The sequence below is a fragment of the Solanum dulcamara genome, chromosome 10 (assembly GCF_947179165.1).
Source record: "Solanum dulcamara chromosome 10, daSolDulc1.2, whole genome shotgun sequence".
In the NCBI taxonomy this organism is placed as follows: Eukaryota; Viridiplantae; Streptophyta; class Magnoliopsida; order Solanales; family Solanaceae; genus Solanum; species Solanum dulcamara.
In genome coordinates this window covers 3,454,080-3,526,168 of record NC_077246.1, presented here as the reverse complement: position 1 = coordinate 3,526,168, position 72,089 = coordinate 3,454,080, and the positions used below count along the sequence as shown (strand labels likewise).

The 72,089-nt window shown below is 35.5% G+C and overlaps 2 protein-coding genes across 8 annotated transcripts; both read left to right on the top strand.

Moving 5' to 3' along the window:
* The first annotated feature begins 9,777 nt into the window (after positions 1-9,777).
* On the top strand, positions 9,778-10,830 carry LOC129870976 (probable sugar phosphate/phosphate translocator At4g32390). Its single transcript, XM_055945845.1, has one exon. The coding sequence runs from the start codon at positions 9,778-9,780 to the stop codon at positions 10,828-10,830; it is 1,053 nt and encodes a 350-aa protein (XP_055801820.1).
* A 3,990-nt stretch (positions 10,831-14,820) lies between these two features.
* On the top strand, positions 14,821-67,708 carry LOC129870822 (beta-amyrin synthase). Of its 7 annotated transcripts, none has more exons than XM_055945692.1 (19): positions 14,821-14,844; positions 17,305-17,517; positions 61,772-61,957; positions 62,583-62,672; positions 62,821-63,018; positions 63,368-63,452; positions 63,532-63,698; positions 63,873-64,061; positions 64,160-64,273; positions 64,370-64,489; positions 64,570-64,692; positions 64,788-64,886; positions 65,017-65,073; positions 65,225-65,271; positions 65,354-65,497; positions 65,578-65,755; positions 66,496-66,576; positions 66,681-66,764; positions 67,483-67,706. In XM_055945692.1, exons 2-19 carry the CDS (start codon positions 17,317-17,319, stop codon positions 67,603-67,605), a joined length of 2,286 nt encoding a protein of 761 aa, XP_055801667.1. In that variant the 5' UTR covers positions 14,821-14,844; positions 17,305-17,316; the 3' UTR covers positions 67,606-67,706. The 7 variants fall into 7 exon arrangements, with proteins under 7 accessions (XP_055801667.1, XP_055801672.1, XP_055801671.1 ...); XM_055945693.1 differs by lacking the exons at positions 14,821-14,844; positions 17,305-17,517 and adding exons at positions 59,343-59,469; positions 60,172-60,395 and having other exon boundaries at positions 67,483-67,708; XM_055945691.1 differs by lacking the exons at positions 14,821-14,844; positions 17,305-17,517 and adding exons at positions 59,343-59,469; positions 60,168-60,395 and having other exon boundaries at positions 67,483-67,708.
* Positions 67,709-72,089: the final 4,381 nt, after the last annotated feature.

Genomic DNA, 72,089 nt, shown 5'->3' with positions numbered 1-72,089 from the left:
ATAACTCCATTTTTTCATTCTGGGTACATTTTGCATATATCAGTGTTACTAGTATCTCCTCTTGACTTCCTCTAATTTTTAGTTTTATGGTTAAATATTGCTGATGATTCATTATTATGTGATATTCAAAAATATCTTCCACAAAAGCCCAGATCTTACCAGATATATTGGCCATTGCATGCTCCATGCCTAGCCTTCTTTTATAATCTTCTATCTTGTCTGTGTCTTGGAAAGGTTCCATTAAACCTATGAATCCAAAATGGTGTTTTTGATTAAGCTTTATCAACCTTGTAAAGGCTTCCATGGTATTGACTGACCTAATATTTCATACAAGAGCATTTATTATGGTTGATTGAGTTTATTAATCTGCCTTCTTGTGTGTACTCCATTCCCAGGTGGTACACTTGTCTCTCTTGAATATAATTTTTTTCTTTCTTTTCTCCCTTTTTGAAGGTGTTTGGGTGATATATCTCCTGCTCTTAAAGCTGCTTCCAAGTTTTGCTCTAAGGTATGTTCATCTAAATCTCTGCTACTCCTTTCCATATTCAGTTTTGGTTTTGTTGATATTCCTTGTTTCTGCTGGTCCTTATTAAGCTCTTGAATTTCTTTCCCCTGGTATGTTCCTTCTATATTTTTTTGGTTGATTTCCTCAATTTCCATGTTGTTTGTATTATTTTTTCTTTCTTGTTGATTTTGATTTTGTCTCTCTCCTTCCCTCCAGCTGTGAGTTTTGTGAGGCAAATCTTTGTTTTGACTATTGTTTTCCTTTTCTTGTTCTATTTGATTTAGATCAGGGGTCTAAAATTTTACCATATTTTCTTGTACATCAGATGATTGTTTCTCTCTACTTGTGGCTGTAGTCTTGTTGCTGTTCCCACTGGACTGTTTGTTGTTGTTGTTGTTTTGTTCATTCTCTTCCTCTTGGAAGCTTGATGCTGCAGTTTCTGTTTGGAGGATTCGTTTTGGTGTCTGTATTTGTGGATTCTCAGGTAAGATATCCTCCTCAATGTCATTTACTATGTGTTGATCAGTAAATGATTCCAGTTGATTGTTGCAGTTTTTCTGTCCCTTTTTGTTGCTATCTCCTTGTGTTTGTTCTGTACCATTAGTGATATTGACTGTTTCCTTTGTTTGATTTTTGTTAGCATAGAAACTCTTCTCAATCCATGTTCTAGTATCTTCTTGTGGTAGTTGTGTTTTATTCATATTATCTTGGTTTTCTAGGACCTCTTCCAGTGTTGCAAAAGGTTTGGTGTTTGCCATGATTATATCTTTATTCTTTTGTATTGGACTCACTTCCCCAATTATAATCCCTGATTTATCCTTCTTGTATTTGCTCCTTCTTTGCATCCATTCTTGTTTACCAGTAGTGTACCCTCCCCTTCTTCCATGATTGTCTTCTTTATTTTGTGTGTCTGTGTCAATTCCTTGTGTATTTTCCTTTCGTAGATCTTCTTTAAACTGTTTAGCCAAATCAGGATTAAGACTTCTACATTCTTTTTCCTCATGACCTTGAAGTCTACAGTGTTTGCAATATTTTGATAGGTAGTCATAGTTTATCCTTACCCATTTTGATTTTAGTATTCCTGATGCATCCTCTTCTGCAATGTTAATCCTTTTTGGTAAAGTTGCTAATAAATCTACCTCGACTTTGATTTTTGCGCAGCTTGGCCTTGTCTTGTTTGCTGTAGCCAGATCCACCGTTAGTGGTTTTCCAACTGCAGTTGCTATGGAGAAGACTGCCTCTTTAACAAAAAAATTTGGGGGCAGTTCAGGGAAGCTTATCCAAGCTAATGCCTTTGATGTCTCCTCCTTTGGGTTGAACCATGGGTTTCATATAAAAGATCTCATTTGGCAATATCGATCATGTATCTTGCGGTAGTATATAAGTGTCGACATCATTTTAACATAGTCTTCTAGAAAATTTAGTCGGATCAGAATATGTCTTTCATCAAGCAGTCCTATTATTGGTACACCTTTAATTCCACATTGTATTGGAATTACCTTCCTTAGTTCTTTAATATCAATGTTGTCATATGAAAACTTACCTATTATTGCATACTAAAGTTTCTCCTTCTCAATCATCTGCTGAATCTCATTGGATTTCCAGGCAATAAAAGGTTCTCCGTTGATGTATGAAATCTGCTTTGGTGGTATTTTGGCAATATCTGTTTCTGGGTTTGTGGGTTTGAAAAGATTGGCATAGGATTGATTTTGGTAATTGCTTTTTGAGATTTCAGTATGAGGTATAGTAGTTTGAGTGATTAAAGTGTTGATTGTGTTCTGCGTTACCAGAGGAGGTCTTCCCCCGATTACTTCGGCCATTCCGATCAGTATCTGCCTGATTTTTGAGAGACCTCAAAGAGAGAAAAGAGATAGGTGGCGGCTAGGGTTTTCGAAGCTGACCCAAACACTATTATCTCCCATGATATTTATGTAGAATAAACTTTAATATATCTTAGTCTTTTTCTATTTGAACCCTTCAATTTTTTATGTTTCATTTAAATTCAAAATACTAATTTTATGATTTCTTTATTTTTGTATATATTCTTCGAATACAGTTTTGCATTTTACAAATCGACGTTCATCCGTTAGATTTGGTATAAAAAAAGCTGACAAATGAATATCATTTTTTTTGAGAAGTTCTCTATATTATGCGTAAAAAAATAACCGACGAAAGTGTGATAATTTTCTTTATTAAACAATCAATTATGTGGTGCTATTTTAATTTAATATTGTTTAATACAGAAAATTATCACACTTTCGTTGGTTATTTTTTTACGCAAAATATAGAGAATTTCTCAAAAAAATTGATATTCATTTGTTAGTTTTTTTTATACCAAATCTAACGGATGAACGTCGATTTGTAAAATGCAAAACTGTATTCGAAGAATATATACAAAAATAAAGAAATCATAAAATTAATATTTTGAATTTAAATGAAACATAAAAACATTGAAGGGTTCAAATAGAACAACACTAAGATATATTAAAGTTTATTCTACATAAATATCACGGGAGATAATAGTGTTTGGGAAGGCTATGAAAATGAAATACAATTAATATAGAATGTTATTCGTGACTATAATTTTACGGGAAAATGATCAAATATGGTCCTGAACTTGTCGAAAATGTCTAGATATACCCTCCGTTTGACACATGGCAATTCCACGTGTAATATAAAATAAAATAAAAATTCCAACAAAGCAACTAACGCTAAAAGGGGTATATATGCACCCAAATGTAGACGGCGAGGACATGAGTGAGCCAAACTTCAAACGGAGGGTATATCTAGATATTTTCGACAAGTTCAGGGGCATATTTGATCCTTTTCCCTTTTATTAATCTACCTTTAAGAAATTTATTTGAAATTTTATAAATCTGTTTATACTTTCAAAAATTAATAATTATAAAGAGAAAATGAAAAAATTATAATTATATATTTATAAATAATTTAGGATGTTTAATTTTACTAATATAGACAACTAATATAAAATTAAAAAAGTATTATATAACGAGTTTCGAATACCGAATAGTTAAAAAGAAAGGACGGTGCCTTCATTTATGATTTTGACTTGCTCCCTCTTTTTCATTGTGGTAACACAAATTATTCAATGCACAATTAAAATGATAAAATTTAAAGGTCATAAAGATAGCTAATTTTTCGTTGGTTGTTGGGATTACCACCATCCTTCTCCAACTTTTATTTATGAAATTATATTGGCATATTATTATTATTATTATTATTATTAGTTAATAATAAAATATTTCTCTATTTATTTTATTTGTTCATTTTAAATTTTGCACATTTTTTTAAAAAAAATACGGTTGATATGAGTTCTGTACTATAATAAACATATTAATTAGTGTTTAGTATAAAATAACAAATTATTTCTAAAATTTTCAATTTGATTAACTAAAAATAAAATTTATTTTTAATATATGAATAAATAAAAATGTACAGAGAGAATAGTATAAAACAAGCAGCAAAGGTTACCAATAAAGCTCCACAAATTGTGCACTAACATATGTGAAAGAAAGAATAGTCAATTCTCTACCTTTATTAGTTTATTAATATGAGTTATCATGATTGAAATTTCTTTATTATTAATTAAAATTTTAAATGCAAGTTCATGAAAATAATAAAAAATAATTATAAGCATCAACCCCATAAATAAATTCTAAAGTTTCTAATTACTCAAAAGTGCAACAAAAATTAGCCAAGTGTACTCTTTATTCTTCTACCTCACTTGACCAAATATAAATAATTTTTTTAAAAAATCTATCTTTCCATTATTTAGTAATGATCTTCGTTTTATAATTTTTGTATTTTATTTTTAAAAAAATTAGATTATGAATTTGAATCTACGACTTTTTAAAATATTTTTAAGAGTTATATTTATACGACTTTTTAAAATGGAGGAAAAAATTTAAGCAAATGGACAAAATAGCTTCATTTTGTATAAATCATCTTTCCAATTCATTCATGCGTGGGTCGGAAAAGAGAAAAGAAAAAAAAATTATTGATGAATAGCTTTAAATAAGAAGATTTCAAAAAATATGTATGTAAAAAAAAGTATATGATATTTTGTCTTTTCGAGATTGGATTAACGAGAAAATAACAATAGATGTTACCAGATTTTGATAAAAAATGATTCACTTTTAGGGAAAAAAATCTTTATCAAAGAATTTTTGTTATCATGACTCGAACTAGACTTTTTTTTTTTACTTTATTTGGAATTTATTTATTAGAGTTGAAGATGAGAGTTACATTTGGTTATACTCATTAATTTTTCAATGATCGAAAAAAGCAATTTCTTTTGGAGGTCAAATAACTCCGTTCTCTTTTTGCAAAGAAGAAAAAAGAACACTTCATTTGAAATTTATTAAGATGAGGTTGAAAAACATATTTCAAACACATCTCTAAATTTGAAATTCAACTCCAAGTTGAATTTTAAAACTTTATATATGTAAAAAAAAGGTGAATAATTCTCAAATTCGAATTATTGAGTATAAATTGTTTTTGTTAAGAAATTTTTCATCCTTTAATGTGAGTTTTTTGCTCAGATTTAAATTTAATTGGATTTCTATGAGTATTGAAAATATGTACAAATAGAAAAAATGGCCATGCCATTAAACCAAGTAAAAAGTGAGTGAAGTTACGAAAATGTCATTAAATTTTTTTAATGGGTTTGAAAAACAGGTGTATATATATTACCTTTTTTTATTATTATTATTGTTGGTAAGTTTTGTTTGAGCTTTTCTTTTGTAGTTCTTGAGCAACAAAAAATGAGAAAAAGTGGAAACTTTAATGGACAATCTGTATTTTTAATTTACTTTAACCAAATTTCCTAGGTAAAAGAAAAAACTTACTTGCACAAAGTTTTTATATGAGTTTGATAAATATATAATGTGTTTGTATAATATTTTTGATTGATACTCCTTTTGTTTCATTTTAATTGTAACTTTAACAGGCGTTTGATTATAGAATTTGAGACTCATAAATTTAAAACTTTACCCATAAGTGATCAATTCTCTTTCTATTTCAAATTGTGATTTCAATTTTTTTAAAATAAAACTTTGCCCCTGAATTTATATTTTATTAAAAAAATCATTATTATAAAATTTATATATATAAAAAAAGAGACTCGTGCTTGACGTGATTTTTTTTGTACTGTGTGAAAGAATTATATTGAGGAATAACTAGTTATTATTGTTATTGACTTTTTGGATCAGTAAATCTTGTAGAGTTATATGTATTCGAAAACTAATAATAACATATAATCACGGATATTAATTTGTAAAAGAAAAATGGAGATATGATTTATTCATTTGGTAGCATTATATCAGAGTTGAGCAAGTTTTGATAGTTTTCACAAATTGTGGGATTTTCATGTTTGTGAAAATTAATACAATTAGGAAATTCAAATTACACGACCAAACAAAACTTCAACTTAAAATTACAGCGACAATTTAAATCTTAATTTTTAAATTTATTTATTTTCTGGGAAAGAACTTCAATTTACATGAGACTACATGACAAGATTAAAATTGCATAGAAACTAACAGTTTTATTAAAATAATAAACAAATAGTGCCAACTGCTTTTACGAAATAATTTTTTAAATATACACATATTACATGCCAATTAATATCCCGTATTTCAAGTATTAACTTTGCTTAAATTGTAAGAAACTTTCTTACAATTATGGCAACATAGTATATCTACATTATGACTTATGAGCACTTTTCTTCCTCTTGCAAACTAATAATAGAATTAAAAATATTTTATTTTTTATTTTTCACTCATCATCTACATTAAAGTTCGATTAAATTTAAATTTGCATAAAAAAATATCACATTGTTAGGCATTTGACCAGCAAGGATTGGATGGAATGATAAATACTCTCGAGATTGAACTATGCTAGATACAAAGTCGCCCCAATGTGAAATTTTCTGGCGTAAATTCTTTTTTTTTTTTTACTTCTTGTTAAGAGCTCTCACCTTTTTATTTTCTTGATGACTCGAACCTACGACCTCAAGATTGGAGGTAGAGGATGCTTATGTGTATTAAGCTAAAATTTGATAATCACTTTGATTTTTTATAAATCGGTGATATTGCAAGGAGATTTTTTGAAACATAAGTTTGTACACTATCTAGTCGAATTTCAAATATAAATATGAGATATTGAGTTAAGTTTTTCTTCAAAAGAAAAAGATGACATTTTACCAAACTTTGATTAGTCGTTCTATTATTTTTGAGATTGACAGAAAACAAACTTTCTCACTTTATTATAGTCAAGTGTTAGAGCCCGTTTGGATGGGCTTTGAGTTGGTCAAACCAACTTATAAGCTCCCTTTTAGCTTTTGAACGTGTTTGCCTAATATTAATTTTAAGCCATAAAGTTTTTAAAGTCAGTCAAAAATGAAAAATTAGGATTTTTAACTTTTTTTTTTCTAAGTGCTTAAAGTCATTTTGTTTGACCATAAAAATTACTTTTATATCCCTTATATTTTAACTAAATCCCCAAACTACCCCTTTTATTCTGTTAACCCTAAAATTCAAACACTTATTTTCAACATAAGCACTTTTATTCAAACACTCAACTGCTTATTTATAAAAATAATTTTCAGTACTTCAAAGTTCTAAAAGCACTTCATACATAAAAGTTAATTTTTTTAAATCTATCCAAACGGGCTCTTACTTGTATTATGAATGCAATAAAAGTTTCACCTTTTTTGAGTAATAATTCATTTATTCTTTACATTCGAAATTATAACCATAAGTATAAATGCTAACACAGAAAATAAACACCAAATAAAAAGGACAGAGAGTTCGATTTCAAATTCCATAATTTATTGACCTACGCATTTACTATTACACAACTCAATCCGTCTCCACAATTTTTTTTCCAGTCATTCCATTGTAAATAGAAAACTCTTTAGTGGAAATAATTTCTTGGCCTATTGAAACGCTTTTCGTCAATTTGCAAAAAAAAAAGTCTTTTTTTTGTTCTCATCTGGTGTTCGGTATCCATATTGAAGCCTGACTAAATCTGGATTCGCGCCGAAAAGTCTCATTGGGGGTAAAACATTCCCTAACAAAGGCGACTCCGTACTCAGGGAAATGCAAATCCGAGACCTCTGATTAAGAATGAAAAGTACTTACCACTCCACCAAGACATTTATCGGTGATTTGCAAAAAAAGTCAACAATGTTTGTTGCCATGCCAAACTTGGACTATAATTGTTACAAGTACTCCTATAACAAATCCGAGACCTCTGATTAAGAATGAAAAGTACTTACCACTCCACCAAGACATTTATCGGTGATTTGCAAAAAAAGTCAACAATGTTTGTTGCCATGCCAAACTTGGACTATAATTGTTACAAGTACTCCTATAAACAACTAAGATTTGATATCAGAAATAGGATTTAAATTTTCAAGTTAGTGGTCCATATTATTATTTTTGCATTCACAAATTATTTATAGTAATGAGTGCATTGTACTATAATAAAGATATAATTCTTTTAGAAATTATTAAACTATGCATTAATTCAAATGTAAAGTAATAAATACAGCCACACGTTATAAAATTAGCTATAAAATTTATCACTAATCTATTATTAAATTATGCATAGTTAACATAATTTTATAATAATCTATCGATAAATAGAATTAGCGATAAAAATTATTATTCAGTGACACGCCCTCATGCTGTAATGCTGCTTATGGTGGTTGTTGGAAAATATAAACTTTATTTTGATTATAATGATAAATAAAAAGGATTGAAGGAATTCAATTTAACATTTTACGTCTATACATTAACTTAAAACCTTTTTTTCCCTACAAATATATCACATGTGAGAGAGTTTATTTTTTGACTGTCCTTGTCCTAATAAGAATTGACATGAAATGATAAATAGTTATTTATTATTAATATAAGTATGTGTTAGGACATAAATTTTAAATATTTTTTATTTTATTAAAATTTAAGCTAGAGTTGAAGATAAGATTGTATTTGATTATATTTTTTGTAAAAAAGAGAAAATCGCACTTCATTTGAAATTTATGAAGATGCAATTGGAAAATAAGTTTTTGCATTGATTGTCTCTACTGCAATTGGAAAATAAGTTTTTGCATTGATTGTCTCTACTTCCGGCTGGTCTTTAATTTAATTCTTTCTTTTTATTTAATAAAAAAATTTGGGCTAAATCACCCTTAACTATGTCCTAATTTCACAAGTCAAAGACTTAGAGAACTTTTGCTTGTGCGCATATTAGTTGTATTGTATCTAATTTGCAATGCGTAAGTTTAAATGACTTTTTTTCTATAACCGACATAATTTCGTAGGAATAAGTTATATTCTTTAAGGCATAACTTTGTAGATTTGAAGCTGAATTTATGCCTCTCTAGCATAAATTTCATCGGAACTAGATTATGCCTTGTGAGTTATGAATTTTTCTTCGGACATAATGTTATGAAACTAAACTTATAGCTTAATTATAAGATATAAATTCTGTTGGAACTAAGCTATTTCTTGCGGATTTCTTTCCTCTTGTAAGATATTGGTAACTTGTGGCTTGCTAATTTTTTTTTAATATGTTAGAGATATTTTCAATTATTTTTTATTATTTAAAGCACAAAAAGATAAAAATAAAAAATCACTAATTTGACGAACAAAAATTAAATACAACATCAAATAGGGGTATCGCTTGAATGACCCTTTGAAAAACAGTTTTGGAACACTTTCCAAAATTGAAATCCAGATGAAATTTAAATAAAAAATTATTTTAGAAAAAAGTAAAGTCACTTTTACTAAAAAAAACAACTTTTCAAGGTGAATTTTCACATTAAATTTAAATATAATCACATTTTAATATTAATATCAGACATTATATACAGACAAAAAAGTGGTCCTAGCCAATAAATCAATTTGACCCAAAAAAGTAAATTTTGTTTTTCTCACCAATATTATTACGATATTATATATTTAATTGAATTTTAATATAAATAAAATAATTTTTGGCATCAAATGAAATAGTATTAAAAATCTGGAATGAATTAATTACCAAGTCAAAGAAACGATATGAGATTCAGTTTCACATCCCTTAACAATCTTACACGAAAGCATATAAACTCTCTTTACTCTTTCTTGTGTCCTGTAACGCCTCCTCTTTCTCCTCCTAAATTTCTCTCTTTTTCCCCCAAATTCCCTTTTCATTGATCCAAAAAGAACTTGTGGGTCTTTCTTGATTTTGGTTATTGAGTTGAAAAAATGGGAAAAGGTGGAAACTTGAGTGAAGGGGTTGTGAAGAAAATCTTGCTTTCATACACTTATGTTGCAATTTGGATTTTCTTATCATTCACTGTGATTGTGTACAACAAGTACATCTTGGATCGTAAGTTATACAATTGGCCTTACCCAATTTCACTAACAATCATTCATATGGCTTTTTGTTCTTCATTGGCATATCTTCTTGTTCGTGTGTTCAAAGTTGTTGAACCTGTGACAATGACAATGGATCTTTATTGCAAATCTGTGGTACCCATTGGTCTGCTTTATGCATTTTCACTGTGGTTATCAAATTCTGCATATATATATCTGTCTGTATCTTTTATTCAAATGCTTAAAGCTTTGATGCCTGTTGCTGTGTATTCAATTGGGGTTTTGTTGAAGAAAGATACATTTAAATCTGATACAATGGGTAATATGGTGTCGATTTCAATTGGGGTTGCTATTGCTGCTTATGGAGAAGCTAAATTTGATACATGGGGTGTCATGTTACAGTTAGGTGCTGTAGCTTTTGAGGCTACAAGATTGGTTATGATACAGATTTTGTTAACATCAAAGGGTATTACATTTAATCCAATTACTTCACTGTATTACGTTGCGCCTTGCTGTTTGGTTTTCTTGTTCATTCCATGGATTTTTGTGGAATATCCACTGTTGAAGGATACATCTAGTTTCCATTTTGATTGGGTCATCTTTGGTACTAATTCCTTCTGCGCGTTTGCTCTCAATCTTGCTGTGTTTTTGCTTGTTGGGAAGACATCTGCTTTGACTATGAATGTTGCTGGTGTGGTTAAGGATTGGTTGTTGATTGCCTTTTCATGGTCCGTCATTAAGGATACTGTCACACCTGTGAATTTGGTTGGATATGGATTGGCTTTCTTAGGTGTGGCATATTACAACCACGCCAAATTGCAGGCTCTTAAGGCGAACGAAGCACAGAAGAAGGCTTCACAGGCTGCTGATGAGGAGGCTGGAAGATTGTTGGAGGAAAGAGAAGGGGAGAATGGTGCTAAGAAGAATGAATCTCAAGGCTGAGTTGATTCTTCATTTACTTTCCTATTATCCTTAGGTAGGATGGATGACATTGAGAGGTAAAACCTGAAGATCAGACTATGACGTCCTTGTGCGGATGATTTAGGTTCTGTTTTTTTAGGTATAAGTTGTTTACATTATCTGTTTTGAGGATGTTAAATTAGTTTTATTGCTCATATTACCAGATCGTGCATGTACTTGAGCATGACTCTAGTCAAATATTATGTTTATTTTGACAGAATAGTAATACTAGAAGAGCTTTTTCCGATGAAAGTAACTGATGCTTCGCTATATGTCTTTGTTTCTCTTTTCATGGAATACCTTAGTTGTCTTTAACTTCATTGCCTTAGGAGTTAATCAAATGCATCTGTTACTTAAAAGCTTTCTCTTTGAAATGCACAACATGTTAACTGATGCTGTTAGTTATCTCCAACATGTTCAAATAGTTGACCTGAAATTTGGACAGATTTAGTCTTGTTGATGTAACTATATTGAATAAACCATATTGTTGTACGATAGATAGATCGATAGATGACATGGTTTTCTTTGGTGTTTTCTTTGAGTATGCGAAGATATGTATAAGGTTGTTTGGTAGATGACATAATTCATATTAGTCTAACATGATGCTTTCTGCACCCCACTTAGCCAGGCCATCCTTTAGAAAAGATGCTTGGTTACTCTTTCGCGCTGCTTATTTTAGCTCGAATACAAGTTAATGCTGCCAATTTATCCGAGTTTGATCCCTGAGACCGACCTTTTATCACCTGAAATGTTCGAGCTTTTCTCCTAAAGTCTGCCTTCTTGGTTGATGATAGAATAGGCTTGAGCTTTGAGGAAAGTCAGTTCTAGTAATAAAGTGATGAGAAATGGTAGTATGCTATTCTGAGCAATGAAACTCTGTAGAAGATTGGTTGAGGATGGGACATAAAGGAACTAGAGCAGCTAATAAGTCATTGTAAACTACCACCTCCACCATCACCACCAATATACTCGGTGCAATTCCACAAGTAGGGTATGAAGAATCTATGATGTACGTAGACCTTATTCCTATCTTGTCGGGTGGAAAAGTTGTTTCCAATAGACCCTCTTTTCAAAAGAAAAGAAGAATTTGAAGCACGATTATAAAAAAAATAAGACAATCAAAAATATGATGCAAAACAACTGAAGCAACAAATAATAATAAACACTGATGAACAAAGAAACTAAGTGATTCCTAAGTAATATTACTAATAAAGAGACACAGAGAGGAGGTTAGCCCCATGCCTTCAACACCTGGCTAACTATTAACATTCTATTCTAATCCTCGTCCACCATACCTTCTTATCTAGGACTATGTTCTCAATAAGCTGAAGTTAACTATATTTTGTCTAACCACCTTTTTAATGATTCTTCGACCTACTTTTATCCCTCCTAACTTTTATTATTGTCAACCTCTCATACTTTTTTACCTGCACGTTCATGAAGATCTTCTTCACATGTTTAAATTATTTAGTCTTACTTTTCTTATTTAATCTGTCACGAAGATCAATCCCATGTTGTAAACTACCATTGAGTCTTAGAGCCCATTTGGATTGGCTTTAAGTTGGTCAAAATCAACTTAAAGCCCATTTTTAACTTTTGGACGTGTTTGTCTAATGCTGACTTTAAGCCATAAAGTTCTTAAAGTCGGTAAAAAATGAAAAGTTAGGATTCCTAATTTTTTTTTTTTCAAAGTGCTTAAAGTCATTTTCTTTGACCATGGAAATTACTTTTATATCCCTTATATTTTAACTAAATTTTCAAACTACTTTTTTTTATTCTTTTAATCTTAAACTTCACATCATAAGCACTTTTATTCAAACACTCAACTGCTTATTTATAAAAATAACTTTCATCACTTCTAAGTTCTAAAAGCACTTCATATATAAAAGTTATTTTTTTTAAGTCCATTCAAACGGGTTCTTAATTTGTATCACTCATTTTTGTGTAAAAAGTGAAAAGGTTATGACCAAAGATGAAAGATGTAAACTTTCCTAAAATTGGGGGACCTTTTTAATGTTACTCAAAGGTCGCATTTATTACTACAGCCTACAGCCATGGCTGGCAGAAAGTTTGTGGCAGGCACAGTTCTCAAAGGTCAAATTATATTAGTTTATGATTGGTCACCTGGGATATCTTAAGTTGTATTTATTGTTTTCATCCGGAATAGTTTGGGACTAAGGCATAGTTATAGTTGTTATGTGGTCGAGTATCAACCCCATGATCCTAGGCACACCTAATCATATTGTTAGTGTTTGAAAATATGGATCTTTGGGCTCACAATTAAGCGAGCTGATGAGGTAAGAATTCCTCAAGACTATAACCAATTAAACTAGGGGCCAACATTGGGTTAGCTAATACGTGATGATCACGTCTTACCTCAAGAGCTAGCTTAGATAAATATTTTTGAGATGATATTATTTGCTTACTGTCAAACAACAAAAAATAAGTAAAAAAACTCATAGCAAAATACTATATAAGCAAAATGGGGTAAGGAGTGGGAGTTGGAGATGTTGGATAGTTGGGGAGGACAATAAACTTGAAACGTCATTTATGAATTTTTTTTTATTTTTTATTAGAGGGGTTATTTTTCTTATTTTAAAAAAAATATTTTTTTAACAAATATTTTGAACAATCAAATTTATTTGTTTGCCTACCAAAAATATTTGATCATCGAAATATGAGATTTTTTTTAAAAAAAAAATCAAAAAATATTTTACTGCGTGCGAAACACACTTGAAGATGTTCAAGACACCTATTGGACACGTGTTTGCTACTAAAGCAGTACATATGTGAAATGGAACATTAAATGTCAAGGCTGCCCTCAATTTACTTTTTATTCTCAAAATGCCCTTAGCTTAAATATATGTTACAAATTACGTCCTCCTTCCTCTTTGTTTTCTCTTTTTCTGTAAATAACGTATCGTAAACACGAATTATTTTGAGCAAATTATATATTGAAGTATTCAAAATATAATTTATATCTAAAATTTAGAACAATTTAAAAGAGATTTTTAGTTGATTGAGATTGAATGATCAGTGTATATTTCATGTATAATTAATATTTATTTCATATATAATCAATGTCTAATTCACGTATAATTAAATTATATTTAAATTTTTAAGCTAAATTTATTTATTTTTAATAATATTTTAATAAAAATTTTGATTTCGCCATTAATAATACAGTTGACGGGCTGAAGCTCCTAACTAGGGCTGTACAGGACAAACCGATAAACCGCACCAAACCGACAAACCGAACCAAACCGGAAAAAAAACCCGACTAGTGGTTTGGTTTGACTTGGTTTGGTGTTTGAAAAAAAACCCCGACCATTATAGGGTTGGTTTGGTTTTAACTAAAAAAAGTCAAACCGAACCCAAACCGACCCGATTATAGATATACTACTTTTAAATTATGTTATACATAAAAATATTTATTAAAATGTAATTTATAAATATTTTTTAAATTTTTTTCATAATTTTTATTTTCTTTCTTACATTTAGATTTGGACTTAAGTAGCCCATCTAAATAATATACAAAAAAAAACTTATCTTATAAAGTTATATTATAAAGTTAAAACTTCAAACAGTGTTGTGCCTCAATCTTATATGTTGATATTTTGTAGTAGAACTCTTTTTAAGAAGCACTGCTCTGTGCTTTTTATTAGATACTATGAGAAACCCAAAAAAATCCGAAAAAATCCAAAAAACCCGAGAAACCCGAAAAACCCGAAAAAACCCGAAAAACCCGAAAAACCCGAGAAAAATTGATATCGAAAAACCCGACTTTTATTGGTTTGGTTTGGTTTATAGATTTAATAATCCGACACAAATGGTTTGGTTTGGTTTGTAAAAAATCCGAACCAACCCGATCCATGTACACCCCTACTCCTAACTGTAGACTTCTTATATAAGAGAGAATTAAAAGTTGAATAGATCACTCTTTTTTTTCTATTTCCACACCATCATAATTTCTTCTCTTTCAGTCTTCCAAACTTGGTGAGTCTTCTCTCTCTCTCTCTCTCTCTTTTTTTTATAAATTAAAAAAAAATAAAAAATTGTGGTCACTTTATCTTTACTTTGCATGAAATATTACTTAGACCTTTAAAGCATCTATCATGTCATCCTTTTAATGATTTGATGAAAAAGTGATATATACGAAAAATAATTTTAATCTACTTGCAAGATAAAACTTAATAATTTTGACTTAAAATTTGTGTTTGTGTTAAGAAGAATTAGTTTTTTTAAAAAATTTATGTGATATTTTTAATTTTCAAAATTCAAATATTTTTTTTAATCATAATTTTTTCATATATCTTCAATCCTTAACTGTTGTGATTTATAGCATTTTTTACATAGTATATAAATTTTATTTTAAAGATTTTATGTCCAAAATTACGGTTAAAATTAAATTATTTGGTCTTGAAATTTAAAACATATTGTTTTATCGAAAAAAACGAATATATTTGTGAAAGATCAAAATTGAATGTCAACACATACATTTAATATAATATTAAGAGGGAAGCAAGTGTTTTACGACATGCCTGCTTCCCTAGTCAAGGGAATATATATATATGTATAAGCGGCTAGGAAAGTAGGTGTTGGATGACATGCCTGCTTTTCTAGTCAAGGGTATTTTATTTATTTATCTTATTTTATTTTAGTCTATTATATATTTTAAATTAATATAAAAAATATTATAAATTATAATAATTAATAATTTAAAAATATATGAAAATTTTGATTAACATTCAAAATTTCAGATGTATCACATAAATTAAGACAAAGAGAGAAACATATATTATGTGAAATTATGTCAAAAGTACTGTAAATAACAATAATTAGCAACTTAAAACTTTTTTAAAAAATATTTAAAAAATTTGGTTGACTTTTGAAATTTATTTGTGCTACATAAATTGAAACAAAAGGAGTAACATATATTATGTGAAAAAAATGAAAACGTACTATAAACTATAATAATTAACACTTGGAATATTAAAAAAAAACATATAAAAATTATTTGACTCCAAATTTCATATGTGTCGTATAAATTAAAACAAAAAAAGTATTACAAATTGGACTTGTGCTGGTACAGACTTTATATCTATTATATGAATAATCTATCAAGAACACAATAAGTAGAAGAAAAGAAAGTGATACAAAATTCATAAACTAAATAGAGCTGTTAAAATGGGTTGACCCATCCCAATCCAACCCAACTCAACTTAATCCTAAAGTGCTAGCGAGTTAAATGGATAGGACGGACGGAGCATTTTAACTAAAGAGCCTATAAAATAATGGTCCAACCTAGTCTTATGTTGCCTATGGGTTGGGACGTTGACCTTTAAATCAAAAGATGGACAATATTGACCTCTTAAAAAGATTATCGAATATTGATTAACACAACACCAATACGTCAAAAATTCACATGTCCATGAATTGCACACACTTTTAGTGAAATAATTACAAAACAATAGAATAAGCAAGACACAACAGTCAACATTCATAGTTACAGTAACTTCAATTGCCTAGTTGTTAAAGATTTGACAAAATAAACACTACTTAAAATATATATAATAAATATTTTTAAAATTCACGATCCACGGGCTGATCTCCAAAGCTCGGGGGTTAAGCCTATGAGACTGTTCAAGGAAGGGGAAAAAATGACATTATATACATAACATATTTAAATAGAAAATAAACAAATTCTATCCTATTTTTTAAAAATCCTATTTTGGGTGGATCTAATATAGACCAAATGAGATTGAGCTAAAAAGCCTCGTTCTTAAATGGGTTGAAATTTTTCAGCCCAATCCCACTTAATTTAAGGATTGGATTGGGCTGACCTCACGGGCCAAACCCATTTCGACACCTCTAAAGCTAACTATGAAAAAATTATCAGAGAGAACACTTTTTAATAAATAATTACTGATTTTAGTGATATTTTTTTATTTATTATCATCTATAACAATACACAGCAATATTATGATATATATGTAATGTATTAAAAGTGAATAATATAAATGTATTATAAGTGTTTTAAAATATATTATATTTGTTTGGTAAGAAATTGACATAACGTATTATAAATGTATTAAAGTGTGTGATAAATATATTATCCATGAATAAAATTTGTATTATATGAGTTTATAAATTATTCTCGCTAATATGTATTAAAGTTGTATTAACACTGTATTATAAATGTATTATAAGTGTCCAGTGAAAAAAATAATTATTGTTATAAATGATAAAAATTTTCTTAATATAGTATATTTATGTAAGTTTTCCGCTAAATATTATGACTCTTGTCTGCATTACTACATATACTTAATAATTCTTAGCGAAGAATATTCAACTGATCATTCTTTGCCGACCTAACTTTGCTTCTTCAACCCTTCAATAATTTGAACGTGAGATCTTCATTAAAATCACTAAACTGTAAGTCTTTGTAAATAACAGAAAAAATCAAGAATGTGGAAATTGAAGATCGCTGAAGGGCAAGATAATCCATATTTGTATAGCACAAACAACTATGTTGGACGACAAATGTGGGAGTTCGACCCAAATGCTGGAACGATAGAAGAACGGGCCGAGATCGATTCGGCCCGTCAACATTTTTGGAACAATAGGTATAACGTCAAGCCTAGTAGCGATCTTTTTTGGAGAATGCAGGTTTATAATATCTTTCATTTTTCTCTATCCTTTTGTTTTTCTATAAAATTTTGAATTTTGTGATATTAAATAAAATTAGTATTTCATGTAGCATTGTTTTTAAATTTTGTGGTTTCAATATACTATGCGTGAAACTAAATATATAAATTCAAATAGAGGGGAGTATAAAAATATAAATTGATAGGTGGGCTTTTGAAGATAAATAGTGTTATACATATTATATCAATTATTAAATTAAAGAATTGTTAGATATAAAATGTAACTTTTTTTTTTTGGAACTAAACTTAGAAAATAAAAAGATAAATTGATATAGAAAGTAGTACTCATTTTATTTGGATTCATGAAATTATGGACTCTTAAATTTCAATATTTTTATTTAATTCTTTAAAGGCTTTCATTATAGGAATGGCATAATATATCTAAACTTACAAAATTCAAGAGATATTTTTTTATTCAAGATATTTGAAGTGACCAATTTTATCTTTAATTTTCAAGTATAATTTTAATTAAACTCTGTTTAAAGTTCGAGTAAAGGTCTTAGCGCAAATTTTGAGACTTTTTTCTATGAAGTGGCGGTAATATTAGATAAACTTCAACGAATAGTAAAACTAAGTAGACGTTTAAATATGCGATTTTAAATCGTTATATGAAATCATAAAATAAAATTAACGTTTGGATATGTGATTTCATGCTGATTTTATTTCATGATTTCATATTATGAGATGAAATTTCAAATTCTTCATAAAGCATGATTTGGAAATATCAAATCATGATTTGAGATTTTTCAGATACAAAACTTGACCAACAAATTTATATGTTGTAAAAAGATATTTACTTACTATTTATTTCATATGTAAATAAAATTTATAATTCATATCATTACTTTTTAAATCATTTATATCTCATATAACTATTATTCTCACCAACACAAAATTTATTATTACTTCAAATTAATTTCTACTTTATCATTTATATTCACAAAATTTAAGATTTTTGATCAAATTTATTACTATTTCATTCAAATTTATTTTTATTGCATTTAAGTTTGATCAACAAATGTTGTATTTTTTTAGAATAGCTTTGTGATAGTGTATTATACAATTTTATAAATTTTTACTTATTTGATAAAATTATATAAATAATTGAGACAATTTATGGGGTTCTTATATTTATGAAAAAAACTACAACATAAAAAATCCAAATTTACATGTCCAAACAAAACATCAACTTCATCTCATAATTTTATATTATGATTTCATATTGCACGGCCAAACACACTCTAAGAATTTTAAATTGGCATTAAACAATAAATAAATATGTTATTTTGCCTCACAAATAACCACTCCAAACTATTAGAGTGTATATTTACAACAACAATAATATACCTGCAGAAATCCTACAAATAAAGTTTGAAAATAATAAAATTTATGTCTTATTATTATCCTATGAAAATAAATAGACTATTTTCAATATAAAAAAAAAGAGAATTAAAAGAATATGTTATATAACAAAAAACAATGTAGAAGTAATCAAAATAATAATTAAATCATATGATAATCGAAACATTATAAATAACAATGATACAGATAAAATAAAACTACAATAATATAAGTAATAGAAAACATACCATTCTACCATAAAACGCTTCCTCACACTTTGCTATTTAGGGTCAGTGTACTAGTACTTTTTCCTCTCCTCGTGCCCTTTGTGCAGTTTCTCGGAGAGAAAAATTTCAAACAGAGAATTGGAGCAGTAAAAGTAGAAAAAGGAGAAGAAATTAGCCATGAAATTGCCACAATTGCATTGCGCAGATCTGTTCATTTCTTCTCAGCCTTACAGGCTTTTGATGGCCATTGGCCTGCTGAAAATGCTGGCCCTCTCTTCTTTCTTCCACCTCTGGTAATTTAATTCCTTGGAAATTTTTAAAATCCTTTTGACAAATTGGAAAACTTGGATATGATTAAGCTATTTTCCCCATAAAATTTTCAGGTTATGTGTATGTATATCACTGGCCATCTTAACACTGTATTCCCAGCTGAACATCGTAAGGAAATTCTCCGGTATATATACTGTCACCAGGTATATGATGTAATGTCACAATGAATATATTTTTATTCTACCAGAGTTTGTTTTGCACATTCCGAAATTATTTAAGTGTATGTTTAACTTACGTGCTTCAACTTGTGGTACGTACAATTAGACACTTAAATTTGAACACGCGTGTGACATGACAATTTGCGTGATAGGACACTCGAACTGATGTGTATTATGCTAGATAGGACACATATTATAACCTCGTAGGACGCGTGTGTCTCTATTTATTCAACTTTATACAAGGTTAATTGCCTACTCGTGTGTATACCCAAAGTTGGAAGAATAAATACTAGTTAAGGTCAAGTTAAATGATACATTTATGTATTATTCCTTTATTTATATAAAATTTAAAAAATACAAGTCAATAATCTCTAAAGTTCAAATGTCAAATTAAACTATAAACTATCAATCGGGAATCTCACTCACTTTTTTTTTTTAAAAACAAAGTTCCAAATAGATGATTGCAACTAAAAATATGGAATCCCCTTAATTCCTTTTTTGCCAATTTCTTTTTTTTTTTTTGCTTTCCAGAAAATGATACAAATATGTTCATGAAGATAAGAGAAAGAACCACTATGGGAAAATTGAAATTATCAAAGAAATTATTTAATAAATAAGTATATTTTTTACTTTCTTTCTATGAAGATTTTTTGTTGGCTTATTTAAATGGAATAGAAAACCCATTTCTTCAAATGGAAGGTGTAAAACACACCATTTTCCATGTCAACCTGAAGTGTTCTCTTGACACACTTTTGTCAAGTTCAAGTGTCTTAGCTGATTACTGACTAAGTTTGAGCGTCTACTGATTCCTGACTAAGTTTTGAGTGTCTATCTTACAAAACATGTCAAGTATTTTGTATTCTGCATTATTCAGAATGAAGATGGTGGATGGGGTTTGCACATAGAAGGTCACAGTACTATGTTCTGTACATCACTGAGTTACATATGCATGAGGATCCTTGGAGAAGGACCAGATGGCGGTGAAAATAATGCCTGTGCTAGAGCAAGGAAATGGATTCTTGCTCATGGTAGTGTCACTGCAATCCCCTCTTGGGGAAAAACATATCTCTCGGTATGCTTTATTACCTAATGACTTTTTAGAGTATTATCAATTAGGATTTAACTTATATACACTGATCGCGTACAAAGTTTTGCGTCCTATCTGTGTATTCTAACCGGTTATGATATACTGATGTTAGTGATTTTTAACCTTTTGTAATTATCTTTAGACGGCCTGATATTAGTTACACCTAGTAAATTATATCATTCGCTATAGTCATGTAACCTTCTAGTGTCATGTATTTCTTCTTGTGCAAAGAAATCTCCTCTTCTTTGAATCAGATTCTTGGAGTTTTTGAATGGTTAGGAACCAATCCAATGCCACCTGAGTTTTGGATTCTTCCATCTTTTCTTCCCGTGCATCCAGGTTGGTTAGTGTTTTTATACCTCATGCATTTATTAGTACATATCCTGATAGTTTTATTACATGTTATTGTAGATAAAAGTTTTTCAGGATTGTGTAGTTTGACTCATTATTTAACTGCAGCAAAAATGTGGTGTTACAGCCTAATGGTCTACATGCCAATGTCTTATCTCTATGGGAAGAGATTTGTTGGTCCAATCACACCTCTCATTTTACAATTGAGGAAAGAGTTATATAATCAGCCATACAATGAAATTAACTGGAAAAAAGTACGCCATTTATGTGCAAAGGTATGACTACTAAGGGTCATTTGATTACTGAGATTAGTAAAATAACCTCGACATAATATTCGATTATCATTTATCCCTCTAAAACTTTGTCTACTGACCAAATGAGTCCTCAGTGTTGAAGTTAGTGTAGATATCATACTATTTTCTACAATGCTCAAACACAAACTTCTTGCTGCAGGAGGATCTCTATTACCCTCATCCATGGGTTCATGATTTGATGTGGGACAGCCTCTACACATGTACCGAGCCTCTATTGACTCATTGGCCTTTTAACAAGCTAAGAAATAAAGCTCTTGAAGTTACCATGAAGCATATACATTATGAAGACGAGAATAGCCGATACATCACCATTGGCTGTGTTAATAAAGTACGGCAACTTATTCATTTTGGACAGATTACAAAATACCTACATTTTCTTAACGACTTCAATCCTTTGACACTTATGTAACACATGGATTGTGTAGGTACTGTGTATGCTTTCTTGTTGGGTTGAGGATCCAAATGGCAGTTATTTCAAAAAACATCTTGCTCGGATTCCAGATTATTTATGGGTAGCTGAAGATGGAATGAAAATGCAGGTTGGTGTATATGAATTATTTTTTGTAAGCAAGGAAATCATACTATTTCCCAAACCACAATGAGTTTGGAAATAGGATCTCTTTTACACTTAACGCGCGTTTGTAAAATAAAAGAAAACTAGCCCCATTTCATATTCTGAAATGATGCAAGCAATTGTTTCTGAAACAGGCGAGTATTTGTCGTTGAATTGCAGAGTTTCGGTAGTCAAGCATGGGATACTAGTTTTGCTATTCAAGCACTGTTGGCCAGTGAGATGAACGATGAGATATCAGATACTCTTAGAAAAGGACATGACTTCATAAAAAAATCTCAGGTTGGATGTCCAATTATGAGCATAACAGCTCTTTCAAAATATGGACCTTATTAATGTAATGACTTCTTGCTAGGTGAAGAACAATCCTTCTGGTGATTTTATAGGGATGTATCGGCATATCTCAAAAGGATCGTGGACTTTTTCAGATCAAGATCATGGATGGCAAGCATCTGATACCACTGCCGAAGCATTAAGGGTATCTAACTATTCAATGAAATTAAGATTCCAACTTCTTGAAATTACTGAAAAGTAGTAAGATGACAATGCTAGTAGATTTTCCTGATAACTTCTTAATTTTGTTTCTCTAGTGCTGCCTTCTCTTCTCTACAATGCCTTCTGAATTAGTCGGTGAGGCAATGGAACCTGCACGACTGTATGACTCGGTGAACGTTATTCTTTCGTTACAGGTAAAAAAAAAAGAGAAATGTGTCTTAAAATCATTAGTCATTGAATCTGAAGTTGTCTGCTGCTTGTACACAATTTCCAAGATAAACATATATCTTACACTGAATAGAGAATCCAATACATGGCTACCTGTGTTATAAAGTCATCTTTCTGAATTTAGGCACTCGTCATTTGGCTCAGTTCTAGTTATATTGAGATCCATTTTAAATAAAATTTCAGAGCAAAAATGGGGGTTTGACAGCATGGGAGCCTGCAAGGGCCTCAGAGTATTTGGAGGATAGTAAATTAATTATTTTAGTTTGAGATTCACAATAGGAATTTTATCTATCTGCTTCATTTCATGGTTGTTAACAACATTCAACTTCTTCTGTAGTCATCCAGAACCTGAATATTTAACTTTCTTGTTCTGTTTTATTCACTGACAGTTGCTCAATCCTACTGAATTTCTTGAGGACGTTGTCATTGAGCATGAGTAAGATTTTGTCTCTTGTTTTTCTCTTTCGCTTTAGCTTTTTCCCCATTGTTAGTCTCCATTTTACAGCTTCACATTGATTACATGTCAATCCAGATATGTTGAGTGCACTGGTTCGTCAATACAAGCACTTGTTCGTTTTAAGAAGCTATACCCTGGACACCGAACCACGGAGGTTGACAATTTCATTGATAATGCTGTTAAATATGTTGAAGATGTACAGAAGCCTGATGGTTCATGGTATATGATATTTCTCTTGTGAGTCCTTGAACTTTCTGCTCTATCGATACATATGACATGATTAATCATGTCAACAGGTATGGTTGCTGGGGTGTGTGCTTCACATATGCTTCCTGGTTTGCTCTTGGAGGGCTTGCTGCAGTAGGCAAGAGTTACAGCAACTCTGTAGCTGTTCGTAAAGGCGTTGAATTTCTGTTACGAACACAAAGGTCTGATGGTGGTTGGGGAGAAAGCTACCATTCTTGTCCTGACAAGGTAATGTAAAAGCAAAAAAGCTACGAAAAACAAAAATAACAACACCTACATCTCAATTTGTGCATCGTTAAGGTTGGTTATAGGCTATGCTGCTCAGAATGTCACTTGGTGCGTGTTGGATCCTTCAACAGTTGTGCATTTTGGACCATCCGACATGGTGCAGCAACCATTTTGGAGAGTCCGACCAACATTGGTTATATGTACTCTGGACATGCATCCTACTCCATTTGGAACCACTTTATTCCAATACTGAATAATTAAAGTCAAGTTGTATTTGATCAAACAGGTATATAGAGAGCTTGAAACAGAACACTCAAATCTTGTACAAACTTCATGGGCATTGATGGGGTTGATTCACTCTGGCCAGGTTAGTTCCTTGTTACTATTAGTAAAGGCATAATACATAAACAGACACTCAAACTTGGTCTCAGCTGATAAGTAAGCACTACAATTTTGAGAGTGCACATTTAGTCACTTCAACTCATCTCGACTGTGTCAGTTGAACACTTCAACTTACAAATGATCATCTAGACACCTCCAAAATTTATGTTACACGTCAGCAACGGGTGTCCACGCGATACAATGGAGACGAGTTGGAGTGTTTAGTTTCTAGTTGAGACCAAGTTGAGTTATCTAGATGTGCACTCTCAAAGTTGGAGTGCTTACTTGCCAGCTGAAGCCAACAGTGAATGTCTGTTTGTGTATTATGCCATTAGTACATGCTGTAATTTATTCCACAGAGTAAAACCTTTCTTTAAAAGAGTTCTTTACCAACTTTCCTAATTGCATAGGTTGATAGAGATCCAAGGCCCCTCCACCATGCGGCAAGGCTTTTGATTAATTCTCAGATGGAAGATGGTGACTTCCCACAACAGGTAAATACTCTGTAAATTACAAGCTAAACAAAGGAGAAGATATTTCGACCGTTAGAAGAACAAGCTGTTAAGTAGTGGAACGAAATAGACTGGAGTTAAATGAAGCGAACATAGATGATTCATATAGTCAACTCAAACAAGCTGGTCATATTTGATTGATATTGTTCAATGGAAATAAACTCAAACTAGTAATGGATGACATGACTGAGCCAGTTCTAAAAGTTCGATGACATGTTTGAGCTTTTTCCCTGGATTAATTAAATATAAAGGAGCAATCTCTTTCAAACTGGCAAAACAATTTCTAAAAGAACATAGATTTGCTAAAACCAAGTTTTATCAAAATATTGCTTTTGTCTGACTTGTGTTTCACTTCATAAATATGTGCAGGAAATAACTGGAGTTTTCAATAAGAATTGCATGTTGCACTATGCCACATATAGAAATATATTTCCATTGTGGGGTTTGGCAGAATACCGCAAAAATGTTCTATTACCATTAAAACACAACTAAATATATAGAATGCAATTTGGTCCTTAAGAAAATAAATAATGTAACTTATTGTTTGTTGTGTTAATGTAAGTGATGTACCAATGTCTAAAATCATAGCCTAAGCTGTTGTTAAATATTTGGTATATGTGCATAATTTGTGAATAATGAAAATTACAAAAAGAAAAATAATAATTATAATTCTCTTCAGCAAGTGATTTGTTCTTCTATTATTCATATTGGGCTGATTTAAGCCCAATTCATAATAGGGACAATTTCAAATATATAAATAAACTAATTAGTTTACAACAAATATAACTTGTTTTATTTACATAAAAAATAGCCAAAATCATAAAAAATATACATTGATTATACAATATGGATTACTTATACATGAGCTATACACTGAATATACATTATGATACATTCAAAAACTAAATATTAGCTTGATTATGCATGAAATATACACTGACTATACATGCTTATACAACGAATGATCATTTTTTTGATAATTACTTTGGTCGAATGGCCATTGGGTGTAATTTGCCCTTCATAGTAATCCATTTAGAAAGTGATCTTCAATTCAACCCAATTTTTAGTTATTTTTAAGATTTACTTTTATTTGAATTTACTGGTTGAGATTTAGAGCCCGTTTGGATTGGCTTAAAAAAAGTAACTTTTATGTATGAAGTGCTTTTAGAACTTTAAAGTGTTGAAAGTTATTTTTATAAATAAGCAGTTGAGTGTTTGGATAAAAGTGCTTAAATGAAGAAAATTATGTGAATTTTAGGGTTAAAAGAATAAAAAGGGTAGTTTGGGAATTTAGTTAAAATATAAGGGATATAAAAGTAATTTCCATGGTCAAAGAAAATGACTTTAAGCACTTAGAAAAAAAAAGTTAGGAATCCTAACTTTTCATTTTTGACTGACTTTAAGAACTTTCTAGCTTAAAGTTAGCATTAGGCAAACACGTTCAAAAGCTGAAAAGGGACTTTAAGTTGGTTTTGACCAACTTAAAGCCAATCCAAACGGGCTCTTACTTGATGTTTTCTATGGGTCAAGTTAGGGTCTAATCCCCAGTAGAGGTCGAGTCCTGGATTTGGGTCAAGACTCGGGTTCTTGGTCCGATCCCCAGTAGAGGTCGAGTCCTGGATTTGGGTTGAGACTCGGTTCTTGGTCAAAGTCAGGATCATGTTGCAAGTTCTGGGTCAATGTCGGGTATCGGGTTTCGGGTCCTAAGTTGTGGTTGAGGTGTCGAGTCAGGGTCGAATCTCTGATTTCAGGATGTGGCGAGATATGAATGTGATCATCGAGGGATGTGGTGAGATGTGAATGTGATTATCTCTTAATCAAATATTTTTCGTGTTCGAGCTGTGAAAATATTGAGTAGAATAATTCTTTCTAATACATATGTACAAATTCTGTTTAAGGCAGCAAGTTGCTACTTCCGGTCCATATTAAATTTTGGTTACAAATTAGTGTATGCGATCCCAGAAGGCATTAATTTTAGGTCTCCCAAATCTACATATATCCTAAATTCCTAATAAATGATTTAGCACCAGTTTAGCCATGGGAATTATTATTTTTTCCCCTCTTTTTTTGCTTTTATAAAAAAATAGCTTTTGATCTAAAATTCTGTTTTCACTTTTACTATATTATCAAATTTTGCCGTAAATTTTTATTTTTATAAAAATGACCTCATTTAAATCACGTTTCATGTTTTTTTTTTATTTTATAAAAAAGTACATTAAACAACCAAATATTACTTTTGCAAAAACTATAACCAAATATAACTTTATTTTCAACTCCAGTTTTAACAATTTCAAATAAAGTGAAAAAATATTTGTAATCGTATGTAGTATGAGATCTAACCTATAAATGTGACTATCTATATTGAAACAATATTCTTTTAGAGTAGATTTGATTTATTAGTCAAATTGGGTAATTTTACCAGCTTTTAGAAATTGGGAGTATAAATCATATCTAGAAAAAGTACATTCAATTTTAAATTATTATTTTTTTGTAAAAAATTGGACCAAACATAATTCCAACTCTAATTTAAACTTTTAAAAATCCCAAATAAAATAAATAATATTTGATATTCATGGCCGAACCTCACTTATACAATTTCTTAAACAGTTTGTCAGCGTTTTTGTGTCTCATTTTGAAGAGGGACGAAAGGCAATTTAATCAAACAAATTAAATTTAACGTATGATATATAATAATGTACGTTAATAAATACTCCTTGTGGTCCATTTAGTGTCCTTTAAGGTTATTTAACTAGATTACCCTTTAAGTTACCATATATGCATTATTTTGTGATTTACACTTTATTTATTGTTCTTATTGATTCACGATTTCACGTCCTAATCTCCTTAGTTTCTTGTAAAATCATAAAAAAATATTTTTTTCACTTTATTTTTAAGGGTAAAATAGGAAATCAAAATTAATATTTTCCTAAGTAATTTTTTTATCCACAAGAAAGTTGGGGGATATTCTTCCCGTCTTTTTTCCATAGGTCTGCATTATTTAGGTTATAGTGATACAACTTAAATAGTAATCAATAAATTGATTAATGATAGTTTGAGTTCGAAATAATCAGGGCGTCAATGTTGGTGATAAATTGGATGATAAAAACTTATACTAAAAGCATAATATTATTATATGATTTAGTCAAATGGCCTATATATAAAAAACTAATATAAAAGAAAATATTAAAATTGTTGAGAGAAAATCTCCTCCTAAACAAAACTCTTTAACGACTACATTGTGGATGCTGTTCTATCCTATTCAAAATCGTCACAAATAACGAAGTCTAAGATATGGGTAGTAAAAAAGGGAGCAAATGTTTGCTTTTCATTTTCTTGTTTTATTTTTTAGTTTAAATAACTTTCTTTTTTACTTTCTACTGCTGGTTTCCTATTTTACCCTAAAATAAATTGAAAAAATTATTTTTTAAAATAATTTTACAGGAAACTAAAAAGATTAGGATGCAAATCCTAAAAAAACAATTAATAAGATAGGACATAAATCACAAAACAATACATACGTTAGGAACGAAAATTGCAAGTTACTCATGATTGAATTTTCTCTTTGCCTTTTCGAAGAATCAATTATAGGTGTGATTTAAAAGTCAAATATTTAAGTTAATCCTAACTAGGATAATATGGCCTAGCCCTAATTTATTTTGATGTTAATGACTTGTAACTAATTTCTGTAAAAAGGACATAATATACTATGTACGAGTTAGGTGCACGCCATAAAATTCTAACCCTACAACTTAATTTATTTTGAGGTTAATGACTTGTAACTAATTTCTGTAAAAAGGACACAATATACTATGTACGAGTTAGGTGCACGCCATAAAATTCTAACCCTACCATCTATCGTGAACAAAATTGTGTATTAATTTATGTTGGGAGTTAGTTAAAAATAGAGTCCATATTTGAGAGAGTTTCAAACTTATGCGCCAATAAAAAGTTAAGACATACAACAACATATCAGTATGGTTTCATAAATAGGATTTAGGAAGGGTGAATATACACATACCTTCTCTTTATATATTTTATGGGGATAGAGGTGTTTTCAATAGACTCTCGACTCAAGTTAATACATATATGTCTACAATAATAACATGCTAAAATCTAGATGAGCACCAATGAAATGAACCATTTAGAGATAAATGCACCATTTAGCTAGAGTCTAATATAACATACCTAGTGAAATTTCATAGGTAGAATCTGGAGAAGGTAGAATGTACATAGATTTTGCCGCTGCCTTGTAGAGACAGAGAGGTTGTTTTCGAAAAACTCTTGCCTCAAGTAACACATTTCAAAGTACATTTTAAAGGTGAAAATAAAATCACAAATAATAAGAGAAAATTCAAAAGCATACATTGAAAGGAATAGTAACCACAATAAAATGAAACGATAGCCGAAGCATAATGAACAACATGTAGTAGTATAAATCGAGGGACCAGAAACTAAAAAAACGGTGATAATATTACTGATATATAAGGGGAAACCTATCTAGCTAGACAATGAGGCTATCTACTGATATACCACGCTAATTCCGCAACCAAAATGTAGATGCCACACAAATATCTCCCCAATACATATATATGTTCGAAAATTTTAATACTGAGCTTGCTTAAGAGAGTAAAAAATCATTGCTTATCCTCACAGTATTTTCCTCAAATCTCCACTAAAACTCGAGCAATTTTAGATTAATTAGTCTCTATAACCAAAGAGATTAACTATAGTACCTTTCACTCTTACCATCAAATCAATTGTAACAACCCCTTTCAAGACTATCACAACACTCCTACTCTAGATAGTAGAAAGCAAAACTTCAACACTCAAACACCCTTTACAATATTTCTATGAAAGTAAATAGGTTACGGGCACAAACAAAAATCTCAAACCTAATCAAATTAAGAACTAAAGCAGGAGCTTCCTTTGGAATATGCTCTTTAGTTGATCAATAGAATCTCATAATATATAATGTGTGTGTGAGTGTGCCTGCATGATACACGATCTAACGTATAATAAAATATACAATATATATATATATCGCCGTGGTACCCAATCTAATGTGAAATAATATACATAATGCATATATGCTGACATGGTACCCGATCCACTCATGCATCTCAAGCATCCAAATTCACATCATCAAGTCAAATATGTCCGAAGACCAATCAAAAAGAATTTAACTCAAGAATATACATGAATCTAAGTCAAGTCTAACTCCAATTAATCAACTACGAACCTCCTCCCCTTTATCGTGATCACCGGCCTAACCATAAATAAAGCAATACTACTATACCCCTCAAAAATGCTGTGATAAGATCACCCTTGTTAATGGTAATTAATTCTATTTTTAGGCTACTAGCTCATGAAATTCCTCTATCGTTCCTCACGTTCACATATTCATCTTATAATTTATCAATTAAGTCATATCTACACAGAATACCCGTCAAAGGATTCATACAATAACATATCAACATACAAATTGCATCTCTTTTATTTATATTACTCGTTTTATCCATCCAAACACTATGCCTGCAGACTTAATCATAAATCTCCCATCAAATCTATATTATGTACACATTCTCTAACCACATTCTACTACTCATAAATCATAGCCTATCTGGACGCCAAGTTAATGCTACAGAGCGCATGGATCTTTGTCCCTTGATTTCGTTCTAGAGAGATTGAAGAAGAATTTGCCAAGACAGGGTTTGGAGACGCGTTTCTTGCGAGCCTTTCCTCTCTGTTACCCAAAATTTTCTATTAAATAACCCTATGATGTTTTTAGGATTGACACTGCATGGGCATTGATGGGATTGATTCACACTGGCCAGGTTAATTCCTTGTTACTAGTAAAGGCTGTAATTTATTCTAGTCACAGTAGTAAAACTTTTCTTTAAAAAGATTTCTTTACCAACTTTCCTATTTGGACAGGTTGATACAGATCCAAGGCCACTCCACCGTGCGGCAAGGCTTTTGATTAATTCTCAAATTGAAGACGGTGACTTCCCACAACAGGTAATTACTCCTGTAAATTACAAGCTAAACATATATGATTCATATAGTCAACTCAAACAATCTGGTCATGTTTAATTAATAGAAAAAAAACTCAAATATACTATAGAACTTTCAGTGAAGAGTGATACCAATATGGACTTTTGGTCACAGTGACGACATTAATAAGTCCAAATATTAATGGACGGCATGGCTGATCCATTTCTGAAAGTTCATGATATGTTTGAGCTTTTTCCCTTGTCTAAAAGAACAGAGAGTTTTATCAAAATATTACTTTTATCTGACTTGTGTTTTACTTCATAAATATGTGCAGGAAATAACTGGAGTTTTCAGTAAGAATTGCATGTTGCATTATGCCACATACAGAAATATATTTCCATTGTGGGGTTTGGCAGAATACCGCAAAAATGTCCTATTACCATTAAAACACAACTAAATATATAGAATGCAATTAGGTCCTTTCACGGATACCACCCATAGCGGCAGGTTAGTGCACGAGGCTAGTTTTTTTTTTGTTTGTTTTGTTTTTGTTTATGGAAGTTATGTAACAATGTTTAAAATCATTATAATTCTCTGCATAAAATTCAATAATAAATTTTATAATATAAATATAAAATTTAATCTAAAATTACTAAGTTTTCATAATTTCCTTTTTTTCCTCATAAATAATCGCTAACAAGAATTTGATTTTTTTTACAAACTTGATATCAATAAATGTGCGATCTTATCCTCCCGTCCTTGTCATTGTGACAACTACATGCTATTCAAATTGCAACTTATAACCTTTAGTCAATGCATATCAAGAAAATATATTTGCGGTTTCAAACAATGGACATATGGAGGAAGCATCTCAAAATATGGGGCAAATGATTAAACACTGACTTTGTTTCTCGAAATCTATTACATGTTGAATTTGAGAGTCGTGTGGGGGCTTTTGATCAAATCAAACTTTTAATTCATTTTTAGTTTATGATTGTGTTTGGCAAATTTAAAAATGATTTAAAATAAGTTAAAAAATTAAAAGTAGAACTCTCTCTACTTTTTATTTTTTAACTTATAAGTCATTTAAGTTTGATTTTTTATTTTTTGACTTAAAAACTATTTTTTTCAGTCAATCCAAACGGATTCCAAATGTTCACGCAAGTTACTACTATTAGTCCATTTCAAATTTCGTTTTAACTAAACAAAAATGGTTAAAAAGAAGTATCGCTTTTAAGATTCCCAAAAGATATTAGTAGTTTTTCCAAATCTATAATTGCTCCAATAAATAATTTATACAAATTTTTGAAAAAATTCTAAATAGTTATCTTGAGGATACATGCATGACAAAACCAGTTAATATTAATTATAAAGGTTACTTGGCTAGATTACCCATTAATTAATGTTTTTTCATATTTTTGACACCTTTATATATATTACCTAATTACATTCCTTTATTTACCATATTTCCATTACTCCCATCCATTTCAAAAAAATTTCAAAAATCCCTTTTTTCCATCCGGATACATTAATTCAATAATCCGGATACATTAATTCAAAAATCCGGATACATTAATTCTGGTTCATAAATTATCTCTATGTTCAATGTATCATGCTTTAAATATTATCTGGCGATACATAAAACACCGATTAATGTATCCAAATTACTGAATTAGTGTATCCAAATTATTGAATTAATGTATCCAGATTATCATGTTTTTAAGAAATTTCTGTAAATTGAAAAATGGCAGGGAAAAAGAACTAATACAAGTTCCTCAAGTTACAATTAAAATTTGTAGCATTTCTACTAACTAATTAAGTCCTTATTTGATTGAATATTCTCTTCATCCTTTTTAATAGAAATCAATTATGTGAATTACATTTAAAGTGAAATATTATTTAAGTTTAACCTAGCTATGATTATTTGGGCCTAATTTATTTTTAGGTTAATGACTTGTAACTAGTTTCTCTAAGAAATTGCACTAATTAAAGTTGGGTATAGCTCCTCACTTGTAATTGTCAAATTTAATGGGAGATATTAATTAATAATAAGGTACAATTCCTCAATCCTTTGCTTTTTCTTACTAATATCCAAAGTAGAAATTAAAAAATCCTTTGCTTTTTCTTACTAATATCCGAAGTAGAAATTAAAATTCTATTCAATATATCGGTTTTTAAGTCAATATATCGATTTTAAGTATTTTAATGATAAGGATACAACATACGATGTATGAATTAGGTATACATCATAAAAATCAAATCGTATTGTTTATCGTGAACAAAGCTTAGACTATTATTTAAGTTAAACAAAAGCTCTAGCTTTGCTTGTGTTCAATTCTCGAGTTTCAATTCTTGCTTGTGATCTTCATCGACGTTTGTCAGACGTATCACTCACCATGCTCTAGAAACAGAGTATCCTTGTGTATTTATTATCTTTATAAGAATTATATATTAATCACATATGTTGATTGAGAATTGCTCGGAAGTTCATTGATAATGACTTTCTCATATTCAATTAGAAAGCTTAATCTTTCATCACATATATAATGTAATATATTTTTAAATATTGTTTTTTTACAGCAATATGCATGAATTTGTAAATATCCTAAAAAATTGGATTGTACTAAACCTAGGATCATATGACCTAATTAATTTGGTGGTTATTGACTTATAACCAATTTGTATCAAAATTGCACTTTGGTAAAGTTAGGTAGCTCCTCACTTGTAAATTGTGTTCAATATATTGACTTTCAAAGTCTCATAATATCAATGATAAAAGGACTAATGCCAGTAAAATGAATTTATATTTAGTCAACTCGTTCATATTTTAATGGGTTAAATGGTTAAAGTATGAACTACAACCCATATTCAACTCGCAGTAATATGGATATTCATAGATAAAATAAGGGTTAGCCTAAATTACTCTCTCTCAGTTGGATGCTTGGTAGAGGGTTGAAGCAGTGACCAAGTCTGAATTTTCACTAAAGAATGTCAAAATATAAAGAAATAAATTTACAAAGTGCCAATATGTAATGACCTTGAGGGTGATTTTCGTAAATTTGTACAAAACACGCGTGAACAGTAACACGCGTGAACAGTAACACGCGTGAACAGTAACTTTTTGGGCAGAAAATGCCCCTTTCTTCTCATTTCAATATTTTTCAACATTTGTTTGAGTTCTTGAACTCCTTGAGGTGATTTGAGAAGAGATTTTCGAGGCAAAGTATTGGGTAAGTGATTTTTGACCTAAAACCTTCCTTTTTCATTAAGTTTTTGACGATTTTAACTCTTAAATTTTAGTTTCAAACCCCAAAAATCCTTGTTTCTTCCCTAATCCGAATTTAAGGAAAATTGTGATTTCCAACTCGTTTTGAGCTCTATTTTTTTGGGTTTTTCAACCATGAGTTCCTTATTACCAATAGAATGGGATTGTTCAATAAATTTACAGATTTGACCCTTTTCGAAAATAGTTAATTTTTGGACTATTTTACCCCCGATTCCGAAACCTATCAATATGGGTGTCATTGGACTCCTTGTGACGTGTATGTTTCATTGTTGATAGTGGGTTGTCATTCCGAGCGCTGAATTCGAGAGTTACTTGTCCGGTGGAGGTATTCGAGTGCGGTTTCGGCAATTGAGGTAGGTTTGGCTATCTTTCTTTGAGATTGAGATGGGGTAATTAATCATTCATATGTTATAGACTTTGGGATGGGGTTGTAGTATGAGTTGAGAATGTTATATATATTGTGATATCCGTGTGGAGGCTTATTTATTAATGTGTTGCCGTGACGGGGTTTATTTGTATTACATAGCCCGTGTGGGGGCCTTATTTGTTATCTTATTTGCTTTGAGAGCATGTGAATTATGATTTGCCTAAGAGAGAGGCTTGAGTATATTATTTGACTTGTGATGCCGCCTGAGAGATTGAGTTGGGGGTTTTGAGCATACTTGAGTATTGAAATATTGTTGAGAAAGGGGTGAATATTTAAATGAAAGTGTGTTCTTCCCATTACTATTTATTGAGGGTGAATATCATGTGTAGGTTAAGTTTTGAGAACTTTGAACCTTATACCACATGTGAGTTGATTATTACTTCCATGCATATGTGTTTTGATGCATTCATCCTCATTCATCATATCATGAAACCTGGGAAGTTGAGAAATATGGAAATTCTTTTTGAGAAAGAAAATGAAACACCTTTAAACCTTTGTATCTTGAGTCCCTGACCGAGGCAGTTTTCCGGCAGGGTAGTGGATGCATTGTGATCCCAACCTTTGTATCTTGAGTCCCTGACCGAGGCAGTTTTCTGGCAGGGTAGTGGATGCATTGTGATCCTAACCTTTGTATCTTGAGTCCCTGACCGAGGCAGTTTTCCGGCAGGGTAGTGGATGCATTGTGATCCCTTGACCACGAGGAGGTGGCAAGGATAATGAGATATTGTGATTGAGGTATATGGTCTGTGAGACCCCCATGGGTCCTGCTTGGTAGCACAGCTCAGCAGGTGTATACGACAGGCTGTGCGACAGTCTTGATTCCACCGTACCACCACATCATTGCATCATTATATTGCATTGCATTGCATTGACATTTGTGCTGCTTGAATTATTTGATTAATTGTGATTATGAGTTGTTATTATACTTTATTCGTGCCACTATATATATAAACTGGCGGCACCGATGCCGAAGTGGGACTTTTCTATATGCAGGTGGAAGCGTTCCTTAGTTTATTTCATAGGTTTGATTAATTCCTTATACTCAGTCAGCTAAAACCTACTGAGTACATGTGAATTGTACTCACCCCTACTTCTGTGTCCCTTTTTGATGCAGATACTAGTCGGGGTACCCCACGTGGCAGTTAATATTCTAGCGGATTGTGTAATTCTCAGATTAGTGGTGAGGTCCCAGAATTCGGATCGTCACTAGTCTATCTTTATTTTTCAGTCTTTTGTATCATTCAGAGACTTATGTTGTATCTTCAGATTCGAACCTTGTATTAGATGCTCTTTATACTTATGACACCAGGTTTTGGGATAATTTCTTCATTGTTTTTTTTTCTTTTTATTTAAATCGTGGAATCACTTTCCCCTTTGGGAGTCTTGTATGAATTTTATTTTTAGGGTTACACATCAGATTGGGTTTTGAGATGTGTGCCATCATGACCTCAGTTTTTGGGTCGTGACAATTGGTATCAGAGCCCTAGGTTCACCGGTCTCATAAGTTAAAGAGCAGGGTGTCTAGTAGAGTCTTGCGGATCGGTACGTAGACGTCCGTACTTATCTTCGAGAGGCTACAAGATACTTAATAGGAAAATCTCTTTCTTTTTACTCCCTTCGTGCGATTTATTCATATCAAGTGTTGTATACCTCTGATCTATTCCTTCTGCGCAGATGGTGAGGACTAGAGCCACAATTACTGAGGGTGAGGATGCACCTGCTGCTCGAGCCCCAGTACGCGGGCGAGGTAGAGAACGTGGTGGAGTCAGAGGCCGGGCAAGGGGAGCGGCACCTGCTCGTGGACGAGCTAGAGAGCTATCACCTGAGCCCATGTATGAGCATGAGGATGACTTAGAGCAGAAGACTGAGGAGGAGAGGCCATCCCAGCCTCCTGTGGTTCCCGATAGTACTCCGATGCTTCAGGAGCTATTGGTTCGATTATTGGCTAGACTGGATGGTGCTCCTACCTCTGGTATTATTTCAGGTACTATAGGTTCTCCTATCACAGTTGGTGCTACACCGCCAGTTCAGGGGCCTAGTGTAGGATTTCAGACTCCTGGTTCATCTTCAATGCCTTCTATTGCACCTCCGAGATTTGCAGCTCCGCCAGTTTCTGCTAATGCTGCCATGTCGGTAGCTGAGCAGAAGAGTTTCGAAAGGTTCGTTCGATTGGCACCTCCAAGGTTTGATGGTAAAGCCAGAGAAAAAGCCTATGACTTTTTGACTGAGTGTCAAGATAGGTTGTTCAACCTAGGCATTTTAGAGGCACATGGAGTTGCTTACACTTCATATCAATTTGCGGGAGTGGCCAAAGAATGGTGGAGGTCAGTTCTGGCTCGTAGACCTATTGGTTCTCCTATGATGAGTTGGGAACAGTTTACTGAGGTGTTCCTTGAGAGATTTGTGCCTTATAGCCTTCGTGATCAGCGTAGGGATGAGTTTGACAGACTGGAGCAGGGCTCCCTATCTGTATCTGAGTACGAGACTCGCTTCCATGAGTTATCTCGTTATGCTATGTCGAGTATTCCCACCGAGTTCGAGCGGATTCGCAAACTAGTGAAGGGATTCGCCGGTTATCTCCAGGAGGCTACAGCCTCTCTTGTACTGTCTGGGGGTACGTTTCAGAGTATTATTGATCATGCCAGGATGATAGAGAGTATCCGACGTGCTAGACAGGGCGGGGTCAAGAGGTTCCGTCGGCAGGGTCAGTTCAGCAATCATTCCTCCCAGGGTAGAGAATATTCGGGTTCAGGAACCCATGGTTATCAGGGCAGACCAGTCCAGACAGCTATTCAGGGTTCTTCGAGCTCCGGAGGTCGTTTTAACACTTCTAGTTATTCCCCACGGAGTTCAGGTCCTCGAGGTTGTTATGTGTGTGATGAGTTTGGGCATAAGGCCCAAGATTGCCCCAAACGTGCTCCTTCTAATGGACGGCCTGGGGCACCAGTTGTTCATTCTATAGATGCTCCAACTATTCGAGGTTCTTCGCAGAATACTAGAGGTGGCACCCATGGTGCTAGGGGTAGAGTACGAGGTGGTGCTCGTGGTGGTTCGCAGGCTAAGGGTGACCGTCAGTTATGCTATGCTATACCGGGTAGATATGAGGCAGAAGCCTCTGATGCAGTTATTACAGGTATTGTTCCAGTTTGCCATCGTTCTGCTTCAGTATTATTTGACCCAGGGTCTACCTATTCTTATGTGTCGACTTATTTTGATGTGGGTATTGATTATGTGAGTGAGTCCCTTATTGTGCCTATTACTATTTCTACCCCAATAGGTGAATCTTTAGTAGTGGATCGGGTATACAAGGGATGTTTGGTGATATTTTCGGGTAAAGAGACCCGTGCAGACTTGATTTTATTAGACATGCTTGATTTTGATGTGATACTGGGTATGGACTGGTTATCTCCTTATCATGCTATATTAGATTGTTATGCAAAGACCGTGACCTTAGCTTATTCCGGTTTACCTAGCTTAGTATGGAAGGGTAATCCGAGTTCGTATCCTAAGGGGGTGATATCTTATATTCGTGCTCGTCGCTTGATGGATAAGGGTTGTTTATCTTATTTGGCTCATGTACGTGATCTCACCACGGAGTCATCTCATATAGAGACTACGAGGGTGGTGAGAGAGTTTATGGATGTATTTCCTACAGACTTGCCGGGAGTTCCTCCTGACCGTGATATCGATTTTGTGATTGATTTGGAGCATGACACTAAACCCATCTCTATTTCTCCTTATCGAATGGCTCCGGCAGAATTGAAAGAGTTGAAAGAACAATTGGAAGATTTATTGAAGAAAGGGTTTATTAGACCTAGTGTATCACCGTGGGGTGCACCGGTTTTATTTGTGAAGAAGAAAGATGGTACTACGAGGATGTGTATTGACTATCGACAGTTGAACAAAGTCACTATCAAGAACAAGTATCCTCTCCCTCGCATTGATGATTTATTTGACCAGCTTCAAGGTGCATCGGTGTTCTCAAAGATTGATTTGAGGTCGGGTTACCATCAGTTGAGAGTTCGGGAATCTGATATCCCAAAGACTGCATTCAGGACTCGTTATGGGCATTATGAGTTTGTGGTTATGTCCTTCGGGTTGACTAATGCCCCGGCTGCTTTTATGGAGTTGATGAACCGGGTATTTCGACCTTATTTGGACTCGTTTGTGATTGTGTTTATTGATGACATCTTGGTTTATTCCAAGAATGAGGCGGATCATGTTAGGCACCTGAGGAAAGTCCTTCAGAGATTGAGAGAGGAGAAGTTGTATGCAAAATTCTCCAAATGTGAGTTTTGGCTTGAGTCCGTGACATTCTTGGGTCATATAGTGACCAAGGATGGTATTATGGTTGATCCAGCCAAAGTTGCAGCGGTTCGTGATTGGGTTAGGCCTACTTCGGTTACCGAGATTCGGAGTTTTATTGGGTTGGCAGGCTACTATCGTCGGTTTGTTCAAGGATTCTCTTCTATTGCAGCCCCATTGACTAGGCTAACTCAAAAGACCGTGGCATTTCAGTGGACTGATGAGAGTGAGGCGAGCTTTCAAAAGCTCAAGGAATTATTGACTTCAGCACCTATTCTAGCCTTACCCGATGAGGGCGTGGCATTTATTGTGTTTTGTGATGCTTCGGGAGTCGGCTTGGGTGGTGTATTGATGCAAAAAGGTAGAGTTATAGCTTATGCTTCTCGACAGTTGAAGGTACATGAGAAGAACTATCCTACCCACGACTTAGAGTTAGCAGCAGTGGTGTTTGTTCTGAAGTTGTGGAGGCATTATCTCTATGGAGTGCATTGCGAGGTCTATACTGACCACCGTAGCCTTAAGTATATCTTTTCTCAGCCGAATCTGAACATGCGGCAGCGTAGGTGGTTAGAGTTATTGAAAGACTATGACATTACCATACTTTATCATCCGGGCAAAGCTAATGTGGTAGCGGATGCCCTGAGTCGCAAAGCATCTAGCATGGGTAGTTTGGCCTTTCTTAAGGCTGTGGAGAGGCCTTTGGCGTTGGAGGTTCAGTCATTGGCTAGACAGTTGGTCCGACTGGATATTTCTACACATCATGGTATTTTGGCATTTGTGGAGGCTAGGTCTACTTTGATGGACCAGATTCGTACACACCAGTTTGAAGATGAAAAGTTGAGGGCCATTCGAGACAAAGTGTTGAGTGGTGAAGCAAAATCAGCCTCTCTTGATCAGGAAGGAGTTTTGAGGATTAATGGTCGCATTTGTGTGCCCAAGGTTAGTGAATGGGTACGTATGATATTAGAGGAGGCTCATTGTTCCAAGTATTCGATTCACCCGGGAGTGGCAAAGATGTTTCATGACTTGAAACAACATTATTGGTGGTGTGGCATGAAGAGAGACATTATTGATTTTGTGGCTAAGTGTCTAAATTGCCAACAAGTGAAGTATGAGCATCAGAAACCGGGTGGTCCTATGCAAAGGATGCCCATTCCTGAGTGGAAATGGGAGCGTATCACTATGGACTTCGTGTCTGGATTACCCATGGCATTGGGTAAGTATGACTCTGTCTGGGTGATTGTGGATCGATTGACCAAATCAGCCCATTTCCTTCCGGTGAAGACTAGCTACAATGCGGATCAGTTAGCTAGGATCTATCTTCGTGAGATTGTTAGGCTGCATGGGGTGCCTATCTCTATTGTATCAGATCGGGGTTCAGTGTTCACCTCTCACTTTTGGAAGGCATTACAGCGTGGTTTGGGTACGCGACTAGAGATGAGTTCAGCATTTCATCCCCAAACCGATGGTCAGTCTGAACGGACTATTCAGGTGTTGGAGGATATGCTTAGGGCCTGTGTGATTGATTTTGGTGCCCGATGGGACCAACACTTGCCCTTAGCAGAGTTTGCCTATAATAACAGTTATCACTCCAGCATTCAAATGGCACCATTTGAGGCATTGTATGGTCGTAGGTGTCGATCACCCATTGGATGGTTTGATTCTGTTGCGGTTGATGCATTGGATACTGACTTACTTAGGGATGCTGTGGAGTGGGTACGTTTGATTCAGGATCGACTATTGACAGCTCAGAGTCGTCAGAAGAGTTATGCTGATAGGAGGGTTCGTCCCTTAGAGTTCATGGTGGGTGATTGCGTGTGGCTTAAAATATCGCCCATGAAGGGTGTGATGAGGTTCGGAAAGAAGGGCAAGCTTAGCCCAAGGTTTGTTGGCCCGTTTGAAATCCTGAGGAGAGTAGGTGGAGTGGCGTATAAGTTGGCCTTACCCCCTAAATTGTCAGCTGTCCATCCGGTGTTTCATGTTTCCATGCTTCGCAAGTACATACCGGATGAGTCTCATGTGATTTCTTATGATGCGGTAGAGTTGAGTCCGGATTTGACTTATGAGGAGGAGCCGACAGTTATTCTAGATAGGCGGCTTCGTAGACTCGGGACCAAGGAGGTCGCTTCGGTCAAGGTGCAGTGGCAGCATCGGCCTGCTGAGGAGGCGACTTGGGAGTTAGAGTCTGATATGCAGGCTCGATACCCTCAGCTTTTTGAGACCCCAGGTACTTTATTTTATCTTATGTTCGAGGACGAACATCCTTTTTAGTGGTGGATATTGTAATGACCTTGAGGGTGATTTTCGTAAATTTGTACAAAACACGCGTGAACAGTAACACGCGTGAACAGTAACACGCGTGAACAGTAACTTTTTGGGCAGAAAATGCCCCTTTCTTCTCATTTCAATATTTTTCAACATTTGTTTGAGTTCTTGAACTCCTTGAGGTGATTTGAGAAGAGATTTTCGAGGCAAAGTATTGGGTAAGTGATTTTTGACCTAAAACCTTCCTTTTTCATTAAGTTTTTGACGATTTTAACTCTTAAATTTTAGTTTCAAACCCCAAAAATCCTTGTTTCTTCCCTAATCCGAATTTAAGGAAAATTGTGATTTCCAACTCGTTTTGAGCTCTATTTTTTTGGGTTTTTCAACCATGAGTTCCTTATTACCAATAGAATGGGATTGTTCAATAAATTTACAGATTTGACCCTTTTCGAAAATAGTTAATTTTTGGACTATTTTACCCCCGATTCCGAAACCTATCAATATGGGTGTCATTGGACTCCTTGTGATGTGTATGTTTCATTGTTGATAGTGGGTTGTCATTCCGAGCGCTGAATTCGAGAGTTACTTGTCCGGTGGAGGTATTCGAGTGCGGTTTCGGCAATTGAGGTAGGTTTGGCTATCTTTCTTTGAGATTGAGATGGGGTAATTAATCATTCATATGTTATAGACTTTGGGATGGGGTTGTAGTATGAGTTGAGAATGTTATATATATTGTGATATCCGTGTGGAGGCTTATTTATTAATGTGTTGCCGTGACGGGGTTTATTTGTATTACATAGCCCGTGTGGGGGCCTTATTTGTTATCTTATTTGCTTTGAGAGCATGTGAATTATGATTTGCCTAAGAGAGAGGCTTGAGTATATTATTTGACTTGTGATGCCGCCTGAGAGATTGAGTTGGGGGTTTTGAGCATACTTGAGTATTGAAATATTGTTGAGAAAGGGGTGAATATTTAAATGAAAGTGTGTTCTTCCCATTACTATTTATTGAGGGTGAATATCATGTGTAGGTTAAGTTTTGAGAACTTTGAACCTTATACCACATGTGAGTTGATTATTACTTCCATGCATATGTGTTTTGATGCATTCATCCTCATTCATCATATCATGAAACCTGGGAAGTTGAGAAATATGGAAATTCTTTTTGAGAAAGAAAATGAAACACCTTTAAACCTTTGTATCTTGAGTCCCTGACCGAGGCAGTTTTCCGGCAGGGTAGTGGATGCATTGTGATCCCAACCTTTGTATCTTGAGTCCCTGACCGAGGCAGTTTTCTGGCAGGGTAGTGGATGCATTGTGATCCTAACCTTTGTATCTTGAGTCCCTGACCGAGGCAGTTTTCCGGCAGGGTAGTGGATGCATTGTGATCCCTTGACCACGAGGAGGTGGCAAGGATAATGAGATATTGTGATTGAGGTATATGGTCTGTGAGACCCCCATGGGTCCTGCTTGGTAGCACAGCTCAGCAGGTGTATACGACAGGCTGTGCGACAGTCTTGATTCCACCGTACCACCACATCATTGCATCATTATATTGCATTGCATTGCATTGACATTTGTGCTGCTTGAATTATTTGATTAGTTGTGATTATGAGTTGTTATTATACTTTATTCGTGCCACTATATATATAAACTGGCGGCACCGATGCCGAAGTGGGACTTTTCTATATGCAGGTGGAAGCGTTCCTTAGTTTATTTCATAGGTTTGATTAATTCCTTATACTCAGTCAGCTAAAACCTACTGAGTACATGTGAATTGTACTCACCCCTACTTCTGTGTCCCTTTTTGATGCAGATACTAGTCGGGGTACCCCACGTGGCAGTTAATATTCTAGCGGATTGTGTAATTCTCAGATTAGTGGTGAGGTCCCAGAATTCGGATCGTCACTAGTCTATCTTTATTTTTCAGTCTTTTGTATCATTCAGAGACTTATGTTGTATCTTCAGATTCGAACCTTGTATTAGATGCTCTTTATACTTATGACACCAGGTTTTGGGATAATTTCTTCATTGTTTTTTTTTCTTTTTATTTAAATCGTGGAATCACTTTCCCCTTTGGGAGTCTTGTATGAATTTTATTTTTAGGGTTACACATCAGATTGGGTTTTGAGATGTGTGCCATCATGACCTCAGTTTTTGGGTCGTGACAATTGGTATCAGAGCCCTAGGTTCACCGGTCTCATAAGTTAAAGAGCAGGGTGTCTAGTAGAGTCTTGCGGATCGGTACGTAGACGTCCGTACTTATCTTCGAGAGGCTACAAGATACTTAATAGGAAAATCTCTTTCTTTTTACTCCCTTCGTGCGATTTATTCATATCAAGTGTTGTATACCTCTGATCTATTCCTTCTGCGCAGATGGTGAGGACTAGAGCCACAATTACTGAGGGTGAGGATGCACCTGCTGCTCGAGCCCCAGTACGCGGGCGAGGTAGAGAACGTGGTGGAGTCAGAGGCCGGGCAAGGGGAGCGGCACCTGCTCGTGGACGAGCTAGAGAGCTATCACCTGAGCCCATGTATGAGCATGAGGATGACTTAGAGCAGAAGACTGAGGAGGAGAGGCCATCCCAGCCTCCTGTGGTTCCCGATAGTACTCCGATGCTTCAGGAGCTATTGGTTCGATTATTGGCTAGACTGGATGGTGCTCCTACCTCTGGTATTATTTCAGGTACTATAGGTTCTCCTATCACAGTTGGTGCTACACCGCCAGTTCAGGGGCCTAGTGTAGGATTTCAGACTCCTGGTTCATCTTCAATGCCTTCTATTGCACCTCCGAGATTTGCAGCTCCGCCAGTTTCTGCTAATGCTGCCATGTCGGTAGCTGAGCAGAAGAGTTTCGAAAGGTTCGTTCGATTGGCACCTCCAAGGTTTGATGGTAAAGCCAGAGAAAAAGCCTATGACTTTTTGACTGAGTGTCAAGATAGGTTGTTCAACCTAGGCATTTTAGAGGCACATGGAGTTGCTTACACTTCATATCAATTTGCGGGAGTGGCCAAAGAATGGTGGAGGTCAGTTCTGGCTCGTAGACCTATTGGTTCTCCTATGATGAGTTGGGAACAGTTTACTGAGGTGTTCCTTGAGAGATTTGTGCCTTATAGCCTTCGTGATCAGCGTAGGGATGAGTTTGACAGACTGGAGCAGGGCTCCCTATCTGTATCTGAGTACGAGACTCGCTTCCATGAGTTATCTCGTTATGCTATGTCGAGTATTCCCACCGAGTTCGAGCGGATTCGCAAACTAGTGAAGGGATTCGCCGGTTATCTCCAGGAGGCTACAGCCTCTCTTGTACTGTCTGGGGGTACGTTTCAGAGTATTATTGATCATGCCAGGATGATAGAGAGTATCCGACGTGCTAGACAGGGCGGGGTCAAGAGGTTCCGTCGGCAGGGTCAGTTCAGCAATCATTCCTCCCAGGGTAGAGAATATTCGGGTTCAGGAACCCATGGTTATCAGGGCAGACCAGTCCAGACAGCTATTCAGGGTTCTTCGAGCTCCGGAGGTCGTTTTAACACTTCTAGTTATTCCCCACGGAGTTCAGGTCCTCGAGGTTGTTATGTGTGTGATGAGTTTGGGCATAAGGCCCAAGATTGCCCCAAACGTGCTCCTTCTAATGGACGGCCTGGGGCACCAGTTGTTCATTCTATAGATGCTCCAACTATTCGAGGTTCTTCGCAGAATACTAGAGGTGGCACCCATGGTGCTAGGGGTAGAGTACGAGGTGGTGCTCGTGGTGGTTCGCAGGCTAAGGGTGACCGTCAGTTATGCTATGCTATACCGGGTAGATATGAGGCAGAAGCCTCTGATGCAGTTATTACAGGTATTGTTCCAGTTTGCCATCGTTCTGCTTCAGTATTATTTGACCCAGGGTCTACCTATTCTTATGTGTCGACTTATTTTGATGTGGGTATTGATTATGTGAGTGAGTCCCTTATTGTGCCTATTACTATTTCTACCCCAATAGGTGAATCTTTAGTAGTGGATCGGGTATACAAGGGATGTTTGGTGATATTTTCGGGTAAAGAGACCCGTGCAGACTTGATTTTATTAGACATGCTTGATTTTGATGTGATACTGGGTATGGACTGGTTATCTCCTTATCATGCTATATTAGATTGTTATGCAAAGACCGTGACCTTAGCTTATTCCGGTTTACCTAGCTTAGTATGGAAGGGTAATCCGAGTTCGTATCCTAAGGGGGTGATATCTTATATTCGTGCTCGTCGCTTGATGGATAAGGGTTGTTTATCTTATTTGGCTCATGTACGTGATCTCACCACGGAGTCATCTCATATAGAGACTACGAGGGTGGTGAGAGAGTTTATGGATGTATTTCCTACAGACTTGCCGGGAGTTCCTCCTGACCGTGATATCGATTTTGTGATTGATTTGGAGCATGACACTAAACCCATCTCTATTTCTCCTTATCGAATGGCTCCGGCAGAATTGAAAGAGTTGAAAGAACAATTGGAAGATTTATTGAAGAAAGGGTTTATTAGACCTAGTGTATCACCGTGGGGTGCACCGGTTTTATTTGTGAAGAAGAAAGATGGTACTACGAGGATGTGTATTGACTATCGACAGTTGAACAAAGTCACTATCAAGAACAAGTATCCTCTCCCTCGCATTGATGATTTATTTGACCAGCTTCAAGGTGCATCGGTGTTCTCAAAGATTGATTTGAGGTCGGGTTACCATCAGTTGAGAGTTCGGGAATCTGATATCCCAAAGACTGCATTCAGGACTCGTTATGGGCATTATGAGTTTGTGGTTATGTCCTTCGGGTTGACTAATGCCCCGGCTGCTTTTATGGAGTTGATGAACCGGGTATTTCGACCTTATTTGGACTCGTTTGTGATTGTGTTTATTGATGACATCTTGGTTTATTCCAAGAATGAGGCGGATCATGTTAGGCACCTGAGGAAAGTCCTTCAGAGATTGAGAGAGGAGAAGTTGTATGCAAAATTCTCCAAATGTGAGTTTTGGCTTGAGTCCGTGACATTCTTGGGTCATATAGTGACCAAGGATGGTATTATGGTTGATCCAGCCAAAGTTGCAGCGGTTCGTGATTGGGTTAGGCCTACTTCGGTTACCGAGATTCGGAGTTTTATTGGGTTGGCAGGCTACTATCGTCGGTTTGTTCAAGGATTCTCTTCTATTGCAGCCCCATTGACTAGGCTAACTCAAAAGACCGTGGCATTTCAGTGGACTGATGAGAGTGAGGCGAGCTTTCAAAAGCTCAAGGAATTATTGACTTCAGCACCTATTCTAGCCTTACCCGATGAGGGCGTGGCATTTATTGTGTTTTGTGATGCTTCGGGAGTCGGCTTGGGTGGTGTATTGATGCAAAAAGGTAGAGTTATAGCTTATGCTTCTCGACAGTTGAAGGTACATGAGAAGAACTATCCTACCCACGACTTAGAGTTAGCAGCAGTGGTGTTTGTTCTGAAGTTGTGGAGGCATTATCTCTATGGAGTGCATTGCGAGGTCTATACTGACCACCGTAGCCTTAAGTATATCTTTTCTCAGCCGAATCTGAACATGCGGCAGCGTAGGTGGTTAGAGTTATTGAAAGACTATGACATTACCATACTTTATCATCCGGGCAAAGCTAATGTGGTAGCGGATGCCCTGAGTCGCAAAGCATCTAGCATGGGTAGTTTGGCCTTTCTTAAGGCTGTGGAGAGGCCTTTGGCGTTGGAGGTTCAGTCATTGGCTAGACAGTTGGTCCGACTGGATATTTCTACACATCATGGTATTTTGGCATTTGTGGAGGCTAGGTCTACTTTGATGGACCAGATTCGTACACACCAGTTTGAAGATGAAAAGTTGAGGGCCATTCGAGACAAAGTGTTGAGTGGTGAAGCAAAATCAGCCTCTCTTGATCAGGAAGGAGTTTTGAGGATTAATGGTCGCATTTGTGTGCCCAAGGTTAGTGAATGGGTACGTATGATATTAGAGGAGGCTCATTGTTCCAAGTATTCGATTCACCCGGGAGTGGCAAAGATGTTTCATGACTTGAAACAACATTATTGGTGGTGTGGCATGAAGAGAGACATTATTGATTTTGTGGCTAAGTGTCTAAATTGCCAACAAGTGAAGTATGAGCATCAGAAACCGGGTGGTCCTATGCAAAGGATGCCCATTCCTGAGTGGAAATGGGAGCGTATCACTATGGACTTCGTGTCTGGATTACCCATGGCATTGGGTAAGTATGACTCTGTCTGGGTGATTGTGGATCGATTGACCAAATCAGCCCATTTCCTTCCGGTGAAGACTAGCTACAATGCGGATCAGTTAGCTAGGATCTATCTTCGTGAGATTGTTAGGCTGCATGGGGTGCCTATCTCTATTGTATCAGATCGGGGTTCAGTGTTCACCTCTCACTTTTGGAAGGCATTACAGCGTGGTTTGGGTACGCGACTAGAGATGAGTTCAGCATTTCATCCCCAAACCGATGGTCAGTCTGAACGGACTATTCAGGTGTTGGAGGATATGCTTAGGGCCTGTGTGATTGATTTTGGTGCCCGATGGGACCAACACTTGCCCTTAGCAGAGTTTGCCTATAATAACAGTTATCACTCCAGCATTCAAATGGCACCATTTGAGGCATTGTATGGTCGTAGGTGTCGATCACCCATTGGATGGTTTGATTCTGTTGCGGTTGATGCATTGGATACTGACTTACTTAGGGATGCTGTGGAGTGGGTACGTTTGATTCAGGATCGACTATTGACAGCTCAGAGTCGTCAGAAGAGTTATGCTGATAGGAGGGTTCGTCCCTTAGAGTTCATGGTGGGTGATTGCGTGTGGCTTAAAATATCGCCCATGAAGGGTGTGATGAGGTTCGGAAAGAAGGGCAAGCTTAGCCCAAGGTTTGTTGGCCCGTTTGAAATCCTGAGGAGAGTAGGTGGAGTGGCGTATAAGTTGGCCTTACCCCCTAAATTGTCAGCTGTCCATCCGGTGTTTCATGTTTCCATGCTTCGCAAGTACATACCGGATGAGTCTCATGTGATTTCTTATGATGCGGTAGAGTTGAGTCCGGATTTGACTTATGAGGAGGAGCCGACAGTTATTCTAGATAGGCGGCTTCGTAGAATCGGGACCAAGGAGGTCGCTTCGGTCAAGGTGCAGTGGCAGCATCGGCCTGCTGAGGAGGCGACTTGGGAGTTAGAGTCTGATATGCAGGCTCGATACCCTCAGCTTTTTGAGACCCCAGGTACTTTATTTTATCTTATGTTCGAGGACGAACATCCTTTTTAGTGGTGGATATTGTAATGACCTTGAGGGTGATTTTCGTAAATTTGTACAAAACACGCGTGAACAGTAACACGCGTGAACAGTAACACGCGTGAACAGTAACTTTTTGGGCAGAAAATGCCCCTTTCTTCTCATTTCAATATTTTTCAACATTTGTTTGAGTTCTTGAACTCCTTGAGGTGATTTGAGAAGAGATTTTCGAGGCAAAGTATTGGGTAAGTGATTTTTGACCTAAAACCTTCCTTTTTCATTAAGTTTTTGACGATTTTAACTCTTAAATTTTAGTTTCAAACCCCAAAAATCCTTGTTTCTTCCCTAATCCGAATTTAAGGAAAATTGTGATTTCCAACTCGTTTTGAGCTCTATTTTTTTGGGTTTTTCAACCATGAGTTCCTTATTACCAATAGAATGGGATTGTTCAATAAATTTACAGATTTGACCCTTTTCGAAAATAGTTAATTTTTGGACTATTTTACCCCCGATTCCGAAACCTATCAATATGGGTGTCATTGGACTCCTTGTGACGTGTATGTTTCATTGTTGATAGTGGGTTGTCATTCCGAGCGCTGAATTCGAGAGTTACTTGTCCGGTGGAGGTATTCGAGTGCGGTTTCGGCAATTGAGGTAGGTTTGGCTATCTTTCTTTGAGATTGAGATGGGGTAATTAATCATTCATATGTTATAGACTTTGGGATGGGGTTGTAGTATGAGTTGAGAATGTTATATATATTGTGATATCCGTGTGGAGGCTTATTTATTAATGTGTTGCCGTGACGGGGTTTATTTGTATTACATAGCCCGTGTGGGGGCCTTATTTGTTATCTTATTTGCTTTGAGAGCATGTGAATTATGATTTGCCTAAGAGAGAGGCTTGAGTATATTATTTGACTTGTGATGCCGCCTGAGAGATTGAGTTGGGGGTTTTGAGCATACTTGAGTATTGAAATATTGTTGAGAAAGGGGTGAATATTTAAATGAAAGTGTGTTCTTCCCATTACTATTTATTGAGGGTGAATATCATGTGTAGGTTAAGTTTTGAGAACTTTGAACCTTATACCACATGTGAGTTGATTATTACTTCCATGCATATGTGTTTTGATGCATTCATCCTCATTCATCATATCATGAAACCTGGGAAGTTGAGAAATATGGAAATTCTTTTTGAGAAAGAAAATGAAACACCTTTAAACCTTTGTATCTTGAGTCCCTGACCGAGGCAGTTTTCCGGCAGGGTAGTGGATGCATTGTGATCCCAACCTTTGTATCTTGAGTCCCTGACCGAGGCAGTTTTCTGGCAGGGTAGTGGATGCATTGTGATCCTAACCTTTGTATCTTGAGTCCCTGACCGAGGCAGTTTTCCGGCAGGGTAGTGGATGCATTGTGATCCCTTGACCACGAGGAGGTGGCAAGGATAATGAGATATTGTGATTGAGGTATATGGTCTGTGAGACCCCCATGGGTCCTGCTTGGTAGCACAGCTCAGCAGGTGTATACGACAGGCTGTGCGACAGTCTTGATTCCACCGTACCACCACATCATTGCATCATTATATTGCATTGCATTGCATTGACATTTGTGCTGCTTGAATTATTTGATTAATTGTGATTATGAGTTGTTATTATACTTTATTCGTGCCACTATATATATAAACTGGCGGCACCGATGCCGAAGTGGGACTTTTCTATATGCAGGTGGAAGCGTTCCTTAGTTTATTTCATAGGTTTGATTAATTCCTTATACTCAGTCAGCTAAAACCTACTGAGTACATGTGAATTGTACTCACCCCTACTTCTGTGTCCCTTTTTGATGCAGATACTAGTCGGGGTACCCCACGTGGCAGTTAATATTCTAGCGGATTGTGTAATTCTCAGATTAGTGGTGAGGTCCCAGAATTCGGATCGTCACTAGTCTATCTTTATTTTTCAGTCTTTTGTATCATTCAGAGACTTATGTTGTATCTTCAGATTCGAACCTTGTATTAGATGCTCTTTATACTTATGACACCAGGTTTTGGGATAATTTCTTCATTGTTTTTTTTTCTTTTTATTTAAATCGTGGAATCACTTTCCCCTTTGGGAGTCTTGTATGAATTTTATTTTTAGGGTTACACATCAGATTGGGTTTTGAGATGTGTGCCATCATGACCTCAGTTTTTGGGTCGTGACAATTGGTATCAGAGCCCTAGGTTCACCGGTCTCATAAGTTAAAGAGCAGGGTGTCTAGTAGAGTCTTGCGGATCGGTACGTAGACGTCCGTACTTATCTTCGAGAGGCTACAAGATACTTAATAGGAAAATCTCTTTCTTTTTACTCCCTTCGTGCGATTTATTCATATCAAGTGTTGTATACCTCTGATCTATTCCTTCTGCGCAGATGGTGAGGACTAGAGCCACAATTACTGAGGGTGAGGATGCACTTGCTGCTCGAGCCCCAGTACGCGGGCGAGGTAGAGAACGTGGTGGAGTCAGAGGCCGGGCAAGGGGAGCGGCACCTGCTCGTGGACGAGCTAGAGAGCTATCACCTGAGCCCATGTATGAGCATGAGGATGACTTAGAGCAGAAGACTGAGGAGGAGAGGCCATCCCAGCCTCTTGTGGTTCCCGATAGTACTCCGATGCTTCAGGAGCTATTGGTTCGATTATTGGCTAGACTGGATGGTGCTCCTACCTCTGGTATTATTTCAGGTACTATAGGTTCTCCTATCACAGTTGGTGCTACACCGCCAGTTCAGGGGCCTAGTGTAGGATTTCAGACTCCTGGTTCATCTTCAATGCCTTCTATTGCACCTCCGAGATTTGCAGCTCCGCCAGTTTCTGCTAATGCTGCCATGTCGGTAGCTGAGCAGAAGAGTTTCGAAAGGTTCGTTCGATTGGCACCTCCAAGGTTTGATGGTAAAGCCAGAGAAAAAGCCTATGACTTTTTGACTGAGTGTCAAGATAGGTTGTTCAACCTAGGCATTTTAGAGGCACATGGAGTTGCTTACACTTCATATCAATTTGCGGGAGTGGCCAAAGAATGGTGGAGGTCAGTTCTGGCTCGTAGACCTATTGGTTCTCCTATGATGAGTTGGGAACAGTTTACTGAGGTGTTCCTTGAGAGATTTGTGCCTTATAGCCTTCGTGATCAGCGTAGGGATGAGTTTGACAGACTGGAGCAGGGCTCCCTATCTGTATCTGAGTACGAGACTCGCTTCCATGAGTTATCTCGTTATGCTATGTCGAGTATTCCCACCGAGTTCGAGCGGATTCGCAAACTAGTGAAGGGATTCGCCGGTTATCTCCAGGAGGCTACAGCCTCTCTTGTACTGTCTGGGGGTACGTTTCAGAGTATTATTGATCATGCCAGGATGATAGAGAGTATCCGACGTGCTAGACAGGGCGGGGTCAAGAGGTTCCGTCGGCAGGGTCAGTTCAGCAATCATTCCTCCCAGGGTAGAGAATATTCGGGTTCAGGAACCCATGGTTATCAGGGCAGACCAGTCCAGACAGCTATTCAGGGTTCTTCGAGCTCCGGAGGTCGTTTTAACACTTCTAGTTATTCCCCACGGAGTTCAGGTCCTCGAGGTTGTTATGTGTGTGATGAGTTTGGGCATAAGGCCCAAGATTGCCCCAAACGTGCTCCTTCTAATGGACGGCCTGGGGCACCAGTTGTTCATTCTATAGATGCTCCAACTATTCGAGGTTCTTCGCAGAATACTAGAGGTGGCACCCATGGTGCTAGGGGTAGAGTACGAGGTGGTGCTCGTGGTGGTTCGCAGGCTAAGGGTGACCGTCAGTTATGCTATGCTATACCGGGTAGATATGAGGCAGAAGCCTCTGATGCAGTTATTACAGGTATTGTTCCAGTTTGCCATCGTTCTGCTTCAGTATTATTTGACCCAGGGTCTACCTATTCTTATGTGTCGACTTATTTTGATGTGGGTATTGATTATGTGAGTGAGTCCCTTATTGTGCCTATTACTATTTCTACCCCAATAGGTGAATCTTTAGTAGTGGATCGGGTATACAAGGGATGTTTGGTGATATTTTCGGGTAAAGAGACCCGTGCAGACTTGATTTTATTAGACATGCTTGATTTTGATGTGATACTGGGTATGGACTGGTTATCTCCTTATCATGCTATATTAGATTGTTATGCAAAGACCGTGACCTTAGCTTATTCCGGTTTACCTAGCTTAGTATGGAAGGGTAATCCGAGTTCGTATCCTAAGGGGGTGATATCTTATATTCGTGCTCGTCGCTTGATGGATAAGGGTTGTTTATCTTATTTGGCTCATGTACGTGATCTCACCACGGAGTCATCTCATATAGAGACTACGAGGGTGGTGAGAGAGTTTATGGATGTATTTCCTACAGACTTGCCGGGAGTTCCTCCTGACCGTGATATCGATTTTGTGATTGATTTGGAGCATGACACTAAACCCATCTCTATTTCTCCTTATCGAATGGCTCCGGCAGAATTGAAAGAGTTGAAAGAACAATTGGAAGATTTATTGAAGAAAGGGTTTATTAGACCTAGTGTATCACCGTGGGGTGCACCGGTTTTATTTGTGAAGAAGAAAGATGGTACTACGAGGATGTGTATTGACTATCGACAGTTGAACAAAGTCACTATCAAGAACAAGTATCCTCTCCCTCGCATTGATGATTTATTTGACCAGCTTCAAGGTGCATCGGTGTTCTCAAAGATTGATTTGAGGTCGGGTTACCATCAGTTGAGAGTTCGGGAATCTGATATCCCAAAGACTGCATTCAGGACTCGTTATGGGCATTATGAGTTTGTGGTTATGTCCTTCGGGTTGACTAATGCCCCGGCTGCTTTTATGGAGTTGATGAACCGGGTATTTCGACCTTATTTGGACTCGTTTGTGATTGTGTTTATTGATGACATCTTGGTTTATTCCAAGAATGAGGCGGATCATGTTAGGCACCTGAGGAAAGTCCTTCAGAGATTGAGAGAGGAGAAGTTGTATGCAAAATTCTCCAAATGTGAGTTTTGGCTTGAGTCCGTGACATTCTTGGGTCATATAGTGACCAAGGATGGTATTATGGTTGATCCAGCCAAAGTTGCAGCGGTTCGTGATTGGGTTAGGCCTACTTCGGTTACCGAGATTCGGAGTTTTATTGGGTTGGCAGGCTACTATCGTCGGTTTGTTCAAGGATTCTCTTCTATTGCAGCCCCATTGACTAGGCTAACTCAAAAGACCGTGGCATTTCAGTGGACTGATGAGAGTGAGGCGAGCTTTCAAAAGCTCAAGGAATTATTGACTTCAGCACCTATTCTAGCCTTACCCGATGAGGGCGTGGCATTTATTGTGTTTTGTGATGCTTCGGGAGTCGGCTTGGGTGGTGTATTGATGCAAAAAGGTAGAGTTATAGCTTATGCTTCTCGACAGTTGAAGGTACATGAGAAGAACTATCCTACCCACGACTTAGAGTTAGCAGCAGTGGTGTTTGTTCTGAAGTTGTGGAGGCATTATCTCTATGGAGTGCATTGCGAGGTCTATACTGACCACCGTAGCCTTAAGTATATCTTTTCTCAGCCGAATCTGAACATGCGGCAGCGTAGGTGGTTAGAGTTATTGAAAGACTATGACATTACCATACTTTATCATCCGGGCAAAGCTAATGTGGTAGCGGATGCCCTGAGTCGCAAAGCATCTAGCATGGGTAGTTTGGCCTTTCTTAAGGCTGTGGAGAGGCCTTTGGCGTTGGAGGTTCAGTCATTGGCTAGACAGTTGGTCCGACTGGATATTTCTACACATCATGGTATTTTGGCATTTGTGGAGGCTAGGTCTACTTTGATGGACCAGATTCGTACACACCAGTTTGAAGATGAAAAGTTGAGGGCCATTCGAGACAAAGTGTTGAGTGGTGAAGCAAAATCAGCCTCTCTTGATCAGGAAGGAGTTTTGAGGATTAATGGTCGCATTTGTGTGCCCAAGGTTAGTGAATGGGTACGTATGATATTAGAGGAGGCTCATTGTTCCAAGTATTCGATTCACCCGGGAGTGGCAAAGATGTTTCATGACTTGAAACAACATTATTGGTGGTGTGGCATGAAGAGAGACATTATTGATTTTGTGGCTAAGTGTCTAAATTGCCAACAAGTGAAGTATGAGCATCAGAAACCGGGTGGTCCTATGCAAAGGATGCCCATTCCTGAGTGGAAATGGGAGCGTATCACTATGGACTTCGTGTCTGGATTACCCATGGCATTGGGTAAGTATGACTCTGTCTGGGTGATTGTGGATCGATTGACCAAATCAGCCCATTTCCTTCCGGTGAAGACTAGCTACAATGCGGATCAGTTAGCTAGGATCTATCTTCGTGAGATTGTTAGGCTGCATGGGGTGCCTATCTCTATTGTATCAGATCGGGGTTCAGTGTTCACCTCTCACTTTTGGAAGGCATTACAGCGTGGTTTGGGTACGCGACTAGAGATGAGTTCAGCATTTCATCCCCAAACCGATGGTCAGTCTGAACGGACTATTCAGGTGTTGGAGGATATGCTTAGGGCCTGTGTGATTGATTTTGGTGCCCGATGGGACCAACACTTGCCCTTAGCAGAGTTTGCCTATAATAACAGTTATCACTCCAGCATTCAAATGGCACCATTTGAGGCATTGTATGGTCGTAGGTGTCGATCACCCATTGGATGGTTTGATTCTGTTGCGGTTGATGCATTGGATACTGACTTACTTAGGGATGCTGTGGAGTGGGTACGTTTGATTCAGGATCGACTATTGACAGCTCAGAGTCGTCAGAAGAGTTATGCTGATAGGAGGGTTCGTCCCTTAGAGTTCATGGTGGGTGATTGCGTGTGGCTTAAAATATCGCCCATGAAGGGTGTGATGAGGTTCGGAAAGAAGGGCAAGCTTAGCCCAAGGTTTGTTGGCCCGTTTGAAATCCTGAGGAGAGTAGGTGGAGTGGCGTATAAGTTGGCCTTACCCCCTAAATTGTCAGCTGTCCATCCGGTGTTTCATGTTTCCATGCTTCGCAAGTACATACCGGATGAGTCTCATGTGATTTCTTATGATGCGGTAGAGTTGAGTCCGGATTTGACTTATGAGGAGGAGCCGACAGTTATTCTAGATAGGCGGCTTCGTAGACTCGGGACCAAGGAGGTCGCTTCGGTCAAGGTGCAGTGGCAGCATCGGCCTGCTGAGGAGGCGACTTGGGAGTTAGAGTCTGATATGCAGGCTCGATACCCTCAGCTTTTTGAGACCCCAGGTACTTTATTTTATCTTATGTTCGAGGACGAACATCCTTTTTAGTGGTGGATATTGTAATGACCTTGAGGGTGATTTTTGTAAATTTGTACAAAACACGCGTGAACAGTAACACGCGTGAACAGTAACACGCGTGAACAGTAACTTTTTGGGCAGAAAATGCCCCTTTCTTCTCATTTCAATATTTTTCAACATTTGTTTGAGTTCTTGAACTCCTTGAGGTGATTTGAGAAGAGATTTTCGAGGCAAAGTATTGGGTAAGTGATTTTTGACCTAAAACCTTCCTTTTTCATTAAGTTTTTGACGATTTTAACTCTTAAATTTTAGTTTCAAACCCCAAAAATCCTTGTTTCTTCCCTAATCCGAATTTAAGGAAAATTGTGATTTCCAACTCGTTTTGAGCTCTATTTTTTTGGGTTTTTCAACCATGAGTTCCTTATTACCAATAGAATGGGATTGTTCAATAAATTTACAGATTTGACCCTTTTCGAAAATAGTTAATTTTTGGACTATTTTACCCCCGATTCCGAAACCTATCAATATGGGTGTCATTGGACTCCTTGTGACGTGTATGTTTCATTGTTGATAGTGGGTTGTCATTCCGAGCGCTGAATTCGAGAGTTACTTGTCCGGTGGAGGTATTCGAGTGCGGTTTCGGCAATTGAGGTAGGTTTGGCTATCTTTCTTTGAGATTGAGATGGGGTAATTAATCATTCATATGTTATAGACTTTGGGATGGGGTTGTAGTATGAGTTGAGAATGTTATATATATTGTGATATCCGTGTGGAGGCTTATTTATTAATGTGTTGCCGTGACGGGGTTTATTTGTATTACATAGCCCGTGTGGGGGCCTTATTTGTTATCTTATTTGCTTTGAGAGCATGTGAATTATGATTTGCCTAAGAGAGAGGCTTGAGTATATTATTTGACTTGTGATGCCGCCTGAGAGATTGAGTTGGGGGTTTTGAGCATACTTGAGTATTGAAATATTGTTGAGAAAGGGGTGAATATTTAAATGAAAGTGTGTTCTTCCCATTACTATTTATTGAGGGTGAATATCATGTGTAGGTTAAGTTTTGAGAACTTTGAACCTTATACCACATGTGAGTTGATTATTACTTCCATGCATATGTGTTTTGATGCATTCATCCTCATTCATCATATCATGAAACCTGGGAAGTTGAGAAATATGGAAATTCTTTTTGAGAAAGAAAATGAAACACCTTTAAACCTTTGTATCTTGAGTCCCTGACCGAGGCAGTTTTCCGGCAGGGTAGTGGATGCATTGTGATCCCAACCTTTGTATCTTGAGTCCCTGACCGAGGCAGTTTTCTGGCAGGGTAGTGGATGCATTGTGATCCTAACCTTTGTATCTTGAGTCCCTGACCGAGGCAGTTTTCCGGCAGGGTAGTGGATGCATTGTGATCCCTTGACCACGAGGAGGTGGCAAAGATAATGAGATATTGTGATTGAGGTATATGGTCTGTGAGACCCCCATGGGTCCTGCTTGGTAGCACAGCTCAGCAGGTGTATACGACAGGCTGTGCGACAGTCTTGATTCCACCGTACCACCACATCATTGCATCATTATATTGCATTGCATTGCATTGACATTTGTGCTGCTTGAATTATTTGATTAATTGTGATTATGAGTTGTTATTATACTTTATTCGTGCCACTATATATATAAACTGGCGGCACCGATGCCGAAGTGGGACTTTTCTATATGCAGGTGGAAGCGTTCCTTAGTTTATTTCATAGGTTTGATTAATTCCTTATACTCAGTCAGCTAAAACCTACTGAGTACATGTGAATTGTACTCACCCCTACTTCTGTGTCCCTTTTTGATGCAGATACTAGTCGGGGTACCCCACGTGGCAGTTAATATTCTAGCGGATTGTGTAATTCTCAGATTAGTGGTGAGGTCCCAGAATTCGGATCGTCACTAGTCTATCTTTATTTTTCAGTCTTTTGTATCATTCAGAGACTTATGTTGTATCTTCAGATTCGAACCTTGTATTAGATGCTCTTTATACTTATGACACCAGGTTTTGGGATAATTTCTTCATTGTTTTTTTTTCTTTTTATTTAAATCGTGGAATCACTTTCCCCTTTGGGAGTCTTGTATGAATTTTATTTTTAGGGTTACACATCAGATTGGGTTTTGAGATGTGTGCCATCATGACCTCAGTTTTTGGGTCGTGACACAATATATATGTATATATATAACTACACAATGTAATTTTCAACGAATTTAAGGGTGTCGACCTATACCCCTCAAGTACATATGGCTCCGCCACTGAGGTTGGAAGTATCTTGGATATTGAAATTACTACTTCCTTCATCTCAAAATTTTTCTTTTACATGCTCCTTAATAAAATATTGATTAAGAGGAATTTTGACTATTTTATCTTTATTTATATCTTGAGATATAGTATTTTTTAATTGAATGTTTACTCATTTTATGTGTCATCTCTCTATAATTGAGTTGTTTGTAGTTTTCACAAACAAGTATTATTAAGGATAAAATAGAAAAACACGATTAGTTTTATTTTAAATTTCTAAAATAATAAATAATATATATTTTTAAAAATTACAACATATAAATTGAGACGAAGGAATTACTAATCATCAAAGTCGATGGCAAAATTGTCTAATGCACTGTAAGAAACCCTAAGTTATATTATAAATATGTGAAACTCACCTTGTCTTTGTTCTAATCGTTCTAAATTTGATTCAATCCACTTATTTACTATTACTAGTTGAGAGTAAGATAAAAGAATGGGCCATATTTATAATCATAATTTAAAAAAAAATATAATTTTATCACACACTAAAATATTATATAAATAAAATAATTAAAATAATTAAAATTTAATAAAATTTGAACGAATTTAATTATAACTTATATTTTAGTCTATTTCAATTTAAATAATTTTTGAATGAATCAATAACACACATATTTTAACCCGCATAAATTCAAGCCTACTGATCACCCATTTGATTATTTGGTTTTGTTTTACTTTAGATGACTATAATTTTGTCTTTTAGTTCTTATATGCCAAAATTTTGTTATCTAACAGAAAATTCCAATGCTTCCAACAAATGGAATTTAGACCTTGTACTAACAACAAAAAAAAGTAATTATAAATAATGTTTACGATAGAAATTTAGTTGTAATCTGATAAGAGTTATATGAGGTGTATTATTTTCGTTTTTGTAATCTTATAATTAAGACATTATATGAAATGTAATATAAATAGGAAAAGTGATCGTCTCCTTTTTTTTTTTATTATTGGTTTAATTATTGAGTAGATTTAAGGTTTTTCTAAAGGCATGTCTATGACCAAAAAAAATAATAAATAATTATACAATTTTTTTGTTTGTTATTGACATGGGAAATCGGTTTCGAATTCAAGATCTTTCATGCTTAATCAATTCGATCATCTTTGCGGATTATATATTTCTGTTGATATTAAATCTTGTTTAGTTTTTTTGAAGTCCATTCAGTGTCAGAGCTAAAATTTTGACTAAGATGATTCAAAATCTGAAGAAGTAGACACATGAACTAGTCTCAAAGAGGGTTCAACATCTACTATATATTAGTATCTATATCCATGGAAACTTCATAACAGAAACTAAAATTTTGAGTCTGTTTCTATTATATCAAGCTAATAAATGTAAAACATGTGTCTTTCTTAGAGTATAGTTAAGTAAGACGTATTTTCACAATTTTTAACTGCGAATATTTGTAATCTTTAATTGCTAAGTCCATTAATTTATGTAAGTAGAAAAAAGACAAAATGAAGAATTCTGCGAGAAAAGGATATATATATATATATATATATAAAAAAAAAAAGCCATTAGATGGTATCTTCATCTCCATAATGACAAAATAACTAATTTTGTATTATAAATAGTAGCATAAAATCACTCATTTTTTTCCTCACAATCATAATTTTCTTGACTTTGCCTAATACCAAACTTTGCAGTCCAAATATTTTGTTATTGCTTTTATCCCCAAATCCCCCCAACATACAGACTATAGTAAGTCTTTAACATAAAAAATAATAAAAAAAGTCTACCAGAATTCATTATTCATTCTTTTTACACTTACACTCTTTCAGCAGAAACTCCTCTTATTATTTAAGTGACATTTTCCATCATTCATTTTCATATTCAAGAACTCTTCATATAATCCTAGCAGGTATATATTTTTCCCTTCTTCATCTCTTTCTTTTTTAAGGTAAAGTTAACGTATATTTCACTCTTTTCAGACTTTACTTATAAGTGTAGAGATTACACTGAATATGTTATTATTGTTGAGGTGATAGAGGTCAGGGCGAAGATAGAAGGACGGAAGGTGTTCATTTGAAACTTTGATCCTTTTACGAAAAATCACATTACATATACAAGGTTATTTTTATTTTATTTTATCTATCTAGCTATCTATAGATACATAAGAGATCATGAAAAAGAATTCTTACCGATATTACTAGACTCTAAGTTTTTTTGATGGCGTAAAATATTGTATTTAACCTATTCGGTAGTTATAACTTTTTATTCTGAATAGTGAAGATTGAACTTTTTTTTTTTTTGGGTAAATTTTGGTATTTTCAAGCCTTGGAAATAGCATTTGGCAGAAATGCAAGGTAAGACTGTGTACAATAGAACCTTGTAGTCGGGCCCTTTCCCGGACCCTGCGCATAGCGGGAGCTTTAGTGCACTGGACTACCCTTAATGAGTATAAGCACCACATTACACTTCCTCGGGCAATCCCCATTTCCTTCATGTCCCAATCGACTAGGAAAGAAATAAACAAACAACAAAAAAATCTCAAGTAAATTTTGATTTTGTAAAGATATTTTGACATATTCTTAATAATTTTTTTTTTTGTTTGTTAAGAAAGGAAGTAAGAGAAGTTAATTAAGGATGTGGAAATTGAAGATTGCTGAAGGGCAAGATGGTCCATATTTGTATAGCACAAACAACTATGTTGGGCGGCAAACATGGGAGTTCGACCCAAACGCTGGGACGATAGAAGAACGGGCCGAGATCAACTCGGCCCGTCAACAATTTTGGAATAATCGTTATAAAGTCAAATCTAGTAGTGATCTTCTTTGGCGAATGCAGGTTTATAACATAACTATCTATTTTATTTTTGAAGATTAAGATAGTAAAAGTGTCCACGAGAATATATTTTTATATTTTATTTTAATTTATTTGCAAATAACACAGAATTTATATCTAAAACATGACACTAAAAAATTATTTTTTTAAAGAGAATTTTCCCTCATATATAAAAGATACTGTAAAACAATGATAGCCCATGTTTAAAGTGTTTATTTATTTTTAATTGATGACACGACTAGATATCCTATCATTGAAAGTGGGAATAGAAGAATATGAAAAAGACGTCCAGAGGAATACTTAAAAAAGAAGTCCATTATTGGAAGACCATAATAGACCTCGTGAATTAGTAAACAATAATTATATAGACCAATGAGAATTTTGGAATAATCGTTATAAAGTCAAACTTAGTAGTGATTTTCTTTGACGAATGCAGATTTATAACGTAACTATTTATTTTATTTTATTTTGAAGATTAAGATAGTAAAATTGTCCACGAGAATATATTTTTATATATTATTTTAATTTTTTTCTAATAAAACAGAATTTATATCTAAATTCTGACACTAAAAATTTGTTTTTTTATGAGAATTTTCCCTCATATATTAAAGATACTGTAAAACAATGATAGCCCATGTTTAAAGTGTTTATTTATTTTTAATTGATGACATGACTAGATATCCCAAATTAAATCATTGAAAGTGGGAAAAAAAGAATATGAAAAAGATGTCCAATGGACAGGAAGACTTGAAAAAGAAGTCCATTATAGGAAGACCATAATAGACATTGTGGATTAGTAACAATGATTATATATACACCAATTTGAATTGCGGTGGAATATTGGCTTTATCTATTTTATAAGAGAAATATTTAATTGGTTAGGCTGTTTGGGATATTATTTATTGTGCTTTATTTATAGCGGTGTGTATTATTTGGGGTGATAAAAAAATATCATCAGTGTCCTTGTTCCTTAATTACTAGGCTACCTTTCTATTTTTCAGCTTCTTAACCCCTAAAATATTCGAATCCAAAATTAATCAGATCCATGTGAACACAAAACTTCTAAATCAAAAACAAAAGAATATTTATCATTCCACCGCCTACGTATTCGTATTCCTTTTTACTTATAATAATAAAGATTTACTAGTCATAATAATTTACTACTCCATCTTCTAAGTATATAGAGATTAAATTATATGATTATCATCTATATTTATTTAATTCCTATAAGCTGATAGTGTAAAAAATTATATTATCATTTCATCTAAAAACTAATTAAAGATAATAATTTATACTAAGTGAAATTAGTAATCTGAAAAAATAAGTAAAATAATCTTTTTTTAGCAAATTAAATTTTACTAACACATTTTTTTTTTCAGTTTCTGAAAGAGAAAAATTTCAAACAGAGAGTTGGAGCAGTTAAAGTAGAAGAAGGGGAAAAAATTAGCCATGAAGTTGCTACAATTGCTTTGCATAGAGCTGTTCATTTCTTCTCAGCCTTACAGGCTACTGATGGCCATTGGCCTGCTGAAAATTCTGGTCCTTTGTTTTTTCTTCCACCTTTGGTAAGTGTTTTTTTTTTGGGTGGGCGGGTGGGGGTAATAGTGTAAAAAATATTTATACGATCAGATCATTTATTTTATAAGATAATTATAAATATTTGTATGTAGGGGAGGAGCTACTTTGAGCCTGGGTTGGCAAGTAAACACTTTAATTTTGATAGTATATATTTAGACACCTTAATTTGGTGTCAACTAACAATTAAACATTCTAACTCATCCCCACTGTGTCTCTTGGGTAGCCGATACTGACGGTTGTGATATATAAATTTTGTAGGTGTCTGAATGATCATTTTGTAAGTTGGAGTATTTAACTGATATCGTGGAGACTAGTTGAGTTATCTAGACGTGAATACTGAAAGTTGGATTGTTTAGGTGTGCCAAACTAAAGCGTTTATCTATGCATTAATCCTTAAAAAAAAAGTACCTTTTAAGTTTCCACGTTTAAGTTTTTAGCACGGAACACATTGTACATATGTACTTTTAAGATTATAGATTTAGATCTAATATTTGTTAGATTTTTTGTGTGTTCTCTCATAAAAATCTATATTTTGTGTCGAAAATATTGAGTTAAGATGGATTCGGTGCTAAAGCTAATTCTTTGCTCATCTTTTTGGGACTCAAAATTCAGGTTATGTGTATGTACATCACTGGCCATCTTAATACTGTATTGCCAGCTGAACACCAAAAGGAGATTCTTCGGTATATATACTGTCACCAGGTATATGACATAATGTCACAATAACGATGTGTATAAGTTAAATTCTTTTAGCATCTTTATGTTACCAATTTAAGATTACTATAGATAGTGTACGTGTTGTCAATGTATAGAACTTAAACTTGTTTTTTAATTGGTGACAACTTTTCAGAACGAAGATGGTGGATGGGGTTTGCACATAGAAGGTCACAGTACTATGTTCTGTACAGCTCTGAGTTACATATGCATGAGGATCCTGGGAGAAGGACCAGATGGTGGTGTAAATAATGCGTGTGCTAGAGCAAGGAAATGGATTCTTGATCATGGTAGTGTCACTGCAATTCCTTCTTGGGGAAAAACATGGCTCTCGGTATGACTAGGATTTAACTTTCATACACTGATCGCATACAAATTCTATATCCTGTCAGTATATTTTAATATGTTATATCAGATAGTGGATGGTTACGTATATACATTGAAACTGTAGAAAAATTTCACATTGTTAGTGAATCTTAATTTGTAAGTAGTTAAACTAAGCGAATTATATCATTCCCCATTGTCAAGTATCTTCTAGTGTCATGTATGTCTTCTTGCTATGTTGCTCAGATTCTTAAAAATGTCGTCATGTGCGTGTCGAATTTTCTAAAAGTAGTGCATTTTTGGAGGATCCGAGCAATATTGTCTTCTCGTGCTGAGAAATCTCCCCTTCTTTCAATCAGATTCTTGGAGTTTTTGAATGGATAGGAACTAATCCAATGCCACCTGAGTTTTGGATTCTTCCATCTTTTCTTCCCGTGCATCCAGGTTGGTTGATATTTTTTTCCAGGATTGCTAAGCAGCATTTCGATCTACCTCGTATTTTGACACTTCCCTTTAAATACAGCAAAAATGTGGTGTTATTGCCGAATGGTCTACATGCCAATGTCTTATCTCTATGGGAAGAGATTTGTTGGTCCAATCACACCTCTCATTTTGCAACTGAGGGAAGAGTTATATGATCAACCATACGATGAAATTAACTGGAAGAAAGTGCGCCATGTATGTGCAAAGGTATGACTATCAAGGGTTGTATGATTACCAACATTTCAAAAATAATCCCGACATAAAATTCAGTATTGATGATCCGTCTATAACCTTGTCTACGGACCAAACGAGTCCTCAGTGTTGAAGTTAGTGTCTATATCATACCATCTTCTATAAATGCTCAAACACAAACTTGTTCAGGAGGATCTCTATTACCCTCATCCGTTGGTTCAAGATTTGATGTGGGACAGTCTCTACATATGTACTGAACCTCTATTGACTCGTTGGCCTTTCAACAAGCTGAGAAATAAAGCTCTTGAAGTTACCATGAAACACATACACTATGAAGACGAGAATAGTAGATACATCACCATTGGATGTGTCGAAAAAGTATGGCAGCTAATTCATTTTGAATAGATTACAGAATTACCTGCATTTTGTTAATGACTTCTATTGTTAGACACTGATGAAACACTTGGATGGTGTAGGTGTTGTGCATGCTTGCTTGTTGGGTTGAGGATCCCAACGGCGATTATTTCAAAAAGCATCTTGCTAGGATTCCTGATTATTTATGGGTAGCTGAAGATGGAATGAAAATGCAGGTCTGTAATTCTGTATTATACTATTTCACAAATCAGAATAAGTTAGAATAGGATCTATTGTTACTGAATAGGTGAGTATTTGTCGTTGAATTTCAGAGTTTTGGTAGTCAAGAATGGGATACTGGTTTTGCTATTCAAGCACTATTGGCCAGTGAGATGAATGATGAGATAGCAGATACTCTTAGGAAAGGACATGACTTTATAAAACAATCTCAGGTTTGGATATTTAAGTAACCAGAACTTGTTCTAATGGTTTCGTTTTAACTAAGTCTTATAGTGTGAGAGTCTTCTCACAGGTGAAGGACAATCCTTCTGGTGATTTTAAAGAGATGTATCGACATATTGCAAAAGGATCATGGACTTTTTCAGATCAAGATCATGGATGGCAAGTCTCTGATTGCACTGCTGAAGCATTAAAGGTATCTAAAACTTCAATTTTCTTGTAATTTCCAACAAATGGTAAGACGATTGCTAGAAAGTTTGCCTAATATTTCCTTAACTTTTGTTTGTATAGTGCTGCCTTCTGTTCTCTACAATGCCTCCTGAATTAGTCGGTCAGGCAATGGAACCAGGGCGACTGTATGACTCGGTGAATGTTATTCTTTCATTACAGGTAAACTCTAAAAGATGTGTCCTCAAATCATTAATCATTTAATCTGAAGTTGTTTTCTGCTTTTACAAAAAATTCTAGAGAATCCTATATCTGAAAGAAAAAATATGATCCATTTTAAATAAAATTGCAGAGCAAAAATGGCGGCTTAGCAGCATGGGAGCCAGCAGGGGCCTCAGAATATTTGGAGGTAACCTTTTCTACTAAGTAAAATAACTGTTTTCCGAGAATCACGATATAGGAATCTCTACTCTGTGCTTTATCTCGAGTTTGTAAAACTTGTTCTATAGTTTTCCACAACCTAAACAAATAACTTTTTTCTTCTGTTTTATCATTGACAGTTGCTCAATCCTACTGAGTTTTTCGCGGACATTGTCATTGAGCATGAGTAAGATTACTATAGTTCCTCTCTTTCCCTTTTACCGTTGGTCTCCATTTTACATCTCGACACTGATTAAATGTCTATCCAGGTATGTTGAGTGTACTGCCTCGTCAATTCAAGCTCTCGTTCTGTTTAAGAAGCTATACCCTGGACACCGAACAAAGGAGATTAACATATTCATTGATAATGCTGTTAAATATGTTGAAGATGTACAAATGCCTGATGGTTCATGGTATATTACATTTCTTTTCCGAGCTCTTGAAGTTACAACATATAGTTCGATAACATATGACACGAGTAATATGTTAACAGGTATGGTAACTGGGGTGTGTGTTTCACATATGGTTCCTGGTTTGCTCTTGGAGGGCTTGCTGCAGCAGGCAAGTCCTATAACAACTGTGCAGCTGTTCGTAAAGGCGTTGAATTTCTGCTAAGAACACAAAGGTCCGATGGTGGTTGGGGCGAAAGCTACCATTCTTGCCCCGACAAGGTAAAGTAAAAGTGAAAAAAAAACTACCTAATTGTTATCCTTACTCAGGACTTTGCTGTCAGCATACTTAAGTTATCTGCATCTAAAGTCTGATGCATTATTTTTAAATTCCACACCCCTTCCCCCGTTAAAGAACCACAATAACAATAACTATGTCTCGATCTGTACATAGTTAGGGTCGGCTATATGAGTTAAGATGCATCCTGCTTTATTTCAGGCCATTTAATTCCAATATGCAATAAATATATAAAAAAATGGTTTTCTAACATTGAAGGTTCTCAATACGAAGATAGACACTTTAACCTGGCCTCAACTGGCAACCGAACACTCCAGCTTTGAGTATGTACATCTAGACACCTCAACTCGTCTCCACTATGTCAGTTGAACATTCCAACTTAAAAAATGATCATCTAGACACCTCCAATATTTATGTTCCACGTCATCACCAGGTATCCATGAGACACAGTTGGGACGAGTTGGAGTGTTTGGTTGCCAGTTGAAACCAAGTTGAGGTGTTTAGATGTACACTCTCAAAGTTGGAGTGCTTTCATGCCATCCGAGGCCAAGTTTGAGTGCCTGTTTATGTATTATGAACATGCATGAATGCTTTCTCATAAGACTATCGTAACCGAAAAAAGTGTTATGTCAACCCTACATTACGAATCTTCTCTTACGAAATTCCTAGTTAGTTGACTGTCAAAAAGCCACTGTGACTGAGTTTTTGTTTTTGATCAAAACAGGTATATAGCGAACTTGAAACAGATGACTCAAATCTTGTACAAACTGCATGGGCATTGATGGGATTGATTCACTCTGGCCAGGTTAATCCCTTGTTATAGCTAGAAGTAAAAGGCTAAATTTATTCACCATCATAGTAAAAAATTTCTTGTTCAAGATTGATCTACCAACTTTCTCATTTGGACAGGTTGATAGAGATCCGAGGCCCCTCCACCGCGCAGCAAAGCTGTTGATTAATTCTCAGATGGAAGATGGTGACTTCCCACAGCAGGTAATCACTCTGCAAGTTACAAGCTAAACAAAGGGGAAAAAAATCTTCGACTGTTAATAGATCAAACTATTAAGTGTTAGAATGAAATGGACGGGATTTAAACAAACCGGGTAGAAGATTCATATAGTCGACACAAACTAGCTTTAGATTGAATCACATTTGATTGATATTGATTGTTAAAGAAAAAAATCTCTCTTTCAAACAACCAATACTATATGTAAACGAAATAGACATTACTCCGCTCATCCCATTTTATGTGTCCCACTTTAAAGACTCGGCATGAAGTTTAAGAAAGAAAGAAATACTTTTAAAACTTGTTGCATGTCTTAAAACATGCCACAAATATTTGTGTTGCTTTATATCATCTCATTAACATCAAATTGAGAAGTTTAAGCCAAATTGTTTCTAAATATAGAAATGTATCATTCTTTTTGGGACAGACTCAAAAGAAAAATACATCACATAAATTGGGAAGAAGGGAATATTAAGTCTGTCTTATCCTAATTCAGTATGATATATGAGTTAGGCACACGTAGAAAACTTTGTTATAGAAAAAAGATGTGGTATATAAGTGGAAAAAGATATGGGGTCCTTTATATATTGAATTACGAACCATGTACCACTAGCTCTCGAAAATTTCTCAGTTATTAAAAAAATTAGTCTTATTGTCAAAAGATTTCTATTATCTGACTTGTGTTTTATATATTTGTGTGTGCAGGAAATTACTGGGGTTTTCATGAAGAACTGCATGTTGCATTATGCAGCATACAGAAATATATATCCATTATGGGGTTTGGCTGAATACCGCAAAAATGTCCTATTACCATTAGAAAATAATTAAATATATGTAATTTTTCTAATATATTTAATTTTTTGTGTGTTAATGTGAGTGATGTAACTGTTAGTAAACTGTATTGAAAAACAAATAATGAAACAGCAAGAATAAATTCTGAAATAAAAGACAGAACTATAACAGAAAATAAGAACAGTGTTTGGAAAATTTTTGTAAGAACAAAATCGAGCCCACTGAATACACAGTGTGTCCTTAAGGAAATTATTCCCCTCAAAGTACCCGAGGTTTTGGAATCTTTCCTCCCAGGATAGAACGATTTACTCACCAAAATAGAGTTACTGCAAATTCTGGTGACTGCGAACCACTCGAAGGCTGTATATCACACGATTTTAGGAAGTGCAGAAAGAAGAAGAAGATATTATTTCAGAAATTTCGTATGGAACATTCTGAGGATTAACTGGACCCTTTTAGCAACATGAAGGAGTGCTTCTACTTTTAAGTAGGAGACTTTTCCTTTCCACCACCTATGTGAGACCAAAACTTATTTAATAAAGCAAGAGAGAACATATCATTTTTTCCTCTACTTCTTTTCCCCTTAATTTCCCATTCAAACTATCAATTAAACCCAACAGTAACTAAGTCAAAAATCACAGTCTTAATTTATTGCTATTTTATTTTGTATACATAGTATGTGAATAAATAAAATTACATATATTTTTTAAAAAAAAACAAAAAACTTTCTCTTGTTTCATTTCCTTCAAATTTTATCATCAAAGGATATGGTGGAATGGTAAAGGTTTCACTCGGAGAAATTCAAGATTTATAGTCTTGCATATCAATCGACTTTGTAAAATTCTTGAATTAATTCTATCACTAATACCTAGGAGATACGTGAAGAGGGCTATTAATGGTGGGAAGTCCCACATTGTGGGGTTATAACTCTTACTAACAAAAAATAACTTCACATCCATGATTCGATCCGACCCGATCCTTTGATTCAGGATGAAGAGTATTACACTATCAAAACTTTACTTGTTTTCTGCATATTTTACAACAACTTTCTTGCAATTTTTACTATTAAATATAAGCTTATATTATTTTTATCTGTTTTTATGTCATTCATCACTTTTAAAATTGATAACAAAATGTCACGCCCCGGGAGGGTACCCTAGGCGTGGCCGGCACTCGAAGGTCATTTCTGGCCTCTGAGCGAACCACCTGATCCAGTCACACATTCATTCAATCATATTCTCTTAGCGGAAAACTCAAATAATGAAATATTGTTCATATATATATGGGGGCCGAGGGCCAAGCATTTTCGACCCAAAAAAACAATATAATAAGACTCCTTAAAATAACAGTTCAACCTCCCCACACTCCAGTCTATGAAGCCTCTATCAAAGTCTAAGAGGTGCCAATGACAAGTCCATGGCTACCAATAATCAAAATAAAGGAAACGACAACAAAAACTATACAAGAAAGCTCAACATCCTCCGGAAACTAGGAGGACTCACCAACTAGCTGGGAGTGTATGTGGATCTTCAACGGAGCGCTGATTGATGATCTCTAGTACCTGTCTCTGCATCATGAAACGATGCAGGCCAAATGGCGTCAGTACATGGAATGTACGAGTATGTAAAATGGCCGAATGCAACGAACTTTAAGGAAGAATCAATCAACTCGGAATCTCAACTCAAAGGGGATAACAACTCAATCAAATGTTCTAAGTCTAAACAGGGATATGATTTAGACGGGACCAATCACATACAATTCAACTCATCCTGACTTAGAGTACTATCAAGACCTATTTGGGAGTTTCTCTTACCCGACAACCATCACATATGAGCCAGTGAAAGTACAACAAACCGACGTTGTTGCCGCGTCCGTTCATACTTTGCCAGGGTATGAACGAATCAACCAATCATGAATCCAATCCAACCAAGTCCTATAATGTCAGGACAAACATCTCGGGGAAACATCCGACTTTAACGGTTCAATCCCCCCTACGTTTGGCGACGTAGTTATTGGGTTCGAGTAGGGACTATACTCTTGCCCAATTCGGTGCTCGATACTCCTCCCAAGACTCAATGCTCATAAAACTCCATCCAATCAACTCAATCAAATCATATTGACAAGTCTCATTTCAACCTTGTCAACTCATCAATTCTATCATGATCAAATCTCTCTCAATCATACTATCCGATCAATCTCAATCATATCTTTCAAAGAAATTTAAATGCACGTTTATAGCAACACATGGACATAACCAATCATTTCCTCCGTCCATTGAGAAATCTTTGAGACTCATCACAACTTCAAGACTTTAAATCGACATTTTATAATAGGCAACATTCTTAAGAAGATAGCATCTTTTATCATAATCTACATAATTAAGAAGATCAATAAAAATATATTTAACAACTCGTCTTGATCAACTCATTCTCACATAAAGGCCCATTTTAAGGACTTTTTAGCTCAACAACATCAACACATATAGAGTCAAATAAATAGGGGACAAAGCTCATACAAACATAACCATACCAAGAAAACTCCATTTTTTTCATGAACATCTAACCTCAAAGCAAGAGTAGGGCACATGGGTGGGCTCAACCCATGTTTTGGATAGCCTTACATACCTTAGTGAAAACTTGAAGAAAGCCTTGTGGTTGGGTCTTCAATGGAGAACTCAAACCTTGAAGCTCTTGGAACTCTTCTTGTTGGAGGAGGATTTGGAGAGGAAGCAGAAGAGAGAGAGGAAACTCCTAGGGCTTTTTAGAGAGAGAGTGGGGGCTGAAAATATGTCCCCAAATTGGACAAGGATGATACATATATAATTTGGGGGAATTCCCAAATTACCCCTCCTTAAAAGTTCTGAAAAATAGGCAAAAATGCATGTGACACCCCGGAAAATTTTTTGCAAATAATCAAACATTTCTTCACGTGTGGGTAGACTCGGGCTGGAGGACTTGTAATTCTACATGTGAGTTAGGATTAATTCCTAAGTATTTGAAGTGTGTTAGATGTGTTAAGGGGTCATAAGGGATCTCTAACACCAAGTCGAGTCCAAAGAACTCCAATCGATTAAGTTTTCGGACGAGTTAGTATAAGGGTCAACTTCAAACGACCATATCTCCTAGGATATAAAGAACTGGGTGGACCACAACCTACCAAATTAAAGGTCGTCGAGTCTTCTTTCCAACGCCATCAAGAACGTAAATTTTGGAGTTCGGAGTCAAAAGATATGACGATCCTAAGATGAACTAGCACGACAGGAATTTCATTTTTTGGCCTGAGTTGCAACTGCTGGGGAAATGGGCTTGGCGCTGTAAGGGCGCGATGCGCCACTATCGCGCCAGAAACATGCCTCAGTAGTTTTGTCCCTGGCTGACACGCCACTAAAAGTTGTGCAAGTTTTAGGCGTGATTGGCCTTGGCGCTGTAAGGGCGCGACGCGCCACTATCGCGCCAAAGGCGTTTTAGCCTATTTTCAGAACTTTTGAGGAGGGGCAATTTGGGAACTTACCCAAATTATATATATGTAACCCTTGGTCTTTTGGGAACCCATTTTGGCAGCCCCCACTCTCTCTCTAAAAAGCCCTAGGAGCTTCTCTCTCTCTCTCTTCTTCATCTTCTCCATTTCCAACAAAAAGAGTCCAAGAGCTTCAAGATTTGAGTCCCCCATTGAAGACCCAACATCAAGATTTCTTCAAAGTCTTCAAACAAGGTATGTAAGGCTATCCAAAACATGGGCTAAGTTCACCCATGTGCCCTATTCTTGCTTGAGGTTAGATATTCATGAAAAATAGAGTTCTTGGTATGGTGTATGTCTATATGAACTTTGTCTCCTATTTATATAATGCTATATGTGTTGATGTTGTTGAGCCAAGAAGTCCTTAAATTCCTTCATGATTAGTATGAATTGATGGAGATGAATTGTTGTTATGTTTTGTTGACCTCTTTAGCCATGTGAATATGTTGTTTAAGTCAATTTCCTTAAATGCGCTATTCTATTTGAATGGTTGAGTTGAAGTCATAGAGTTGTGTTAAATCTTGAGGAGATGTCATAAATGTTCATGTAGAGGAGGCTTGATTGAGTTGATATGAGGAAGGAATTGACAAGTGGACAAAGTCCTAAATGAGACTTGTCATTGTGCCTCAATTGAATTGCAAATGAGAACCGAGTTGATGAGGTGGTATTGTACCACATGAAACTAGCCGTGAGGGCTTGTTTGAGATGATTTGAGGAGTCTTATGAGCATAGAGTCATGGGAGGAGTATCGAGCACCGAAGCGGGTGAGAGTATAGTCCATACTTGAACCCCAGAAACTACGCCGCCAATGTAGGTAGGGATGGAACCGTTAAAGTTGGATGTTTTCCGAGGGATTGGAACCGTTAAAGTTGGATGCTTCCCGTGGGATCGAACCGTTAAAGTCGGATGTTTCCCATTTATATTATCCTGAAATGATAGGGATTGACTAATCGATGGTACTCATGATTAGAGAGGCGTTCATACCCTGGCACGGTATGGACGGA

Bases quoted from the DNA above. Each gene is read 5' to 3' on its own strand.
- LOC129870976 (XM_055945845.1), top strand. From the start codon at position 9,778: ATGGGAAAAGGTGGAAACTTGAGTGAAGGGGTTGTGAAGAAAATCTTG.
- LOC129870822 (XM_055945693.1), top strand. From the start codon at position 60,195: ATGTGGAAATTGAAGATTGCTGAAGGGCAAGATGGTCCATATTTGTAT. The intron at 63,019-63,367 runs GTATGACTAGGA...TCTTTCAATCAG, and splicing joins GGGGAAAAACATGGCTCTCG to ATTCTTGGAGTTTTTGAATG. The intron at 66,577-66,680 runs GTTAATCCCTTG...TCATTTGGACAG, and splicing joins GATTGATTCACTCTGGCCAG to GTTGATAGAGATCCGAGGCC.